The sequence below is a fragment of the Amphiura filiformis genome, chromosome 2, assembly GCF_039555335.1.
Source record: "Amphiura filiformis chromosome 2, Afil_fr2py, whole genome shotgun sequence".
NCBI lineage: Eukaryota > Metazoa > Echinodermata > Ophiuroidea > Amphilepidida > Amphiuridae > Amphiura > Amphiura filiformis.
Genome location: NC_092629.1, coordinates 79,968,927 through 80,041,015, shown reverse-complemented (window position 1 = coordinate 80,041,015; position 72,089 = coordinate 79,968,927). Strand labels below are relative to the sequence as shown.

At 36.3% G+C, this 72,089-nt stretch overlaps 2 protein-coding genes across 2 annotated transcripts; both read left to right on the top strand.

Annotated features, from left to right (window-relative positions):
• Window positions 1-26,277: 26,277 nt before the first annotated feature.
• LOC140143723 (transient receptor potential cation channel subfamily M member 8-like) lies at window positions 26,278-31,851 on the top strand. Its single transcript, XM_072165539.1, has 5 exons — window positions 26,278-26,467; window positions 26,963-27,217; window positions 30,409-30,613; window positions 30,835-31,063; window positions 31,645-31,851. Exons 1-5 carry the CDS (start codon window positions 26,356-26,358, stop codon window positions 31,849-31,851), a joined length of 1,008 nt encoding a protein of 335 aa, XP_072021640.1. The 5' UTR covers window positions 26,278-26,355.
• A 1,539-nt stretch (window positions 31,852-33,390) lies between these two features.
• On the top strand, window positions 33,391-49,907 carry LOC140143712 (transient receptor potential cation channel subfamily M member 5-like). Its single transcript, XM_072165528.1, has 10 exons — window positions 33,391-33,413; window positions 34,239-34,305; window positions 34,852-34,986; window positions 36,954-37,235; window positions 37,514-37,688; window positions 38,831-38,990; window positions 40,391-40,563; window positions 41,533-41,638; window positions 46,515-46,557; window positions 49,673-49,907. Exons 1-10 carry the CDS (start codon window positions 33,391-33,393, stop codon window positions 49,721-49,723), a joined length of 1,215 nt encoding a protein of 404 aa, XP_072021629.1. The 3' UTR covers window positions 49,724-49,907.
• The last annotated feature ends 22,182 nt before the right edge of the window (window positions 49,908-72,089 follow it).

The following is a 72,089-nucleotide window of genomic DNA, read 5'->3' as shown; positions in this document are numbered from 1 at the left end:
ATTATTTAAAAAATAACAGTTTGAAGTTTTGCACAAGATTTGATTTTTTTTGTTTTTAATGAGTTATGTACGTTTTACAAAAGTGTTGTTGTTTCAGCCCTCTTTACAAAATAACTCAAGAACCATAATGACCTACAAAAGTATATCTGTGATATTTAAATTTTTCTACACACTCGCTATGAAATGATCTATGCAATTTTTGCCAAAGCTCACAACCATTCGCAGATAACCAAATAATAGAGCCACCAATTTTAATTTGTAAGTCTGTATTCTGTTATTGAGTTGTTTTTCGAGCCAATTAGAATAAACTCAGTTTTGTCATCACATCAGCTGCGTACTTTGATGCATCACATGAAATATAAATCTGGGTGTCGTCTGCGTAAATACAATACTGGAGATGATACTAATGTATAATGTAAAGTACAGGTGAGGTGTATATTATAGTCTAGAAGAAATTCTCGAATCTGTTGTTGTATAAATGTGTTGAAGCATTTTTGAGTAAAAGTTGATCACCCAGGTATCTTTACTAATTTGGACCGGCTGAATCCAAAAAATCCGGTGAGCAAGCATTATTTTGAGTCTATGACCCTCAAAATGACCACAGGAATGATCAAATAGGGTTATACAGGGGTCAAAAATTCAACATGCTCCGCTTTCATTCATCAGCATATCAAATTATTCGTGTGTTCGTAAGAATCACAAAAATATAGATTATGTGCATGTACGACCTGTGGTTGCGGAATTATGTGCCAAAAAGAGTCGAAGGTCAATTTTAAATTAAAGTTGCTCCGATATAGACCTATGACTTTTTTTTGCCACATAACATTTAGCTGTGCATCACAGAAAGTGAAAATCTCTTTTTTTTAACAGCCTGAAGCTAGACAAACAAATTGGAATATGTTTCATGAAAATCGGACCACTTTTAATTTTTGACCCCTCTACAACTTGAAAATTGAGTTTCGACCCTTTTTGGCACATAACTCCGGAACAACAGGTGGTACATGCACACAATTTTCATATTTGTAATCCTTATGACAAGGCGGATGATTTGATAAATTATGCTAATAAGTGAAATCGGAGCATGTTTAATTTTTGACCCCTGTATAACCGTATGGGGTCATTTCTGTGGTCATTTTGAGGGTCGCAGACTCAAAATAATGCTTACCCATCACTTTTTTTTTGGATTCAGCGGGTCCAATGTAGTAAAGATACCTAGGTGATAAACTTTTACTAACACATGCCTTACGAAAACTGAATTATTGAAATTTTGTCTACAAACCACTGTGGTCAAAGCAAAGAATAGTTAAGTGCCACAGCTTCTGAAGAAGAAAAAAAAGGAGCCGATACGCAAACACTCACAACGGTCATATAGCGAGTTGAACATCATGATATTAATAACATAATGCTATAAAATAAGCTTTTATTTCTTAACAGGGGCTTCCTCTGGCAAGCCAGATGGGGAGTTACAGCTGCACTTTGTGCAGATCTGGGACCGCAGTGATATTATTGACTACGAAGAAATGGTTGAACTCATAACTACTAACCCGGACTGGCAACAACCCAAGGTAGGACTAGTGATTAGCTACATCGCTATTAACCACCGATGGATACATGAAAGTGTTTTTAAGATTTTGACCACTTATTTCAAACTTCCCGACTCCGAGAGGGATTACTTAATAACCAATCAATGAGCCCTTTTTGGGCCAGTGAATTAGCAGGTGTCTGTAAACCAGTATACAATCATCAATACAGCCACTGATTATTTATGTACCACCACGTCCTGTAAAACAATATTGGACTGCAGCCGCCGGTTGGTGTACACATGCTATATTGGTGTACACATGCGTGAACAACGGTTTTAAAAACACCCCCAAAACAGGTTCTACCCTGTTTTTCAAAATCACCGCCTTAACAGGTTTTTAGCACGCTTTCTCCAAAAAAGTACCCCCTAAACAGGTTCTGGTCAAAATTGGACCCCATAGCAGGTTTTTTTTATTAATATCAACAATACACTTTAATGGAGAGGGTCACAATGGCTAAAAAAGGAATTACAATGTACACATTCTTTTAAAATTCATCAGGTAAGAATTTATTTCAAATAGAAAGCAATATATCAAACTATGAACTTCCAAATGGCTTTCATACACAGTAATCATTAATCCTCCTTGCCTAAACACTGGCCCTGTAAGCTTACTACGTATCGATGTTCATGCTCCATTGGAACGCTGTACATCTCGCCCCCGATCTCGCCCCAGGACCAGGTTATCATGATACCATACAATCAATCATGCAATCATGGCAATATTATTATATTATTGGTAAAAACCAACAATAATAATAGCCCTCGCAGGGTCAACCTAATGGCCATTTGTGGCAAATTCTGAGTAGCCATAAGCTTAAGATTAACATTCAAACAAAATATATAAATTCATGTTCTTGATGCTCGTTCTTACTTCGTCGACCGAGTAAAAACGATCGAGAAAGATCGAGCATGTGGTGGAGGCAATGGCAATGGGTGGAAAATTCATCTCGTTTCACAGAAATGAACGCTATAGCTAGTATGGGGGACGGTCATCAATACACTGTATTGGGTATAGCATACATGGAGGGCCGGGATGGGGCGCTGTATTATCATAACGATTGGTACGATGCTAATTCTTAATTGGCAACATTTGCGAGGGGATCGTGTTCAAATCTGGTACTACTTATTTCCTAGAATTTCCGAAAATTTACCCCCTTAACGCGTTTTGCTGGTTACAAAAAAACCCACCCCTTTTTGTTGAAAAACGGCGTTTTTAGACCCCTAAAAAGACCCCTTTTTACGAGTTTTTTGGTTCACGCATGTGTACACCAATGTAGCTGAGTGCCCCCCCCGGGACTGCAGCAGTATTATTTAAAAACATCAACAACGATTATTTGACCTCCACCACTTGCAAGAATAACAATAATATTTCGCTGACATGCTTTTTCCAGGCTTCTTCTGTGAATGCACCGCACGACAGACACAGAGAGATCGTTCACAAAGCTGTGGTAAACAACCAACTGGGAATAGTCAAATTGTTTGTAGATAACAACATCGTTGAGTTTGATACTTACCTGAACAAAACAAACCTTGCTGACCTGTATAGAGATGTAAGTACTCGTGCTTGATTGATTAAATGAAATTCAATAGAAATACAGTACGCAGTATTTTCGGATGCATATTACGAAATTATGAAATTATGCATTTTAAATACACTCGTTCGGGACATTTTTATAACGTTTGCCCTAGTTAGCTCTCCTCTCACTATCTAAAAGTGTATGAGATGCCTTTCAAAATTAGTTTTATTTCCTCTTCATGATGTCACAATGAGAAAAAAAGCCCTTACATATTTTAAGGGATAACGAAGGATTCTATGCTGAAGCGCTTTTAGTTTTTTGTTTCTGCTTTTCGCTATAATTATTTTCATAACAAAAAAAAATGAGTGAAACCAGTTTTAGGGAAAAAAATACACCATATCTTTGATTCCATGAAGGGTGTTCCATAACCATGTCTTAATCTTTGTACAGCTGCATGTATTAAAGACGTCTCCGCTGTATCAACTCCGTGAGCTAAGAAGAAAAAACAACAGGCCATCTCAAACGGTAAATATGTCAATAAAGCAGACTTTTATATGAGGCATGTCTTAGTAAAACTTGGTGTCCTATCTATCTTACCTAATTTGGACCTGCTAAATCCAAATAATAGTCAATACTACGCGATATTTTGAGTCTGTAACCTTCAATTCTGATACAGAGGTACAAACATTAAACATGCTCCAATTTCACTCAAAGGTGCATTAAATTGTCCAACTATCATGGTTGTCAGTTTTGACATTTAACAGTTCTCGAAGTAAACTTTATAAATCTAATGATATGTACTTAAAGTGTATGTAGCTGGGAGGAAAAGCCGACCATCATATAAAAACTTTGACTTTTTTTTGTCCACAAATGACCTAAGAATTTAAGATCTTTGGGGATCTTCAACACAAGGTCAAATACATGGTCAAAGTGTTCAAATGATGGTCGGCTTTTCCTCACGGCTACATACACGTTAAGTACATAATCATTAGATTTATAATATTTATTTCGAGGTCTGTTAAGTATCAGAAATATCAATTTGTATTAATTTGCCATAAAATTTGTATTATGTCGCGAATTTATATATAAAGTCTGCACAAAATGTAACTCAGCTGTTATTTATACGCCTATAGATTCAGAACTGATAATTGTTTTTACAATATTTCAACATAAAAAGAAGGATGATTTATTTACGCGCATTTTGATACCCCATTTGTCCAATTTTGTTTAATATTGACAATACAGCAGTGTTTTGAAAGAAAAATACCCCAATTTAAAAGTTGCAGTTATTTATATTGATTTGAAGTAAGCGCGAAGATAATGGCGGGCTTTACGTGTTTACAGTGCTGGCATTATAACCATTACTCGCTGTAAACCAAAGAGCTTTTAAATAGAAATAGAGTCGCAATAGATTATATAATCTTTTGTTCGTTTGATGCCGATTAGAAGTTGCGACAGGCTATTCATAAAAGTGGTACCATTGTTTCGAATAAAGGGGTTCCGTCATTAAATTGGTCACTGATCCGGCATCATATTAACGCTCTACACAACAGGCGAGTATCAATAAGTGACCACACTACAGTCATGTGTAAGGGCAGTCATGTGTAAAGTGGTACCATTGTACTCACGTATCCCAAATGTGTGCTTGTGTGGGTCTGAAGTTTATAAGGAGGCTTTAGCTGTCGATGCAATCATCTTTACCACCCACCTGAAGTTAGGCGTTTCATTTACATAAATTGAATGCTCTTGCTGGTCGATTACACATTAGAATGTATAAAGGCTGCCATGTCCAGTCCATATATCTATATTACACTATAATGGTATCGCTATACGTATACATGTAAGTATAAGTATAGGCCTATAAAGGTTGTTTTTAAGAAATTTCCATTTAATTTCATTTTAAGAAGGAGATTGGTATAGAAATAGTGGCGTACCCAAAGAGGGGAGGGGGTTGGGGAGGGGCAGATTCACCTCTGTGAGAAGTCTTGGGAGGGGAGGAGGGAGGAAGAGGGAGGGGATATGGAGAATGAGAGAGGGCTGGAGGAAGGAGAAATAAAAAGATATAATAAAGACAAGTAGATAAATAGAAATATAAGGAAAATGATGGGAATGAGAGAGGGAGGGTGAGAGGGACAATGAGAGCAAGGGAGTGATAAAGTGTAGGCCTAGGAAAGAATAAGTACAGAGAAGGGAAAAGAAAGGAATGATGAATACATTTAATAATAATTATTAGGCCTATATAATAACTAAACACATAACAGCACTGGGCAGCCATTCGATGATGTCAATGCCTTTATTCGTTACGTAATTAAACCGCCCAGTCAGATGTATTTCACACCTACCAAACACAACTCACCCAATTTCGCAAACTGGACGTTGAATGTACACTCTCATGAATATTGATTGGCAACATTTTCCAATATGTCAGCGCTCTAATCGGAAACAATAGAACAATAGACCCTGCAGAGCGTTGCTGTAAACTGCAACTTTTAAATTCGGGTATTTTGCTGTTGTTAATATTGAACGACATTTGACGAATGGGGTATCAAAATGCGTGTAAATAAATCATCCTTCTCTGTTGAAATATTGTGAAAACAATTATTTGTTCTGAATCTATAGGCGTATTTATAAGGCTGAGTTCACATAGAAGTATACGGTATACGGTATTCGCTATACGAAATACGCTCATTCGATCAGGCTGAGTTCATATAGGAGTATACTATGTGAACTCAGCCTGATCGAATGAGCGTATTTCGTATAGCGAATAGCGAGTATGTCAGTTTACCCATTTTCTTCGTCTTATCAAATGCTTGTAACTTTACTTCTTGAGGTCACTTGCATTCAATGAGGTGTCATAATGTGCAGAATTAGATAGTGCGTCTATTAACAAAAATAATTTACCCACATATGGTTTAGGTTTTTAAAATTAGGACGGTATACGCAGCACTAAAATCGAACACGCACGATTCCCACTATACTATACTATACGCAGGTATACGGCCTTTTCGAATACCTGCAAAACGTGCATCGTATACCCGAATAGTATACTTCTATGCGATCGTAGCCTTATGTGACCCGGTACTATGAAATTGCCTTGCTCGATTTAAGCTATACGCGTGAACCTGCAAAACGTGCACCGTATACCCGAATAGTATACTTCTATGTGATCGCAGCCTAACAGCTGAGTTACTTGTTGTACAGACTTTGTATAGAAATGATACCTGAAGGACATTCCTCGTATTCAGAATGCAAATTGGTGTGTATGCTGGTACCAGGTCTCACAAAAACACTGTGCAAACGTCGCTATCCGATCAATTAATCGCTCAGATGTTACTCGAAAAGGGTAGCTAAACTCCGCATCAAGATACCGACAAATATTAGTTGAAATTACGGTAGTACAATCATATGGGTGATGTAATTGTATTCAAAAACTCCACCAAACGTGCGCTTTTTCGCTGGTTGTTTCTAATGATGGCCGGCTTTTCCTCCCAGCGACATACAGTTGAAGTACATATCATTAGTTTAAAAAAAAAATAACTTCGAGGACTGTGTAAAATGCGAAAAATGTAAACTTCTAAAAACTCTAAATTATTATATATTTGAAGAACATTCATCGTATTCAGAATGCAATTTGGTATGTCTGATGTGCTCTCAGGTCCCACAAAAAAACTTCGCGCGTAAGATAAGCGATGTCGCCAGGTCTGAACGCTGTACCGGCGGCAGCTGAAAGGCATGGAAAATTCCAATATGTGTATTTATTCATCTATGATTACGACTCATAAAGAAAAAAATACAAAACAACCGCGTATTCCTGCTTTGGGTCCATTTCAATAGTAGAGTGACTATGTGTGACACGGTGTGGGAGTCGGGAGGAGGGGATTATTAAAGTGAAATATAGCGGTATTTAACAGCGTGATAAGACATAATTTTGATCAAAACATAAAGCAAGTTCATTGGTTTAAGTTTGAACTCTTATACTCTATATTAAACACTTGCAACATTGTTTCTTTAACATAAAGGAGGAGTCCAAAGGTAGAGAAGTGTATCCATCAAGTACATCGTGTTTTCATGATCTATCTCTCATGCTTTCATGTGTAAAGGAACACACAACAACGGTGAGTATTATTAACATTATTTAATCTTGATTTCGTATTAAAATACTCACGGCATTCACTGTTTGTAGTATCGTAAACCTGACCATATTGTGTTTTATAGGCATAGGCGTAGATACCGGGGGGTGGGGTGGTGGGGGGGGTGGGGGGAGATTTACCCCCAATATTTTTTACCAGGGGATGCTCCATACAATCATCCCCCAATGTTGACGCCTGAATATGGGTTTCTGATCAAATTAACCTCATATGTGCCGATTTTAGCCCCAAAAATGCAAATTTTCGCGCGCTTCGCGAGCATTTATTCCGCTTTTGCACCATATTTCATCAGTTTAGCTTCAAAATAGCGAAATTTTTCGCGCGCTTCGCGCGCATTTGTACCATGAACTTATTATGTCGCCAAAAAGCACTGCATTCATTATATTTCCAAAAATTTTTCCAACCCCATCCCCCCCAATGTCAAAAAGAAATCTACGCCACTGTTTAGAGGCACTTAAAGGCCAAAATAAAAATAACAGATGTGAAAATAGGAGTATAAACTGACCAGTAGATACCAGTTGTAGTCCAACGAATTCATGGCATATTAGATGGCCTAGGGAACAGTTGGCCCATATTTGCAAAACTATCCTTGCCTTCAAGGTGAAACAAACCTACTCATGTTACCCTCTGGCCATGGGCTGGCCTGGTGTCCGATCTTACCCAGGGAAAGATGACATTCCAATATTGGCCTTTAAGACTGAACTTTTGCTGAATTTAGGGTCATTCTGCAACACAATTATAAGCCGTTACACTGGTATCTAATAGTCCTTCCGGCAAATCACGACGCCACGGATATAGTTCGTCAGCCGGCGTGGACGTTGTCCGTCTAGAAGGACTAGTATAAATAGAACGCTCTTACTCACACATGATAAACATGATAAAATATTAAAAATAATCGACTTTGTCCTAAGTTTGTTTGATCGGATATGAAACTAAGGCTAGGGTATATATCCTATTAAACGAATTTTACATGACTGTTTAATCTGTATTTTGTTTAACATGTTTAACGCAGGATAATGAAAAGCAGAAGAAAGTTCTGTCCGAAGTTGAAAAGATTCTGAAAGTACGCACCGTTGATTCCTTCGAGCTACTGAATGATGATCACAAAACAGGTACAATTAAGAAACAGTTAGCATAGTTAGTGACCTATGAAGCTAAATAATGACTATACGCTCTGTTCATTAAGGGGTCGAGCAGTCTTGATTCAAATATCTCCGAAATGAGAGAAATTTTCCATTTTTGCTGTGAATTTTTGCCTAGCAATATTGATCATAGGTTCAAAATTGATGGTGCATATCAATGACCAAACTCTCTAGTTTTATATTTGAGCCTGATCACTTGTGTAAGGTCTTAGGAAATTATGTAAATAGGCATGTATATTTGATGTTACATTTTTGCTCACGCACTTTCTAGTGGCAACGAAGATTTCATGAATTTGCTTTGCGTCGATTTCGCCAGAAGTTCGTCTTAATATGTTGGACACTCTATATAAATAATTACGGTAGTTACTTTCAACTTGAGGGTAAGGCATGTGCCTTAATTGGTATCGTTTGTGCCCACAATTCATCGTGATTTTGCAAGCTTGGAAACGCTTATTACTTATTGCTATTGCGTCCATCAAAATTTTAAAAAAATTCCCATTTTTTAACGAAAAAGACTTCTACACCCATTCCGTTAGCGAAGAAACCCAAATTTGTGTGTATTTAGTACGTGCATCCTATTCAAAACGTCCTCTTTAGTGCTGAGTTTTGCTGTTATATGTCATATCTACAGAATTTATGTTATGGATTTTTTTAGCATAAATTCATTGATTTTAATATTTCTTACTCACCGCCTTGCCTCGAAATTTCACACATAAGAAGGCCAAACACAAGCGTTGCACAGTGGTTACTATTTTTCTTCTTTCTAAAAACATGTGTCACTCTGAGCAGCTCTGGATTCAGTGCCGATATATTTATCATCATTTCAAGGGGTCTCAATGTAGGTTGTCAATATACGCTTCATGTATAAAACCGAACTTAGTCTATGCCGCGATACTGCCGAGATCCGGCCGAGATACTGCCAAAATATGTTCTAAACATTGATCGCTTCGGCTAACGACTAAAATGTACAGGGACCGGCTTATTCTATACACTGTTCAGTAGCCTTATTGTGATCGGGAGCTAGCGGTTTTTTTTCTCTAAATATCGCTTTCAGCATCTATTGGACTATAAACCATTGATTAAAGTAGGCTGGACATAGATCGAAAAAAAAAAACGACAACCAATATATTCCAACGTGTATAATTATTTTTAGAGTAATTTAGTGATGAGTTATTAGTAGAATTTAGTGTCGAGTTATTAGTAGAATTAGAGTTAGATCAGAATAGGGTATTTGGGGGTAGCCCGGGGGGTAGGGGTGTGTTTGAAGTCGATGGAGTGTGGATTTATGGATACGGGTGCTGTAGGGGGTGTGTGGGATGTGCGTGTGTGAGTATTAAGGGTTGCGAGGTGGAATGTGTGCATAGGTGAGGAGTTGGAAGTCAGAATTAGGATTCAGAGAGTCAGGGGTTAGATAAGGTTTGGGGCTAGATTTAGGATTAAAACTTAGGTTATAGGTTAGGGCGACGTTTAGGGTTATGGTTGGGGTTAGGTTTAGGATATATTTGTGTCCTATCATTAATTGTGAACAAAAAGAAAGAAAGAAAAACAATATAAAGATACATTTCAGCATATACCTTCATATTACATAAATGTTTCATTCAGTCAAACATTAGGAAAATGTACATTTTTCGGCAGGCATAATTGATGACGTTTTAACGTGAACTGTGTACAATATTTCAAAACCAAATTGTTTTTGAAAAAGGACAACGAATTTATAATATGCCACAAATCGCCATATTAAAAGATAAGCGCACCCTAAAACAAGCAACCCGCCCATATACTCCATCACATGCTACGCCACACTATAGGCATACATGCTACCACACAGAGAATGCTGCAGTATTTTAAAACGTAGTTTAAAACTCTGCAGAGTAAATCACAACTCGCCAATACTATATTCCACAAATATGGACATTAATGTATTCGGATCACTGAGGTGTGTCCAATTTAGACATTGGAACTGATTTCTATAAAGCTTAACAATATCAATTCGTCGCCCGCAAGACATAGTGGCGTATCACGAAAATGGCCATTTTGAGAGTTTTTGCAACTTTTAACCGTTTGTCATACATTGCCTCGATTAAAATGTCCCCTTTTCTTGAATGGATATGAAAATATAAATATTTAAGTTACATTTAATGTATAAAATACATTGTTGTCATTCACCAATTAATTGTAATTAGTCATTAAACTTATACGTCAGTATGTCAAATTTTTTGAAAAATTATTCTCCATTCAAAATTGACATACGACACGTGATACGCCAGTATGTCGAATAATAGTTGAATTCATATCCATATTGGCCACACAGCCGCGATATACCAAAATAGTGGTGTATGTGTTACGAGTCGTACTTGACTCAAGGCCAAAATCACCTTTTTCCCGAACTCACACGAATGCACAACACAAATACACTGTTTGTTTAAGCTAACAAAATCTAAGTCTTTAATTGAAAACAGAGTATGATTGGTACATATAATAACAATATCGCATATACAATAAAATCACACAATGACAGTTTTACTATATCAGTACTTAACTAGCTGTCTTCTTGTTGGTGATCCTAGAGTTCTTGCAATGTTCTGGACGACTGATGTAATATATCCTTATTCACTTGTCCTGCGAAAATCAGCAATGTCCATAGTACACTTGCATTTATAAATCCTTGCGTATAAAATCCTCATACGAAAATGATGATGCTTCCTCCAATCTCCTTTGCGCTGCTATCTCCACAAACATATCTCCTTGCGCTGCTTTCTCCAAAAATGGTGTTTCTTTCACCAATCACTCTTTTCCAGGGAACAGGTTTCTTTAACACAGCTCCGCTGTTTTTTGACAGATGCGTGGCCTTCACAAACCCAGCAAACTCCAGCAATTTGACAGAAGAACTTTTAATCCTTTGATGAGGAAGAGCACTTTTGTGTTCTCGCTGTCTTCTTCGTTGCTGTATTAAAATTAGCTCAATTATTGGCTATATAAACTGGTTAAAATGTACTTCTTTTTTGAAGCACGAAGACCATCACACACATGTGGAGTTTCTCAATCTCCCACGGCATTCTGTAAAGTCCCAACAAAAACCTCCAGCTTTTTTATATCAGTACTCATGCAAAAACCCATCATCTATTAATAAACCATTACTTCAATCACATTTTCACAACATTGCTGCAATCTTGGGATTTCCCAAGATTAATTATACACATTCACCTTTCACATTACATCACTTCCTGGGTTTTTTTTCTGACTATGGTGCAATATACTGAACTGGGGATTTCCAAGTTCCAAACATAGATCTGACTTTGTTTACAATAATTTGGGGGAATTCCAATTGCAAGTACAAGGGGTTTCCCATCTCATGACATACTTTCAGCTTGTAAACAAAGTTAAATAATTAAATTAAATCAAATTACTCAGGGCACATCACACCTCCCCTAAAAAGAAGAAAGTTCGAATGTAATGAAAACTTTCTTAAATGCTTTCTTCTTTTACATCAACTTCAACATATTATCAACTTTGAGTATTTAACTCATCATACACAGTGACTACTTGTCACACAAGTTCCCTTTTAAAAGGAATTTTTGTTTATCAGCCCTTTTTATGCAATTCTGGACAGGGCATCAGCCATTACATTGTCTTTTCCTTAATATGTTTGATGTCCAGATTGTACTCTTGCAAGGTCAAACTCCACCTCACCAGCCTTTGGTTATTGTTCTTCATCCTGTTGATGAAGGTGAGGGGATTGTGATCTGTGAAAACAAGCACAGGGTATACTGTGGTACCCAAATACACATCAAAATGTAGTAATGCTAATAGCAATGCTAGACACTCCTTCGCAATTGTGGAGTAATTTCTCTGGTGCTTGTTGAATTTCCTTGAAAAGTAACAAATGGGGTGATCTATTTGATCTTCACCCTCTTGCATCACAACACCTCCACAGCCTATGTCACTGGCATCAACAGTCAACTTGAACTGCTTCTGAAAATCAGGTGCAGTAAGTACTGGTGAACTCATGAGTATCGATTTGACTTTGTGAAAAGCATTTTCACATTGTTCTGACCAAATGAATTTTGCATCTTTCTTCAACAAATCAGTCAAAGGACTTGCTATCTCTGAAAAGTTTGGGCAGAACTTTCTATAATAGCCAACCATTCCTAGAAATCTCATGAGTGCCTTCTTGTTTACAGGTGTGGGGTATTGCTCAATTGCTTCAACTTTGGCTTTGATAGGTTTCACCTGACCTTGACCTACAACATATCCTAAGTATGTGACTGTGGCATGGCAAAACTCACTTTTTACCAGATTGACTGTCAATTGTACTTCAGACAGCTTCTTAAACAACTGATGGAGTTGTTCCATGTGTTGTTCCCAAGTTTGACTGTAAACAATCAAATCATCTACATACGCTTCACATCCCTCTATGTCTGCCACAATTTGATTTACCATTCTCTGAAATGTCGCTGGGGCGTTTTTCAACCCGAATGGCATAACTTTGTATTGGTAAAGACCAAATGGTGTACAAAAAGCAGAAATCTCTTTGGCACGGTCTGTGAGTGGAACCTGCCAGTACCCTTTCAAAAGATCAAATTTGCTAACAAATTTTGCATTCCCAATTTTGTCTATGCAATCATCAATTCTTGGAATAGGGTATGAGTCTGTCTTTGAATGAACATTTGCAGCTCTCATGTCTGCGACCAATCGGTATGAACCATCAGGCTTGGGAACAAGTATACACGGTGAACTCCATTCACTACTACTTGGTTCTATGATATCATTGTCTAGCATATAATTGATCTCATTTTTGAGATGTTCCATTTTCAATGGATTGACTCTGTAAGGATGCTGCTTGATTGGTTTTGTATCACCAACATCTACATCATGAAATGCAGCATTTGTTCTACTTGGCGTATCAGGAAATATATTGTCAAATTTGTGAATCAAATTTGCAATTTGACTTTGTTGATCTTGAGAAAGATGACCTAACTTTGAGTCCAAATTAGTGAGCACATCAGAATTGTTCAATTTTACATTATACTCTTTGTGCTCTAGCTCTTTATCCTGGTCATATGTGACATCAGAATTGTCATCTTTACTCTTGTCTACATTGGCGATTTTGTCTACATCGGCATGTTTGTCTACATTAGCATGTTTTACTGTACACACAGGTTTTGGAATGCCACTGTCACTTCTTTCAACATACTCTTTGAGCATATTTATGTGGCATAACTGCCTGCTCTTGCGTCTACCAGGAGTCTTGATAATATAATCTACTTCACCCACTTTTGACTCTACATCACATGGGCCATGATATCTGGCTTGCAATGGGTGTCCTGGAATTGGAAACAGTACTAGAACTTTGTCACCTGCTTTGAACACTCTTTCTCTGGCATGTTGATCATACCATTGTTTCATTTTGGCCTGACCCTGTTTCAAGTTTTCTTTGGCGATATCAGTTGCTCTGTTAAGCCTATGCTTAAAATTGGAGACATAATCCAATAAATTGATATCTGATTTCTCATTGAGCCACTTTTCTTTCAACAACTTTAAGGGCCCGCGCACTGTGTGTCCAAACACTAACTCAAAAGGACTAAATCCTAAGGTTTCCTGAACAGCTTCCCTAGCAGCAAACAACAACAAGTGTACTCCCTCATCCCAGTCCCTCTGAAATTCCAAACAGTATGTCCTAATCATGTTTTTTAATGTTTGGTGGAACCTTTCTAGTGCACCTTGTGATTCTGGATGGTAAGCACTTGAGGTATACTGTTCTATACCTAATTGATACATGACCTGCTGAAACACTCCAGAGGTAAAGTTTGATCCTTGGTCTGACTGTATGGACTTGGGGAGCCCCACAAATGTGAAGAACTTGGTTAAAGCTTTCACTATTGTCACTGCTTTAATATTTCTCAAGGGTATGGCTTCCGGAAAGCGTGTTGACGCGCACATAATTGTCAGAAGGTACTGATTACCTGACTTAGTCTTTGGTAGGGGGCCTACACAATCAATAATAACCCTACTAAATGGCGGCCCTGATTTGGTAAAACGATCTAACTTGAAATTTGGACATTTTGAGATAAATCCATACCATGGGTAGTGTGAGGACGCTCTTTCCATTGGTGACTTCCTCAAATCACCACCATGCCAACAAATAATGAGTTTTTTATATTTTCTAAGACATTAGATCTGTTTAATAATTAATTTTATTAAATAAGAAAAACGGCAAGTGTTCAAACTTTATGGCTCTTTTTCTCGAAACAGTGATTTTAATTTCAAGTTAGATCATTTTACCAAATCAGGGCCGATGGTTCATCAAAGGCTGGAATTGGCTTTAATGGAGCAGGAGGTATTTTCTGATTTGGCTTCCCTACTACTTGGCATATGTGACATGTTTTGCAATATTCAGAAACATCTTTTCTGAGAGTGGGCCACCAGAAATGTCTCAGAATTCTTTCATGAGTTTTCTTAACACCCAAATGCCCTGCCATGGGACTATCATGTGCTATGTTAATAACTTCAGTGTGGTAGACTTTTGGTACCACAATTTGGTGCACTACCTTCCACTCTTCATCGGCAGGTACATCAGGGGGGCGCCACTTTCTCATTAGCACATCATCTTGTTTGTAAAAACAGACAGAGTTTTGTTCTGCTTCTTCTAGGGTCAATGCCCTTTGATTGATCTCTTTGAGTTCTGGGTCATTTTGTTGCTCCAGAATCAGCTTGTCATGACTTAATGGGTCTTTCATGGTTTCCCCAATTTGTTCATGCTCAGAGGCTGTGTCATTTTTAGGGGTATTTTTATCCCCAGGAGAAGGAAGTTTATCTTCTTTCTCATTCAACTTTGACACAAATGTGTCTTCCAAATTGTAGCCTAAGTCATCAATTTGGTTGTCCTCAATTGTTTCTAATGAGGCTTTCTTACTCATTGCCCGTGTCACTGCACATGCAGGAAATATCTCCTTTTCTTCACTACTATCATCCTGTAAACAGGGCTTATCTGTGACTATTGGGTCAGGAAAAACCTTCCCCCCTGCCAAATCATTTCCTAGCAACATGGACACTACCTTGACTGGTAATTCATGTCTAACTCCTATGGTTACAGGACCAGAAACCAAGTCAGATGTCAAGTTAACTTTGTGGAGAGGTACATTAAGTATTTCCATCCCTATACCCTGGATCAAAGCATCACCAACTGAACTGTCCTCATTAAAGGGCAAAGTTCCTTCCAGAATCATAGACCGGGCACAACACGTATCTCGCACAATCTTAATGGGCTTTGGACTACCATTCTCACCAAGTGATACTACACCCTCTAACACAAATGGTTCAAATTCTTCACACACCTTGTCTGTCTCACCTCCCTTTTGTGGGAATTCTTGTTTCTTGATTTGACTGACTTTTTCTTTGACTCAAGTGACACTGCACATCCCACAGTATTACTAGCAGTTTGCTGCTGTTTTTGTGCGTCTTGTCTGCCTTTCAAGAAATAACACTGGGTCATCGTATGCCCTGGTCTCTTGCAATGAGTACAAGTTACTTTGGATTTAAATTCAGTCCCAAATTTTGCTTTGTTACCTGAACTCCCTGGGGTCCCTCTACCACCAGCACTATGCTGTGAATTAGACTGAGATCTCCCTTCTTGTGTACCACCCTGATTTGTTCTAGGTTGATTATGGCTGAACCTGTTTGAATAACTTCTGTTATGACCAAATCTACTCCCATTCAATTTGTGAGTTAAGCCATAGTCGTCCGCCATTGTCGCCGCCTCATTTAGCGTCTTAATTTTGCTAGCGCTTTCATCCAAATGGGTTTTAATATCAACGTGGACACATTTCTTGAACTCTTCTATAAGAACCAATTGCTTAAGTTGGCCGAAATCATCTTTGACTTCTTTTGAACCAAGCCACCTGTCAAACATTTGTTCTTTTACTCTAGCAAATTCTACATGGGTTTGATCTGCTTGCTTTCTTGAATCTCTGAACTTTTGTCTGTATGCTTCAGGCACCAGTTCATAGGCCTTAAGGACTGCCTGTTTGACTTCTTCATAATTATTACACTTCTCTATTGGTAGAGCTGAGTAAGTTTCCCTGGCCTCCCCACAAAACTACTTTGTAACAGTAGGGTCCAATGCTCTGGAGGCCATTTCAAATTTGTAGCTACCTTTTCAAAATGTTGAAAGTACTCGTCAACTTCTTTTTTCTTTGAATTTAGGCACAAGCTTCACATACTTTGTAACATCAAACCCCGACTTTGAGGAGAAACTTGATGAGTATTTGTCACCTAGCTTTGCCAACTTCTCTTGTTCAAACTTGTACTTTTCCTCAATTTCTTTTTCTTTCAAATGTGCTTCCAAATTGAGCTTTGCTTGCCTGTCCTTTTCTTCCATTTCTAACTTTTGTTTTTCAAGTTCCAATTTTGCTATCTTTTCCTTTTCTTCTGTTTCAAATTTTTGGTGCTCAAGCGCCATCTTTTCTTGGCGTGCTTTGTCTTCCATTGCTAGTTTTTGTTTTTCAATGTCTAGCCGTTCTTGTTTTTTCTTTATTTTCATTCTCTAACTTGATAATTTCCAGTTTTTCTTTTTGGTCCATTTCTATTTCCATTTTCTTTTGGTCCATTTCCATTTCCATTTTCTTCATTTCTAATTGAATTTCCAACTCTTTCAATTTAAATGCTGAGTCCCCACCAATTTCAGTTTCTACTGCAAGTTTCTCTTCCAAATAGGATTCATCAAAAATGTCCTCCCCAACCAAAACATCAATCAAGGCATTTTTGATTATTTGCTTTCTTGTAGCTTGCTTAACTTTCAAGTCATAATGTTTGGCAAATGCTAATAAATCAGGCTTCTTCAACTTATCAAATTTCTCCCAATCTATAGTTTCAAGAAACTCTTCTGCTTTGAATTCTGCCATACTGTACTTTCACTTTTAAGACTCAGTATAATAATGTCAACTTTTTTACAGTGTATTTCCCGGACGAGCCCCCAATTTTGTTACGAGTCGTACTTGACTCAAGGCCAAAATCACCTTTTTCCCGAACTCACACGAATGCACAACACAAATACACTGTTTGTTTAAGCTAACAAAATCTAAGTCTTTAATTGAAAACAGAGTATGATTGGTACATATAATAACAATATCGCATATACAATAAAATCACACAATGACAGTTTTACTATATCAGTACTTAACCAGCTGTCTTCTTGTTGGTGATCCTAGAGTTCTTGCAATGTTCTGGACGACTGATGTAATATATCCTTATTCACTTGTCCTGCGAAAATCAGCAATGTCCATAGTACACTTGCATTTATAAATCCTTGCGTATAAAATCCTCATACGAAAATGATGATGCTTCCTCCAATCTCCTTTGCGCTGCTATCTCCACAAACATATCTCCTTGCGCTGCTTTCTCCAAAAATGGTGTTTCTTTCACCAATCACTCTTTTCCAGGGAACAGGTTTCTTTAACACAGCTCCGCTGTTTTTTGACAGATGCGTGGCCTTCACAAACCCAGCAAACTCCAGCAATTTGACAGAAGAACTTTTAATCCTTTGATGAGGAAGAGCACTTTTGTGTGCTCGCTGTCTTCTTCGTTGCTGTATTAAAATTAGCTCAATTATTGGCTATATAAACTGGTTAAAATGTACTTCTTTTTTGAAGCACGAAGACCATCACACACATGTGGAGTTTCTCAATCTCCCACGGCATTCTGTAAAGTCCCAACAAAACCTCCAGCTTTTTATATCAGTACTCATGCAAAAACCCATCATCTATTAATAAACCATTACTTCAATCACATTTTCACAACATTGCTGCAATCTTGGGATTTCCCAAGATTAATTATACACATTCACCTTTCACATTACATCACTTCCTGGGGTTTTTTTCTGACTATGGTGCAATATACTGAACTGGGGATTTCCAAGTTCCAAACATAGATCTGACTTTGTTTACAATAATTTGGGGGAATTCCAATTGCAAGTACAAGGGGTTTCCCATCTCATGACATACTTTCAGCTTGTAAACAAAGTTAAATAATTAAATTAAATCAAATTACTCAGGGCACATCACATATGTCACATATTTGCGACATAGTGGCGTATGTCACTGATACGCCACTATGTCGCCCAAAACAAGGGGAATGTTGTACACAATAATTCCATTGAGTGAGATACGCCAAACCTAATTAGTGATAATACTTTATTAATTAATGACATGCATGTCTTGAAAGTTTGTCAGAATGTAGAGCTTTATACATAGATTATGAAACTGATCTTAACTCATTTTGTCAAAAATGGCTGATACGCCACTATGTCTTGGGGGCGACGAATTGTTATACCTTTACGGTTAAGCTCGGTTGGGTTATTCAGGGATATGAGACATGGGACCGCTTTAAGGTGATAGAGGCACAGGTGTGTAGTTCGATTCCAAAATCACTAGCTACCATTCATACCTATCACCTGTTTTTATCTGTATTATCATTCGAATTGGCCCGTGGTACCTTATACTATGTCAAAATTGTATATCAATGAATATGATGAGGTTGACTCTGCTATAAGTGACATTGTATTGTATACCCTCTGTTGCTTTAGACTTGACCAAGTCTTTTGACATGGTTAGAACAGTAAAATTAATTTTCAGTGAACATTCATGTAAGCTGTATAGGCCTATGCCTAAATTACTAAGTTATAAGGGGTGTGCGACATATTATCATTATCATTATCAAGATATCATAGGCCTATTATTTTGTATTTAACATAGGCCCTACATTACAGTTAACATGGTACTTTATGAAGTAGTGTCAATGAATCAACATAAATTCGAAATTAAATTCATGTAGGCCTATATACCAAACTTATTAACTTCAAAATCTTTCAAACAAGATATTAAAGGTATAACTTACGAGGACACTATTATTTGTGCCACACTCTACATGCATGTAATCTAAGACCAATAGTAGGATATTGAGTTTGGATCTATGATTTGGTCAGTTTCCGAAAACTTGTGAGTACATAATTTTTGGTCCTACATGTATGTAATCTAACAGTATGGAAAGTGGTGCCAGGTGCAATGCTAGCCATTTACATGTAAACATTAAAGAAACCACCATGAGTTAATATCAGCACATTTATATTTATTGCAAGCTGGATTTGAGCAGGGATATGAAAACAACCTATACAAAATACACAGTGCTCTTTCCCATTGACGCGTGACCTCTACAAATAGCCTACGTTAAAAGTATGGGGATATGCCTAGTTAACGTCGCTGTGTGAAAAATAACCGGCCAATATTAAAAGTACTCTAAAGTTCTAGAAAATATAGTTTTGTAACATATCCTAAATTTTTAGCTAATTTAGATGTTTGTAAATACTCGTACTTTGGTGTTTTAGTTAATGTTATAGGTAATAGTACATTGCCTAGTTAACGTCGCTGTGTGAAAAATAACCGGACAATATTAAAAGTACTCTTCTAAAATTCTAGACAATATAGTTTTGTAACATGTCCTAAATTTTTAGCAAATTTAGATGTTTGGAAATACTCGTACTTTTGTGTTTTAGGAAGGATATGTAAACGACAGATAACACCAAAAAATATGAAGAAATTATTTCCAACCCGTGTTAAGTCTGCAAACCACCATGTGTCTCATTTTCAAGAACGCTGGTTAAGCACGCATTGTCTCATTTCGTAAACAAAGACCACACACAATTGTTCTCTAGCGCTCGCTTTATAATCGTTCACCCAACTGAAAGTATAATCCCAGCCCATTGCTCCATTGTACGTTTAAAGCAGACACATATGTTGTGTGTATTTAACCAGAGAAGATATGATTTAATCAGTTGAGCTGTTTTCAATGAGTGTTATCTTGGTTTAATAGCTTTTAATGGAGTTTAAGTCCTGCAAAGGTCGAATTGAATTCTACTGTAGACATGACTGCATCATGTGTAGCTTGTAAAAGATACTGTTTATCGCAAAAAAAACATTAAAATGATACTTTAAGGTATTGTTTTGTTAATTTTTGTATGGCACCTCATACATACACATGTGCTGAGGTCAAAAAGGTATCAATTTTGTTTTTGACCCCTGACTCACCTGTCATTCAAAACAACCCCTTAAAACCAATCTAAACTCTGCAAATAGCATGAATAGCACATCTTATAAGTATTGTAAAATGTTACCCACATGGCTTGCTGCTCGGAGTCGGAGACAAAAGTACAATAAATGATTTTTATTTCTTTATTTATCTTTTTTTATCGTCTTTTGTGTAACACAATTACCCCAAAATTGTTTTCCATATCAGCTCAAATTTAACCAAATATGTGCCTAAATTAGCATTAAAATGAATTGCAAAGCATATAAAGAAACGGCCCAAGTCACTTTGACCTGTTTTGAGGAAAACAAAATCATATAATTCTTTTTGTTTCCTTTGATAAGTGTTTGGTTTTCATGCTTTTGGGACGGACACGTTTAATATGCAAATACCCATGTCAAACAGTATTATTTTTCATGATCACCTGGGCGTTTTTAAAGATGATACGCCTGGGTCATTTCTGGAATCAAATGTATTTTAGGGTGTGGCGAAAAACACATTTTTTCTCTGATCGACTTGGAACTTGGAATTTTGCCGGGGTACATACAGGGTGTCCCCCAAAAAAAGAGGCCCCTCATTGCGCCCTCTTTTTCTCCTATTTCTTAAAAGTTGATAAAAGATATTTTGGTATGTAAAGAAACCTTTAATCGTTAGCTTTAATAAACCAAAACAATTATTTCAATCGGCTCACAACTTTTGAAGATATGCCCTTTTGAATAAATGTACCCGTTTTTCACTCTGTCCACGGATATCAAACATAGTGGTTGGGATGGCTCATGCTGTGGAGTGGCCTGCACGATCACCAGACCTCACACCACTTGATTTTTTCCTTTGTGGCAAAATCCAAGATCTTCGCAAACGTATTACTGAATGCATTCGCAAGTATCCGGCGCACAAGGATGGTACGCAACGCAATTGATGCAATGAGGACCAGGGCTGAAACCTGTATTCGCCAAGGAGGCAACCAGGTAGAGGTCAGAGTAGCATAGTAAACTCACTTCAGAAAAACCAACTACAAACCAAACAGCCTTTTAGGGCTACCTTTTATCCTAAAATGAGAAATGTTGTAAATAAAGAAAGCAAAAAACAACAAAGTATGAAAGTAAGAAACATAATAAAACAAAAAGGCATAAATAACCAAGAAAAAATAAGTAATTGCAAGTAAAGCAAAATAAGTCCCATTCGGTATCCATTTTACCCACAAGTTAATGACACTATTAACAAAATCCATTCCCAACCCACCGGTAAATCCCATTCCATTATAAAGTTATTTTATAAAGTTATCATTGAGGAATGTTTGATATTCATGCATGGTATGTGTACTCCTTTTCAACCTTTGAAGTAGCGAAACCTTTTCCGTGGACAGAGTGAAAAACGGGTACATTTCTTTAAAAGAGCATATCTTCAAAAGTTGTGAGCCGATTGATATATTTGTTTTGGTTTATTATAGCTAACGACTTAAGGTTTCTTTACATAGCAAAATATATTTGATCTACTTTTCAGAAATAGGAGAAAAAGAGGGCGCAATGAGGGGCCTCTTTTTTTTTTGGGACACCCTGTACTAGTATCAGTAAGATCGAAGCATGTTTCTCCAGACAGTAAGAGTTTCACAAAATCCCTATATTTTTGCTATTTCATACTGCATATCTCTCTATATAAATTAGAAATCAGTAGAAACAACCTGGGACAAAGTAAGCATTCAGATGACATCATAGCCAATATTAAACACATTGGGTAGTTTGTTTGGACCCTCTAGAACATCACCCAATAGCAAGGAGTCTGCAAATGGTTACCATTATTTTAGCTAAAAACATGTATTTTGGTATTTTTGCATAGATACGAACCGCATCATTACCAAAAATAAATGATATGTGGTTTTTGGTTAGCCATGTTTTGACCAGAGGTCAAAAGGCCACACGACCTCTAAAATTATTGCAAATCAGATGTCACATGACCTTTTAACCTCTGGTCAAATCATATATCATGTATTGTTTGTACTTTTGCAGTTCATATCTATGCAACAAGACAAACATTGTGAAATTTGACTGGGTAGAACTGGGGAAATTATCCAGAATGCTACCCCTTTCCTCTTAATTTAGCAACTAAAATATCATCAATATTTAGCCATTATACATGTCTTTAGCAAAAAAGAATGGCAACCAATTGCAGACTCCTTGCTATTGGGTGATGTTCTAGAGGTTCTAAAGAAACTACCCAAAGTGTTTAACATTGGCTATGATGTAATCTGAATGTATACTTTTCCCAGTGTGTTTCTACTGATTTCTTCATAGATATACAGTTAGAAATTTTGAATTTTGAATGTTTTTAAAACGTTCTATATAACCCGACATTTAAACCTTTCTGTAAAAAGTATGATGTGTTTGCTGGGAGTCTTACCATCTTGGATGTTTCGTTACCTAGCAAAATAAGTCATGGTTAATCGGCCTAATGCTTCAATTGTTATGTTGGGTATATATATTTGGTCGATGAGCACGTTTACATTACTTTAATTTTAGGTTTAATTACCCGTACAAACAGACAGGAATCAAATAAATCATGTATGTTTTTTGGTTCCGACACTTATGTTTTGCTTATTTTTACCACTCGCGCGCACAGGTTACGATTGGTACCGGACACTGCTGGATACCAATAAGTATGAATTCGTCCTACCGCAGATCCCCGAAGGAACAAAGACCATCATATTCCGGGTAAAAGCGGAACGTGACGTTAACATCGCACTGTCATCGGAAAAACAGGAGAATGACAAAACATTTGAAATACGTAGGTATTCAGATGGCGAAGAATACAACTATAAAGTCGTGCTCTTAATGTATGCTCGCATTAAGTTATACACATTTATAAATAGTTAATGCTAACACTTACGATAATTATTCTCTCAAATTACGAAATGTGCTTCACATTTTTGTTCGTATTTGAGAGACCCCACTTGTAATGCATGTGTGTATGCGTTGCTGCGTTCAAATAGTTCGCAACGCATATATACACATCATTTATCAGTATGACATTTTCGTTATTGGTGCTGCCCTATCTAAGTTTGCACTGATGTGCCATCTCAGTTTTGGTGCGCCGATTTGGATCATGTGCTAATGAATTTTTATTTATTCTGGATAAATAATGGAGTATTAATTACAATTTCAAGCATAGGAGTTGAGTAAGAAGTACAAAAAGCTGTGTAATTATTATTATGACAAACATGCAACTATTTAAGCTACACACGGTTGTTTGATGTGATCATTTATTAGTTATTCAAACAAAATATCATGTACTATGCCTAATTTTAGGCTTAAACAGCTAAAAGCGGTATCATGCTAATGAATACGGGTGCTTTTGAGTCAATTTCAACTGTAATGTCCTGTTATTTACAACACTATTCACTTTTTTAAGCATTTTTAAAGCTTTTTCGGATATAAAATCTATTTATTTATGACAAGATTGGTGGCGCCATTTAGTAACTGGAAATTGCTCTTTAAAGCTTTTAATACAAATAATTCCTATCATTTTTTGATGAAATATGTTTATAAAATTTTTTTGTTACTTGTTTCATCTATTTCATCTGTTTTAATGGCAGTATTGATTACCTACCCCTTGCAAATTACGAAATATGATTTAGGATAAATAGCGCCACCTATATTTTCCATTTGCTTAATAATGAAGCCAATTCTATATACATCAAACAACCGTGTACAGGAGCCTTGTATTTTTCTTGGGTTCCTTGTACTAGCGTTCAAATACAAGTACTGCTAATAATTTGTTTGACAATCTTATAGATTTGGCCCGCGGTCAAAGCAAGATCGTGTATGGCGAAAAGAAGTGGAACTGCGGTCAAATTTGGAAAGAGCGAACGATCATATGCCAACAGGATCCCGAACATGAAAAGGACATCCTTAGTAAAGACGAATTTCGAGAATTTTACATTACCGGAAACTTTGGGAAAGACCCGACGAAAAAGAAAGGCTATTTACGTGTGGGACGTGTGGGATACGCACCATTTCTCGACTCGCTTCCCCAGGATGACGACGTGCCATACAAGTATGATGGTTGGTGTGACCAGACTCATTCTTGTTGTGGTGACAAGAGGTTACAAGATATGTGTTGCGTCCCCAAAGTTCTGCGCAGATCCCCCCTGGATCCAAAGGAGATTGACTACGAAGGAATAAAACATGTAGGATTCTCTACTGGTGTCGGAATCGTAGGAGCCTGGGAATTCAGTAGTTTTGGTGAGATATACAAATACTAACTGTCTGTTATTGTAATAGTTGAGATACAATCCCGAGGCAAAATGTGGACTGTTGCACCGATTGTTGCCGATGGGAGAATACATATTTCACAATAGTGATCATAATTCTACCAATAAAATAGTATTTTATACTCTCTTAGATAGAGTGGATATACCCATAGATGAATGATGCTGTATGTCAAATTGGTCCTTTTGGTGTAAGAGTTTTGAATTTTATAGACCTGAACTTTGGCCGTGAGCTTTTTGTTTTTGGTTTACCTTTTTAGCTTTTCAAACTAGTTACAACCAGAAGAAATAATCGATATTTCTATTGCGCTGCCTAATTTTAACACCAGTATATGTTTTAAAGATATATCAAAACTTTATGGTTTTATCTGAGAGCTTGCGATTTCCAAACGTACGTTTCAAACGCCCATGCATCTATTCAAAATCCCGTCACATGAGAGTTATTGTGAATAGATGCGAACACGCGAGATTAAGTTTATTTATACCATTTTGCATGCAGGATATGATGATGCAAAGATTGAACAAGCTGCTACAAATGTCACCAGTGGAAATGGCAAAAACAAAGAAGGTAAATTGTTTACAAATACTCTTATGCTGGTATATTATTGGGCCATTTATTATTGGCAATTAATGTGATCTTGGCGCATTCCTCTTTGAGGATAGTCACTTTGGGTTGGCAAAGTAAAATGGCAAGTTAAATGAATTATGGAAAGGATATCTAAATCCTGTCAGGGTTGCTTTTCCTGATATACCATCATAGTCTCCTCAACCACCAGTTTGAGTCTGCTCTCAACACATACCGGCTGCCAATTGCAACGTATAACGCCATAAAAATGTGACTGAAACAGCACGGTCTGGGAATTTTTAATTCGATACTAAAAATAGCTCGACAGAGGGCCCTATGGTATATTACTCAATGTGACTATGGTCTCGGCTGATTAATATTAAGTAACCGATTAAGGGGGTACTACACCCATTGCATTTTTTTTTTGCGTTTTTTTTTCTTTTTCTTCTTTTTGTTTTTTGGCATTTTGTGAAGAAATGAGACAAAAATTGGACAATGTGCTATGCAAAATGAAGGGGCAAATCTTCTCGTTCTATTGGTGACATCGGTATCAATGTAGCTTGCATCCTTTTAAAGGTAGAAGCCAAAAAGTAGTACATCGGTGATACCACTAATAGAACAAGAAGATTTGCCTCTTCATTTTGCATACCACATTGTCCATTTTTTTTTCTCATTTCTTCATAAAATACAAAATGCCAAAAAAAAACCGCAAACAAAAAAATGCAATGGGTGTAGTACCCACTTAACGCATTGAAAGTCTTCACGTGAAATATGAAGGCTAGGATGTGATTATTGGTTTGCGTTTACGTAACGAATTTTCGTCATCACTATTGAATCTTTACTATAACAGTGTTAAAACAATGCGACTGTATAGTGAACTGCTTAACTGACAGAAAACCATTCCTGATGTATCTGAATGGTTTGATGCTCATTAATTTTAGTTAAGCAATTTTCATTATTTTAATCTTTTTAATAGATCGGGATAGGGCATCAAGCGGAAAGTACCAATTCCTTCCAAAGATACCAAAGGATAGGAACGTTATCACTTTCCGGGTTGACTCTATGAGTAGTCCTGATGTAAGAATTGCATTAGTGAAAGAGATCAACAGTAGAGAAGAGAAAGCAAAATTGGAAAAGATCATTAGTGGACAACAGAAACCAGAATATGAAATAGGTAGATAAAAACATGCGTTAAAGTAACTGTAATTAAACTTGAAAATAGCAAATTGTAATATCATCTTTATTCTATCAAAACAGTAATCAGATTATTTCGAGGATCATTCAATTATTTCTACCTCCGCTCTTATAACTTTGGTTCTGAAAATGGAAGCGCATTTTTTTTTTGACGCCTCATTTTGTTTTAATGGTCCCAATATATTGATGTCGCAGCGTACATTTAAATGAAAGTAACTCAAGTTTTGAAAGTTGCAGCAAAATTCTATATCGATATCCGCAGAAGAAACTAATGTTTTTATAAGTGAAGTGCTTTCTTTCGCCTGCAAAATTAACACATCATAAAATATGACATTCTGTTACTATTCCACATTACAAAAAAGGCCCGGGAAAAGGGTAACAGTGAGAACTTAGAATGGATACCATACATTCATTCATCTCTTCTTCATTCTGTTGGATAATATTAACAGACTGATACTAAAATTATATTATACAGTACTAGAAGACGAATGGTACATTTTCGATGTACAGCATCCAACTAAGAAAGATCAGAAGGACCCATTGACCCACGACCGACGGACCCAGGAGCATTTTCGGCATTTTTACATACGTCTCGATAATGGTATCGAATTCGGTGAGGTCGGTAAAACGCCTTACTTGAACATGTTGAATGAAGAAAAGACAGCCTTGGGCATCAGCCATATTGGGTTTACCACTCACAACACGTCTGGCATTCAGTTCAGTTCATACGGTAATATGCAGTAATTACAATAATGCAGCTAAAGCCTTAATGTACGATTTCATTCAAATTTTAAATTTGTTATTCTATACTCAAAATGCTGAAATAATTCTGGCAATAATAATTGTAGGGAAGGGTTTCTGCCCATTTTGAGCGTCGAGCTGAAATAACAAGGTAAAGTGGAAGAAACCCTACTGTTTATTTTGGCCGTTTAACATGCAGTTCTATAGGAGGACATAAAGTCATAATTTTATGAATTATGACTTTATGTCGAACTTTACTATGTTTACTTACAAACATAAACAATTTGGCTGATTCCATGTAGGTGGAAGTTGGGACATGTGTAAGCAGTAATAAGCACTACAGATATGTCAAAAAATCAGCTTTGAAAAAACAAACCAATTTCATATTATAGGATCGTACATTATGGCTTTAAGACAATATCTATTACAACGTACTTTCGAATGGGATATAATGTAGTAGTCTATTACACCGTTACACGCACACCTCTACTTGCAATACAATGTTACCGTGGTAACCGTGGACAAGAAAGTACCCAAGCAACCATGTACCCGGACGCTTAATTTCTTTCTGCAACCATAATGGGCCGCAATATATAACTAACCGCATAGTCCGAGGGAAGTTCCATTATTGTTAGGGTTAGGATCTTAGGGTTAGGGTCTTGGGGTTAGGATCTTAGGGTTAGGGTTAGGATTAGGGGTTATGGTTTAGGGTTAGGGTTAGGGTTAGGATTAGGGTTAGGATTAGGGTAAGGGTAAGGGTAAGGGTAAGGGTTAAGGGTAGGAGATGATAATACGTTTTTATAGCACTAATATACTGGTAATAGTATATTGTGTGTATGCACTTTATTGCGTAATCAATAAGTATGATAAACAAACACCTTTCGGGCACAACGACCCATGATAGCACAGTTGTGTAGGCATTAGACTTTGAATACATAGAGTGTGGGTTCGAACCCCAGGTAAACCGTTGTAGAATTTTAATTCTAGTAAATTTCTTTAAGTAAGAGGAAATAATAATGGCAATACACTCGTGTTATATATGATCTCATACTTACATGTATGTTGGCCTACTATGTGTTATCGTATTGCGGCCCATTATGGTTGCAGAAAGAAATAACGCTACCCGGACGTGGTGAACCCCTAAGGACAGACTATATATAATCCAACATAGGACGCCTGTTGGACACACAAGACGATTTACATACCAATGGTAGACCTCCCCTTGGTTTTAAGAAATTTTCAGAAGTGGAATGGAACATTTAGTAGAGATGAAAACACAAACTGAGAGGGACGAAAGACGATCATGAAATATAGTAACTAGGCGGTTACCTGTATTTGGAGGTTCTCGGCTCGGTGCGATTACCTGGCTGATGGTGACTGTACCCACAAAGTTTCATGCCCATCCAACAGTTTTTAGTACCGTAATTTGACCCATGGTGACCCCAAAAATGACCAAAATTGGTTCTAAATGTTGACTGTACCCACCAAGTTTTATGCCCATACGACAGTTTTTAGAAATTTGAACTCAGATGAGGCCTTGTCATCAGTGCACCTAAGACAGAATATATGACTGCAAACTGTAACGCCCAACCAGCAATTGAAGTCTATGGTAGTACCATCAACCATGTCACAGACTTTAAGTACTTGGGTTCCAAGATGGGCTCTAGTGCTGGAGACCTAAAAAGAAGAAAAGCACTAGCCTGGGCAGCTATCTCTGCCAATCGAAACAAAAATCAAGCTGTTTGAGACAACTTGTATTACTGTCTTTCTGTACGGGTGTGAGTCATGGGTAATCACCAAGGACATGGAAAACAAAATCAATGCCTTTGCAACATCTTGCTACAGAGTCATGTTAAACATCAAGCGTGTGGATCGGATTCCAAATGAAACCATCTACAATCTGACCAACACCACTCCACTGGTTGCCAGAGTCAAGATTCATCAACTCAAATTTCTCGGCCATATACTGCGTCTTGAAGACGACGAGCCTGTGAAAGAATATGCCCTTTATATTCCACCACATGGGAAGAGGAAACCGGGACGGCCGCGCACACTGTACTTCCAGTATGTCCAGCACCTCCTGTGAGATACTGAAGGGATGTTGTAGTCAAACAAAATTGTTTCGCTTGCCCAAGATCGCAATAGTTGGAGAAAGCTTGTAGTCGCCTGCTCCGCAGCCGACTGATGATGATGATGATGATGATGACCCCTGGGTGACCCTGGATGACCCCAAAATGACCTTCCAAAAATTTGAATCTAAATGTTGACTGTACCCACCAAGTTTCATGCCCATATACGACAGTTTTTTAGTAATTTGACCTCAGATGACCCCTGGGTGACTCCGGATGCCCCCAAAATGCCCTACCAAAATTTGCTCTAAATGTTGACTGTACCTACCAAGTTTTGTGCCCATACGACAGTTTTTAGTAATTTGACCGCAGATGACCCCTGGGTGACCCTGGATGACCCCAAAATGACCTTTTAAAAATTGACTCTAAATGTTGAGTTTTGTTGACTGTACCCACCAAGTTTCATGCCCATATACGACAGTTTTTTTAGTAATTTGACCCCAGATGACCCCTGGGTGACTCCGGATGCCCCCAAAATGCCCTACCAAAATTGGCTCTAAATGTTGACTGTACCTACCAAGTTTTGTGCCCATACGACAGTTTTTAGTAATTTGACCGCAGCTGACCCCTGGGTGACCCTGGATGCCCCCAAAATGACCTTTTAAAATTTGACTCTAAATGTTGAGTTTTTGTTGACTGTACCCACCAAGTTTCATGCCCATATGACAGTTTTGAGTAATTTTTCCTCAGATGACCCCGGATGACCCCGAAATGCCCTTCCAAAAATTTGGCTCTAAATGTTGACTGTACCCACCAAGTTTCATGCCCATACGATCACGGTTTTTTTTTTTTTTTTTTTTGTAATATCACCTCAGGTGACCCCTGATGACATCTGATGACATTGACCCACTAACCAATCCAAACTTGTTCTGCCTGGGTTCAAGCTGCACCTACCCACCAAGTTTGAGTCTCTGAGAAATGAGGCGGACAGATGGACAAACAAACAAACAGACAAACAGACAGACAGATTCTTTTGAATTATAGTATGATTAAAATAAACAGAACGATTTTGTAATTAAAGTGCTGTACTCCGTTCTTAACACATACACAGAGTTCCTCGATGGTGAAGTCCTACCAGACCCAATCAGACAACTGTTCCTCTTTGCACTGTTGAACAAATACTATGACATGGCCCGCTACTTCTGGGAAGAGGGAGACGAGCATGTTGCAGCCGCTCTCATGGCGAGCAAACTGTACGAAAGTATTGCAAAGACTCAGAACAGTGAGGTGCAAGAAACTCTACACCAGCAAGCAAGGTACGCCACAAATAAAAACATAAAAAAACAAACATTATGATGACCTTTTCTCTGCTACTCTTTTTCCTTTTCTTTCTTCTCCTTCTTATTGCTCTTCTTCAGAATCGTAGAAAAAGGAGAGGTATTATGTATTCTGAGCTCAATTTAAAGCATCAATATCGTATTTTGTACTAAAGCTCATTATTATAATGTGCGTGTCCATGTTTTTTTGTTTTAATCAGGAAATTTGAAGACATGGCTTACGACATTTTGACGGAATGTGAAGATCAAAGCGAAGGAGAGGATACCTACCAGATGCTTCTCAACAAATCACCCAGATGGGGTTACCTTAATCACCTGCAGCTTGCAGAATTAGCAGGAAGTCTCAAGTTTCTCTCACACCCAGCAGTTCTTAGGCTCTTAGACAGAATATGGGAGGAAGGTATACCTGAAGACGAACAAGATGATGAGGTGATAACCTTATTAGAGTGGACGATTATAGGGTTAAGGGGGGCCTTTGGTGGCACTGAATGATTGTAAAATGTGTTTAAAACTAGTTTAAAGCAATAGTGTCGAATATGCTGAGGTGGACGGCATCATTTTATTCACAATTCGGATTTTTATGTGACTGTAATGAAGGGCCTACTCAAAGATCATGCAAAGATCAAGGCATTATGTGCTACATTACCAATCTCAGTGTCATTCATACGACCGAAATATTAGTTGAACTTGCTGTAATGTGTTGTCGAGTGAATTTGCGATCACACTGAGACCATCGACCTCATTAACGATTGAATGACTGATACACGAACTGACAATATAGGTGTTGGAATTAATGAACTGAAATACTCTGGGAAAATAAAGGCATTATCTCTAGTAAAATCTCGGGATCCCAATATTCCATTCATTCTATTGCAATAATTAGCATGACTCTACACGAATGGTCATAGTGCATTGAGCCGATCGATATTACTAACGACTGACTGGTACACGCATTCACGATAAATATCGTCGAAATCTCAAAGTCGTCTTGTTTTCAATTTCTCTTCCAGGAAGGGTATGCTGTAGTAAAATTCCTGAAGGAGGAAAATGTTGACGTGGTTTCAACCTCATGGCTAACAGAGGATTGCAAAGCATGTTGGTGGCCACCATTCAGTGACCCAAAGGCAGCCACAAGAGCGGTCAAACACCATCTTCCTCATGACATTAAAACCTGGTCAACCCACAGCGTCCAAGTACTTCGGAGGGAAGGTGAGTAATATTGTGATCATATTGTGCATTATCAGTGCGTTAACTTCAGCCAAAAAAATAGATCCGAAGGACAGGCTGCTCCTAAAAGTAACGTGCCCGGTCTGAAAGTAACTTGTCCATATATTTTATGTGTAACTTTGGTTTTGATCTCACGGTGCTAGGGCACTATCCTAGTTTATATTTGCTGTTGAATGTTTTGAGTCAGAAAGATAGGACTACTCTGATTGGTTATCCATGAACAGGAATACCCATAGTTGGAGACAAACAAGAATTCAAAACCAAGAGATTTGGGGATAGCCCCATCCGATTCCTGAGCAGGCTTATAAATAATAAGCATTTATGTGTTGCCCGTTTCCAGTTTATTTGATTTTTCTTATACCTACCCAGCAAACACAAAAACGTTTTAAAAACGTTTTTAATCAGTTATATTTTGGCTTTTGGTGTACATAAAAACGTTTTAATAACATTAAAATGTCGGGTTATATAAAGGTCATGAAAACGTTTTAAAACGTTTTGTATGAAAACACACTACAACAATATTTTTAAAATGTTTTCAAGAATGTTTTGTAAACTATTTTTGGAAACATTTTTTGCCAAATATTTTGTCAACACTTAAATAACATTATGTTTAAATATTTGCACTCAGCAAACACAGAAATATTCTTAAAATGTTTTTTTTTCAAAACGTTTTAATAACATTTAAATGTCGGGTTATATAAAGGTCATGAAAACGTTTTTAAAACGTTAAGGCAAATATTTTGGGCAAACATGTTTCGCAAAATATTTTTTCAACCCCAAAATAACATTCTGTTTAGAATGTTTTGTATCAAGTTTTCAAAAAATTTTTTGGAATATTATTAAAACGTTTTATACCCTTTATATAACCGTCATTTATACTTTTATACATATATATTTATTTTTCACACAGTGACGTTAAATAGGCAATGTCCTATTACCTATAACATACACTAAAACACCAAAGTGCGACTATTTCCAAACACCTATTATTAGCTAAAAATTTAGGACATGTTACAAAACTATATTTTCTAGAATTTCAGAGAATACTTAATACTTCTTTTTTACACAGTGACGTTAACTAGGCAATTGCCTATTACTTCTAACATACACTGTTTGTAAGGTCACGCGTCAATTGTGAGAGCACTGTGTATTGTGTATAGGAAAACGGACAGTAACTGCAGTATGAACTAGCACCTCCGTAGACAAAATAGCCTGTCTCGGACCAGCGCCCCCCACCCACTTGCGCACGTCCGAGACTCAGACGTTCGCGCGTGCGGGTCTAACAAATATATGGTGTTCCAATAAAAAGAATAATGTTTTTCAGATCAGATCCTTTTTACAACAATCATGGGTAATTTGGATCACATGAATTTAATTAAACATATATTTTTATAATTAGATAACTACAAAACAGCTGTCCAAAAACTCCCAAACGGAAGTAACGCTGAAGATGCGCCGCCTAAGGAGGGCTCAATGCCTAGTCATTCGCTCACTGTGAAAGACGGACTTAAAAACAATCCAATAAAGTGATGGCTATGTTACATAGCTATAGGTAAGTCACTTAAGATTATGTGAAACTATTGCATAAAACCTTTGGCAAAGGGGGGTACGCAATTTTCCACAGCAGGATACGAAGCACTTTTTGGCACACATAATGTTGAATTTATAAAATAATTTGAAAAGTGGATTGAAAACATTTCTATAATTATGCCAAATTATCATCTCGCTACGCTCGCATCTAGACCGTTTTAAGCTTTGAAGCATGACAAAAGGTGTGACATGGGTCGCAAGAGGGGATCGCAACTTGTGGTACCGGGATTTTGAAACAGCATTGAAATTTTAATTATTATCTCCACAGTCACACACAGCAAACCTCCTTAGTGCAATCAACAATTGAAAACTAGCGGAAGATGATCAGAAGTGTTTAGAAATAGGTCGATGAAAAACAACATGGCTCAATATTTTGGCTTTAATTTCTTTTGGCGATAGAATCTTAAAAACAATACTTTTGCTCTGTAATTCAAATTAAGAATAGTTTCCCATCGCTAGTATGTTTCAATACCGTGGTAATAAAGTGAAAAGGGTCAATGTAAAGTAATCATAATTATAGACCTTAACATATTTAAAGATGTTTCCCATGAGGGTAAATATTCTACGCAGTACAAACTATTGTTTTTCTGAATAAGTTTTTTTTATAATGAACAATTTGGGATTATTTTGGTGAAGATCAGAGCATTTCATTTATTTTTTTTTAATTTATGTATTTATTTATTTATTTATTTATTTATTTATTTATTTATTTATTTATTTATTTATTTATTTTTGTATTTATTTATTTTTGTATTTATTTATTTTTGTATTTATTTATTTCCCTAAGCATTCCGAAGGGCATCAAAGAGTGGATGTTTCTGACGACTCCTCGATCAAGGTTCTGGACAAACGCGGTAACTAAAGATTATATATTCAGAAACCGTATAAATATTCTTCAAACAATGAACAAATGGCAGCGGATCTTTAGAAATTTAAAGTGTGTATTAATTTTTGTTAATTCCAAGAACACGAATTCGCGTTCGCGTATTACTGGGTGACGCGCGCTTATCTACGAAGCGCAGACTTGATGATTTTAATGATGTGAGTGCAATTCTGAGCCGCTAATGATGTGCTTTTATTTTACTTTTAATTTTGGATACAGTATATACAAAATTATAACAACGACGGTTTTATGTTTATGAACGAGATAAATGACCGACAAGTTTGCCCTTTACTTTATTTGTGAAGAAACTAAAGTATGCGTCGATTGATCTTCGTTAGTGTGTGCAAAAATGGTGCAAAACTCGACCATTGTGCGCAATCTCGACCAGCGTGCGCAGAACTCGAAAATATTGTTCGGTGTGGCGTGACATACATTAAAATATTTGCCTTACACATCTCAATCCAGCTTTCGGGCTTGTAAGCATCTTCTCAATAACTAACATTACCATTTGTTCCAGGCGATGTACGTATTGTTTTTAGGATATTTCTCCTATGTCATGGTATCGGACAAGTTGCCAGAAACCAGCTACTCTGGATACGACGCTTTCTTGATGGTCTGGGTCGGTACGTTTATCTTGGAGGAAATACGTGAGGTAGGATTTAACTTGTTCATATACTAAACTTTATTAATACACGGTAAAAACATGTTCAATACAATATTGATCTTCCACGTGTCCGTGTGGATATTAAAATTATTACTAACACGCACATGTTAATTTAAAATACAATACATAGTGTACATAGACTAAAAACTAAAATTAATACGATCTTTTACTAAAAGATATATAAAATTGTAACCCTGCATTGTTCCTCATACAGTCACACTCTCACTCCACATGCCCCAGGGGGGGCACTGGTCATTGACCAGGGAGTATCATGCGTGGCATGGCCAAAGATTCAAGTAAAAGGGGTCTTTTTTCATGATCAGGCACTGTACTTACGTATCGTAAATAGGGTATCTAAAACAAGGAAATTTGAGAAAAAGGGTATACCTTGTACGAGAAATCAGTGTTTAGGGTCCTTTGAGACAAATGTAGTATATAATAAAGGTTAAAAGTTATGAACTTTTGAATTTGTGTTTTCCCAGTTAATATGAAGGAATTTAGAGTCAAAATATGACTGATTTACTTGCTTCTAATGGGGGCAAAAATAATGTCAATACTTATTTAGGGTATATGAAATTGCACTTGTCATACTTGTTTAGGGGTGCATTTTCAGACCTCGTAAACTTCATGGCCACGCCTGATACCCCTTGTCAATCATTAACTTGTGGAATACATCTCTCTTGATGTAATCCATGAAGAATGCGGCTGGAAATTTGATGAATTATGGATTTGTTACTCAGAAAATTAAAATTGCAAATGAGAAACATGTAAACATGACTTAGGCATTTAGCGTAGCAGGCTGACGATATATGATTTATATACACATTTTATTTAAATGAGGATGACATGCTACGTGCTTTTATAGATTGGCTCCAAACAAAGGATTTGAACCGGTGTCCTTCACCGTAATCACGGCGCAGCGCAGCGTCGTCCATTCAATCAAATGTTGTCATCAAGGGCATCAACCTATTTGTTCGTAGTGCATTTGTTATGTGTATGAGACGCAGTGGCGTAGCTGGGATTTTTTCCGGGGGGGGGGGGCAAATCCACCCAACAAAAATTTTACCGCCCCTTCCTGAAAAAGGTTGACCTAATTTTTTTTCGGTGGTTTGAAAAAGTGAAGAGCAAAAAAAAAAAAGGAATACAAGGGATAGCGACTTCATTTGATATAATAATAGTTCTATTTTTTAACAAAATTTTAAAATTGTTCAAATTCTATCCGCACCTTATATCGTTGGCCGATGGATTTTCTCTTTCTTTTTCTTTTCCCCTTTTTTCCATCTCCCTCACTTCTTTATTATTTAGCCCTGCGCTAGGGGTGGGGCGGGCCCCAAATAGGCATTGCCCCCCCGGCAGCTACGCCACTGATGAGACGAACTCTCGCGGTAGATTGCAATCATGCTTTTGTTGAATGCATTTGAAAGTCTGCCATATTTATGGTATGATACGTCATATTCAAAACCTCTATTTGTGTTACTTTCATTGAAAAAAAAACAGCGCAAAGGCTTCATAAGACATTGCTGCTTTATCACGATCGCCCAGCCATACTATGCAATATACTGTATAAGACATACATTTATCATAGAAAATACACCCAATTTGGCTCAGATGGTGACATTTTTTAAATATTAGTCCCGATATTTTTGCTGAAAAACGTACTTTTTTACCAAAGTTTTTACCCTAAAATGTAATTCTTATAGACGATATAATTTGCTCAAGGAAATCTTGCTGCAAATGTAATCTTCACCTTTACGTAGCTGCGGGTTTGCAAATAAGGACATAGATACATGATGTGGCTCTGAGGACGGATCGTCTCTATATTTTTGTATAACAAATCAAAATCTGCCGGCATTTGTGCCCAGGTGGATACAGATGTCATTTCTTTTTTGCAAGTTTTGCAAGTTGAACAGAACATATATTATTAGCCTGTGTTTTGTTTATGTTGTTTTTTTCAGTTGGTGAAACCATGCTGCGCCGTAAATGACGTGTTTGCGAGCGTTAGCAGGGGGCGGCGCGCGCAGGTCAAGCAATACTTTACAAGCGCATGGAACTATATGAATTTTGTACAGCTGTTACTCTTCGTGTTGGGAGAAATAATGCGTTGGTTCCCGGAAGGGCGCAGTGCAGGAAGGATCCTCCTTGCATTCAGCTTGTTTGTATTCTACATTCGGTTCCTACAGAATCTGACAATCGTCGGTAGCAATATTGGCGCCAAAGTGATTATGATTTTCAAGACGGTATGAAATGTTTGTCTATTATATTTTGTTATCACATAATAAATAAATAAATAAATAAATAAATAAATAAATAAATAAATAAATAAATAAATAAATAAATAAATAAATAAATAAATAAATAAATAAATAAATAAATAAATAAATAAATAAATAAATAAATAAATAAATAAATAAATCTATTTTACCTATCTGTGACATACCCTTCTGAAGTTTGACCGGAAGTTAATTTTCTCCTTAAAATTATATCATTTTCTGAGTCTGCTGCTTCTTAATTTCAGCTTTTCGACTTCTTCGCCATGGTTGCCATTCTGCTGGTTGTCCTTATCGGTTACGGCGTCGCAGCACAAGCACTCCTCTTTCCACACGTTACAGATCCAAAGTCAGTCGCCGCAGGTATCTTTTTTCGACCAGTCTTTCAGATTTACGGCGAACTCTTCTTGGACGAAATTAATGGTAGGCGCCCCACAACATAAACAATTTGATTTAGTTGTAGTAGCCTAGCTAGAAATAAATAATAAGTTGCATTTGATATTGTTATTGGAAGCATTGTCATGCGGAAATATATTCTGTAAAAACGCCTATACCACCACAACCCACTCCTATTTAGGTATTGTAGACCCTCCCTCGGGTCCATGGAGAACGACTGGCAATGTAGATTATATAACATTAAATAAACCCGATTCGGAGAGCTATTTAAAAAAAATAAACAAGTTGGTCAGTTAGATTAATTGAGTTTTCGTCGACACACAGTGCTCCAGGAGCACTATCATTTTTTTGCTGGCAGTTTAGGGCTTAGTGGTGTGTTGGTATTATTCTGTGGAGTAAAGGAGAAGGTGGTTTTAGCTCTAATTACTTACCCAGAGATGAAACCGAGACTGTAGGACATTCTAATAAAACACTGCCATCAGAGGGACATCGTTGTGAAAGCGCCTACTCGAACGATCAGCCGGTTGTTATTAATTCCCTTTTTATAGCTCATAATCAGTTTTTATAAACACAACGTCGTTTTATAGAAATGGTTTATGTCGGTTTATAAAAAGCATATAAAACGTTTTAATAACATGCATGAAACGTGATGCAAAACATTCTAACAGAATGTTATTTAACAGCTGACAAAATATTTTGCAAACATGTTTGCCCAAAATATTTAAGAAAAACGTTTTAAAAACGTATTCATGATCTTTATATACCCCGGCATTTAAATGTTATTAAAAAGTTTTGAATAAACGTTTTGAGAACAATATTGTGTTTGATGGGAAGACCCTGCGATTTTTAATTTAATATATTCCAAGCGATATGGACTCTGAACTTCATAGTCAGAATGGTGATTTGTATTCAGTTTTTTACACTATGTTTTGTACAAAGCCAGTATTTCCCAATTTTTAGTGAGTGCGCACTCACATGACGTCATAACGCCATAATGTGGAAAATGTTGGTACTGATTTTGGTATCACTGGATAAAGGAGGCCCGTTTGGCACATAGATCCATAGCGGTTATTACCACCCCATCACCTTTTGTGAAACGTGTGTCCAAAAGTTTTGATAATTTTCTTAATACATATACTTTGCTTCGTTTTTATTTTACCTTCTTTTAGCGACTCCATCTGATGGTACATGCAGTACAAATGAAACCGTAATCCTGCTCGGAGATCTTCCGCCTTGTCCACAACATCGTGAATGGGGCATAGTATTTCTGGTCATCTACATGGTACTGAGCAACATTTTGCTTCTGAATATCTTCATCGCCATGTTCAGGTAAAAGAAAATAATAAAGCCGAATGTGAATTTAATACATTTTCATTTGACATTTTAAGAATTCCTGTAATGGGGTGCGGGTCTTACTAATCTTGAGGGAATCGGAGGTATAATGATTTTGTTCATTAGAGGGTTCGAACACCATCCCATACATTGCGTTACTACCAATGAGGTGATGTCAAAATAAATGTCTACAGTGTAAAGCGAATCTGATAGGGCCCCGTGCTACATATAATCCTGAAGAGTTTTCATTTCGAACAAAGCTTGAAGTCTAATTAGCCATCATTACCCATCAATAGACCCAAAACATTTTGAATGAAAATGATGCACATTCTAAAGTTGCACAGCAAGTTCTTGCTTCTTGCCAATTCATGCTTGATATAATTGGTTATGTGTATCACAAGGCGCGTTTATGGCAGCAAGGGCAACAATGCCAATGAAGTAAAGCGCAACTTTGGAATAATCTGCGGGTTTCAATGGCAACAATTTTGATACTATTGGCATCAACAAGGTCATCAATGGGGTATCAAGATATGATAAAATACTTTGGGACTCGTTTAGCTATTTCACTGAAAAATACTAGGGATATAGTCCCTTTCTATGACGTTTTTTAAAAGGGTCTCAAAGCAGGGCTGTCAACTCTCACGCAAAAGCTGGAAAATGAGTAAATTCTCACGTATCATCATGAATAATTTGTTGTTCCTACCCCCTCCCCCACCCGCTTTTCACATCTCGGTACGCCTCGTGTCTCACGCCAAGCAATCCCAAAAAGTTGACAGCCCTGTCAAAGTGCTCACAAAATCATTCAACAGACCTGACACAATAAACATGTCACAATGCAAATGTCCAAAGTTAGACAATTGCATGATCAAATTGATGCAACTTTGACCAAGTTAGCACACTTCGCCAACTTCATTCTATAGTGGCGTATCGTGGGGCACCGCGATTAATAACTATTCGGGAAAGTATAACTTTCAAAAGGAATATAAGACACATTATTACTGGAAAATTGAAAAAATAAGTACTTAAAGATACGTCAGTATGGAGAACACGTGCACGCAGAACGCAATACCGTATAAAAACAATGTGTATAAAGAATGACGTATATACTCTACTTTGGAATACCCAAAATTACAATACGCCAAGTTCAACTATATAATTGTTAATAATATTAAATGGCTAATTTTGACTACTGAGACTAGGTGAAAGAGAACATCATTAAAAAATATTTGGCTTTTTTTTAAATGACCAAACATCACGTTACGTCACTCTGGAATGAAGCCGATGAATTTGGTACTACTGTTTCATTTTTCAAATAATAATAAATTTGATCAACTTTCACCTTTTTGGCATTTTCCCCTGTGACATATGTGGCCTCAGAATATTTGTTTTGCTTTCAGTACTGCATGTGAGCTGATACAAAACAAAGCAGATCTTCATTGGAGTTTGCAATACTACACTATGACAAAGCAGTGTTTCAACGGCCCAAGGCTGCCACCTCCGTTCATTATCATCTCTCACCTGCGGCTTGTGATTCGGTCATTTTGGCAACGCTGGAAAGGAGCAAAAATAGGTAAAAATGTAGTTGTAATTTCAAACGTGAATACTATACTGTGCCAAAAAAGGATCCTTACACTTGGAAAAAAATCGCAAAAATAAACCATATTTGGGTAAATTTATTTTTAATAGATCTAATCATGCACATTATGATACCCCATTGAATCCAATGTGATCTCAAGAAGTTAAGTTACAAGAATTTGATTGGGCGAAGGTGACAAACTGGCCTATACTAGGCCAAAAAAGATTCCAACAAGCGCAACAAAGAGACAACACTTCAGTCAAGTTTTATTTGAAGATTTTTTCCGTTTTTTTCTCTGTACATGTACTTTTGTTTTATGTTTCAGTTATTTTGTTTCAGTTTTCTTAGCTTTAGTTCCTTTTGTTTAAGTTCTTTTGATCCCAGAATGGCCACCGTTATTGTCGCATACTCCCGATCAGTCATGTATAGGCCAGATTGTCACTTTTAAAACGGGATCTTCGTCTAATTATATGCTTGTAACTTTGCTTCTAGAGGTCACATTGGATTTAATGAGGTGTCATAATGTGCAGGATTATATAGTGCATCTATTAAAAAATATGTACCCAAATGTGGTTTTATTTTGAAATTAGGATTTTTCCAAGTGTAAGGATACTTGGCGCAGTATATAAACCACCACCATAGTATATATTGTCCGTCAGGTACGATTCGCCCAGTGCCAGTAACGACCATGGCAAGCAAACAGATAACATCACCCTCAATTAGTATCTATTGTGTCATCTATTATTTTACTTTGCAAGGCAAGCAAATGACCTAAAAAAGTCTCAAAAGTTAAACCGGCTATATGCGTCTTAATTTGTTGTTCATTTACGGATGCTGCACATATTCCTTTTGATATAATGACCCTCATCTGCTCAGGGAAATTACTTTGGGCATGTTTTAGAATTATGACAATTTTGCCATTAAAATCACTGTTATATTATTTATCGTACCAAATATTTTCAGGAGGACAGTTACATGAAAAGGAGAAGCGTCTTGAGTCGATGAAGATGGAGGAACGGTGTTCTTACAATTACGTTTTACGTAAACGTAACGAGAAAACGGATAACAGGTATATAATGATGCGACCTAAACACCTTCAATGTTATTGATCAATATTAAAATACCTTAAATACAAGAGAGGATACAAAATCTACCATCGTGCAGTGTTACTGTTTGTGTGTACAGTGCACAGTAGCAGATTTTGTATCTACTCTTATATCTAGGGTTTTTAATACTGATTAATAAAATCGATCGTGTATTGGCCGCATAAGTCATAAACCAAGGAATTAATACAGGGTGTCACAGAAAAATTACCGTGTGAATAAAATTGAACGTAAGTCGAGATATACACATAAGAATCAAACAATTTTTAATGTAGTGAATATCATATTTCATTGTGCATCACATACAAAAAATGTATTTGTTTCGGTTGACTGCTGGTTGCGAAAAAATTAACGATTACATAACAATCTGAACGCAGGACTACCGATTCTTTTGTTCTGCAAGGCTCACTCAGTCATTTAATGAGGCAGTACAAACGATTGAATTTGGTATTCAAATGAACAAAATTTTGCGTTAAACCTCAGTGTAATTTTTTTTCTCGACCAAATGAAAAGCAATCATTTTCATTTTTACAGTAAATGTCAGGAAAACCGTAATGCTTGATACTGTATTTTCTTCAAATCCTAGTGTTAAACTTAGGCGTGAAATTCAGTCATTTAGTGTAAGATTTTCGATTTTGGTAGGCTTCAACTCTGCCCGCGAGCCTTTTTTTTTGGATCAACCTTTTAACTTTTCAAAGTAATATAGTTCGATAATGAAGGATGTTTCCCAACTTTCTAACGCACATCACTGTGAGCGATATATCATAGTTTTGTCAGAATTCATTTTGATTTCACCATTTTTACTGCCGGCTGAAAGTTTTTCAAAATCGACGCGTGAAATCTGAGGCTAATACTAGCATTGTGGATCGATATCTCTGGGTGCCGTAAGAAGACCGGCCTGGCTACAGTGTTGCCAGAACTTCAATAGCAAAGAAATTCCCAGGCCTATATAGCGCTCCTATGACACTAATCATGTTTTGGATCTTTCATCACGTGAATTATTAATTATTTGATTTCATCATCGCCGTGATCATCGGACCAATGTGTTGAAATTTGCTTCTCCTCAAAACAACTTTGTCCAACATTTGGTAAAAAAAATTAACAATCTTACATGCAATTGGGCAATATTTTAAACAAAACTTTCATTTACAGAACATAAATATTACGCTGTATGTTTTATCAAGCAAACTGTTTGGAACACACTTCCAAATAACTTCGTAACATCCCCAGACTTTCGTTATTTAAACGCCAGCTTAAGACCAATCTTTATAAATTGATTGTTTTTATGTTTGTTTGTCAATTTGGTGCTTTACGCGCTTTGAGTTCCTCATCGGAAGAGATTGTGCCTTATAAGAACCATTCATTATCTTTGTTAACTTAAACAGGTTTTTGTTTTTAAACACAAACCTGTTCAAGCAATTAATTAAAAATTGCTTGACTAAAAACAGAATAACTTGGATGTTAATATGTTTCAATTGTCATGAAGGTGACTGGGTATGGTGCCTTTTGTTTGTGTTTGTTTGAAATTGCTTTTGGAAACCCACCAAAAGTCATAATGAAGCAGCCAAAACAATACAAGGTTAAACATGGAAGTTTATAAAAACCTATTAAATGACCTAAAGGAAAAAACATTTGTGGCAACAATGAGCCTTGCATTGAAAGTCATGGTTAAAATGTGTTGAATACCACCCCAAAGTTTCCCTACATGCACCCCCCCCCCACACACACACACCCCCACACTACCCACTTCACACACCTCTGCATCCACCCCACCCCATAGGCCTACACATTACATACCGGTACATAATAATATTTATATAGCACGACTATAGCTATACATTTAGAAAGTAGGTCCTATAGCGCTAAATTATGACAAATAGGCCTACATGTCAAATTAAAAACAAACCCGAACACAAGTCTGAAGGTTGTAATGAAAATGCCAACCCGCGATTGGGAAGGGGGGGGGGGTCATACAAAATTCACCTGGAGATAGGAGGGACAAAAAATTAAAATTGGCATTTTTCTAGGTTTGGACAGTGGATTTTCCCATGGACCTCAAGCGTGCGTCTCTTAATACGGACTAACCTAGGTAAACAAACAAATAAACAGGCAAATGGTCGACATAATCATAGAAACCATATAATTTGCCATTGCAGGCTATCACCATGATCACGGAAGCAAATATCCAAAATTCACGTTAATTTACCAAAGCACCCAAATCACCCAAGCACCCAAGCTACAAAATCGCTGGTCGAGTAATCCTTGCTTTCAATGCAGAAGGGACCTGGATTAGAACAATCGAATTATCGACTATTTTTGCTGCTTGCTTTCGAGATAAAGTACTGAGTTTGACATTTTAGGAGCATGACGTGAAAAAAGGTGAAATCAAAACGGAAATTCTGACCCTCACGATGTGATTTACAGAGGTGGGAAATATCTTTCTTTAGCGAAATATATTAGTTTGAAACGCTAAAAAATGAATTCCGAAAAAAGCTCGCGGACGGATGTAAGGCCTATAAAAATCAAAAATCTTACACTAAACGACACAATTTCATACCTAATTATAACACCAGGATTTTTAAAAAAATGTATATCTAAGCACTATGTTTTTAACTTATATTACTGAAGAAAAAAAATTGCTTTATATTTGACCGAGAAAATTAATTTCATAGCAAAAAGGTGTATCTCTGAATTGTGCTTATTTTAACATGTATCGATCGACTTTTAGCGCGACTAAGCCGAACAAAAGAATCCTTTGTCCTGCGTTCAGACTGATAATGCGCGCATCAATGCAGTTCGTTCCAAGTTTGATCAACTGGCGCTTTTTTCATACTCGCTCACCGGCACCGCTTCCTAAGTTTGTGTATCTCATTTAATTTAGTCCAAATTATCTATTTTAAAATCCGGCGGTGTTATGTTATTCATGCTTTCACTGAAGATGAACAGTTTGTCCGAGAAAACTTTGATTTGTGCAATTGGAAGCTTTCCAACTTTAATTATTTAGGTTGTGCAAACATGTTATATTTCAACTTTAAAAAAGAACATTTGAGCCAAGAATGACAATGATTAAGTGCTTACTTTACAGCTGTATGTGTGATTTTTGATACCGTGCAACATTAAGGTTGAAGTTTTAAAGATTTTTAAACTTTTCATTACAATTTCTTGGAAATATTCCAAAAACATTAATGTGTGAGAAAAAGTCGTCTGGAATTCTTTATGCAATAATTCTTTATGCAACATTTATATCAACATTAAGGAAAAATATATTTACAAGTAGGCCTACCGAGCATCATCTTACATGCAAGTTTCATTTTCAATATCGTGCAGGTTTTCAAATTTGAACAAAACCTAATTCAAGGTTAGATGGTTTAAAAGGAACGAAAAGGATTTCACAGAACAAAACCACTAGTGCGCATTGTGTTGAATGATCTTTCTTTCAAACTTGGAATGAAGTGAATCGACGCATACGTAATCGCTCATTTCTTCGTAATCAGTCAACCGATTCCAGTAAAATTGACGTATAAGTTGCAGAATAAGTTGGGCTACACACTGATGTTTAGATTTGTGGAATCTGATGTCTATTTCTCGACTTACATCCAAATTTATTCGCCCGGAAAGTGGGTCAGCCTTACAAATATCTATTGTGTGCCATTTTGGACAGATTGGTTTTTTTGTTGTTTTTTTAAGTATTTTTTTTTTAAGTGCGTCGAATTGATGAAAATATCCCAACATGTCTTTTTAACTGTCAAGTGCGTCTGTTTTATGTAAATCCTGATTAATTTAAAAACGTTTTCAAGGGGCAATGCTACATACGATATGCTTTCAAATGTATTAACTTAACAGCATTTAAAGTCTAGGACGTGTGTTAAATAATAACATTTTGCCGTACAAATCAGAAAAACAATCTTTCAGAATGAAATGATGATTTTACAACATTTGGCGATGTTGAAAATTTAAGTTATCTATAGGGTAAATCTGAACTTATACTCAACCGCTTTTGCAGAAAACCGATTCCCACGCATGATCAGATTATTTCCGTTCACAGCGTCGAGCCGATCAATCAATACAAATCACGAGTTTCCGAGTTGAAGAAATCTCAACTCTTTAGTGATGTCGCTTGTCCTGTAAATGCATCCACACGTATATTACTAATCAACTAAATCTATTATTTTGCTAATTAAATTTCGGAGATGAATTAATTACTGAGAGTAATGGATGTTCTAAAAATGTATTTTGTGGCTTTTCGAATATTTAAATTGTCTTCTGCAATCTCGATCGCGGTGATTTATTCCAAAGTGACGAGCGATGCATCACAAACTTCGGCGGTTGCACGACGCTTTCCAAAAGCGGTGCTTCGCATTTGCTATCAGCCTATCACTGGGCGTTGAACTCTTAAAACCTCTTGAACGACAAATTCAACAATGGCCTGCAACATCTACGGTACCCTCCACACGACATGATAAATGAAGTGTACGTTACTTAACAAAAACAATATAAGAATAACAAACACAAATTTTACATTCTTAATACCGATGCATAAAAATAAACCACTGGTAGTTACTATTCAGTGAATGTGGGTGAAAATGAAATTATTCACAATTGCATTACAGTGAACACGCGGCTTTAACCACTAGTAGGAAATAATTGTGCAATGATTACCAAAATTAGAAATATCTATCCAGAATCTTCCATTTCATGTTACCATCCATCAGTCATGTCTATCAATACAAGATGTTCATCACAATTGCTCTTGAATCAGTTAAGTGCCGTATGTATTTTTAACGCTGCTTCCCGGGCGCTTCTTCTTCTTTAATTGATGTCAATATTAACATTTTTTTGCAGTAACGCTAGAATCCTTGCACTGTTGAAAGACATCGAAAATTCGGTAAGTTGATCTGAAAAGTTATAATTTATAGTATACGACTATAATTTATTTTTTGAATAAAGTGCTCAATCCCATGGTGATCTGTATAATATACAAACATCACCTGAAGTGGGGTATAAAGTAAGTTTAACAAGCCTAAAGTGGTAAATAAATATATACGCAGCGTTCGAAATAAGGCGTCAAATACCCGTGAAAGTAGGCGCGTGACCCGTAAAAATTGAATCATAGTTTTTGTTGTTCCACTGGAAAATCTGGTTCACATACATGACACAATACGTCCAGCTCCCTGAGTACACTATCATTTTATAGTTTCCCATCAAGTCTTCAACCCAGGTTTTCAAATTTCAAATGCAAGGGTCCGGGGTCGGACCATTGGAAATTGGTGAGGAACCTTGAAATTTTAAAGGCAAGGGTCCGGACCCTTTTTTTTCTTACTTCGAGGCCTGTATACGTCAATATCCACAACATCTACAGGTAAGATCACTTGATCATGTTACCAATGTTACTGCCGACCAAACAAAGATTGGAACACACACGTTACACCATTAGGGGGCTGGCATTTTCTTCGGAAGAGGGGTCCCAAATATGTCGGTGATCGGAGTCAATTTTTTTATGACCCCCCTATCACGGGCAAAATTTTTTACGACCCCCCCCTATCGCGGGTCGAAAAATTTATGACCCCCCTTCCAACTACAGTACACAGACTCAAGAAAAATTATTCATTGCCGGAACTAAGGCGCGGAGCGCGTCAAAACTTAAAAGTGAAAAAAGTGTGTGGAGCGCGATAAAACTTTTATTGTAAGTGTAAAGAAGGCGCGCGGAGCGTGTAAAAATTGTGCATAGATTGAATGCACATTTCGATTGCAAAGTTAAAGAATGCGCGCGCAGCGCGCGAAAATTTTGAGTCACCAGCCCTTAATAATTCTATAACCCCCCCTATTTTGGGTGTTAAAAAATTATAACCCCCTATTTTTGGTCTGAAAATTCTATGACCCCCCAGTATTTTTGGGACCCCCCCCTCCCGAAGAAAATGCCAGCCCCCTTACACAGTAACTACTCCCTATTCCAGAAAAAAAATACAGCACTATTGTTTGGGGATTAAAAAATATTAGACCTATCCTGTTTTGCCCAATGAAACATAGGTAACCCTAATTATTAATTTAGTACTAACTGGCAAAGAAATTTTAATATTTGATCAATATTTGGAAATAGGGCCAAAACCATGCATTTGTAAGTTTTTTAGTATGCTGTGATAATCAAGCCCAAAGACGTTTAACTAAGGTACCCCCCATAAGCCCAATCGCTATTGTAACTTCTGGTTTTAAGAGCAATTTTGGGACACTTTGACCTGTTGAAATATCGGGGAAATTGCTGTAATTATTATTACTTCATTTATTATTGTCATCATGTTATCATTATACAATAATGTTGTTTTTTGGATTTGTTTTCATTCTTGTATATTTTAGATTATATTCTGTACGCACAAAAACCAATTTTTCTGAATTTTCCCAATAGGGCAGAGGGTAGTGTCCTGTATGAAACTGCAAAACCTGTCCCACAACGCATTGTTAACTTCATAATTGAATGAGGTTATGTTCATGTGCATGCATGATATTTCAAATTAAAGAAACATCTTTCAGGTCGTTATGGTTACCTTGATTTCTGACATTAACCTTCATTTTGGTTTAGTCGTAATTCATGAACGGCTACTGTATGTTGTATGATCATCAACAATTTGACAGAAATACATGTTGTGTCATAGTGTCAGTTTTAATTTGATGATAATTAAGAATATATCGATGGAACAAGATCGACCATATCCTGAGACGAATGAACGAAAGGTGGGGATTTTTGTTATAATTATTTTTAGGTGGCCCTAATAATAATAGATGTGTTCTTATCCCCCCCATTTTTCATTTCATTCATTTCATATTTATTCAAAATAACATCGTGGCAAATAGCCAAATTGCGTTACTTTTTACAATCATAAAAAATTATTTACTATTATTACACATAAAAGTTATTAAAATACAATATTACAATAAATACGCATAAGGAAAACATATAATATTCAGAATTATATTGCACATAATTATAAAAGCTTATCTCCACCCTCACCCCATCACACCACCCTCACACACACCCCCTTGACACCTAAGCACACCTCTTACTCTCAAACACAGTGACCACAAATAATACGCTCCACACACCAAATCAAATAAGCGTCAAAAAAGCATAAAAGAAACACAACATTATATTGCACATAATTATGAAAGCATACCCCTTAACTAATCTTATCTCCACACTTATCCACACAAACACACATCCCCCACTCACTCTTGAGCGCACCTCTTACATGTACTTTCAAACACAGTCACCCTAAATAATATACATACACACCAAGTCACTCAATACACTCATATTCACTGTCATACCCATACCATAAAAATTGTCACATCAAAATAATTAAATTAAATTGCATGAAATTGTTAAACTGCATCATGGTGTAACAAAACATCAATTTTTAAGCATATAATTATATGTAAAGACTGCACAAAAAAAGTAACGCAGCTGTTATAAGTACACCTATAGCGTCAGAACTAATAATAATTGTGTTCACATTTTTTCAACATAGAAAGAAGGATAATTAATTTACGCGCATTTTGATAGTCTATTGTACAATTGTGTTCAATATTAACAACACAGCAGTGTTTTTAAAGGAAAATAACCGAAATTAAAAGTTGCAGCTATTTGTATTGATTCGAATCAGTGCGAAGATAAATGGAGGGTCTTACGTGCCACAATGTCTGCGTAATAACCATTGATCACTGTAAACTGCAACTTTTAAATTCGGGTATTTTTCTTTAAGAGCACTGCTGTGTTGATAAAATTGAACGCCATTTGACAAATGGGGTATCAAAATGCGCGTAAATAAATCATCCTTCTTTCTATGCAGAAATGTTGTGGAAACATTTATTAGTTCTGAAGCTATAGGCGTATTTATAACAGCTGCGTTACTTTTGGGCAGGCTTTATATTTATATCATTATTATTACATTACATTGTTTAAAATATAAAAAAATCATAATTTACGTATTTGTTTATTTGTTTACTAGATCAAAGAAGGCGATGATATCGAGAAGGATGATCTGATCTTCGCCTCTTGAGCGTGTTTGTCGCAGTTGTTTCACTGCTTTTTCATTAAATTTGCAGTCATACTTGGAAAAGTGACGGGGAAAAGAAAGTTATGTTGTTAAGTTTGAAATAATGTATTACTATTATTAGGAAATTCAGATAAACACTGGGACCAAGGAAAAATAAAAATATAGTCAGTAAAATACAGTCAGCAAAGCCTACGATCTAGCCTATGGTAATCAAATTAGATATATTGATCTCTTTCGATAAGGTTCTTCAACACATTTTCTGATGACTGATATATATACTTACGTACTAAATATACTATTAGCGTAAATTAAAATTCATTAGGATGTCACATACGTTACCTAACGCTCAATTGGGCAATATTTTTTAAATAAATATGTTCAAGAACTATTAAGGTGTTTGATAAAACATGTAGTGACTAACCAACTCAATACCACTGTAAAAAACTCTAAGATTACATCATATTCAAATAAAATAGCTAATGTTTATTGTTTATGTTAGAAGCATCCAAATATGGGGTATGAATTGAAATGTATATAATCTATTATTGAATTTGTAGCATGCCCTGGGTAGTTTGTAATTGACCTATATGATTCATTATATTCAGAAAAGGTAAAAGATATATGTATTAATATTAAACTACAATCTAGTCAACTGGACTTACTATTTTTGAGTGGGAAATTTTCACGTCCAATCCTGAACGCATCATCAGCCCTACTGATCATCTGGCGGCAAAAGTTCATTGACCTATGAAACGGATGTTGTAGTATCACAGGTCACCACCTTTGAGTTCAACCTGAGAGGTATGTTCCTGACCGCTGAACTGTAGGCCCAGGCCAAGTTGTGACGTAGGCCGCCTCCCCTGTTAATCAGTAGGGCTGATGATGCGTTCAGGATTGGACGTGAACATTTCCCACTCAAAAATAGTAAGTCCAGTTGACTAGATTATAGTTTAATATTAATACTGTTTACTACCTGGATGAATGATAATCTGCACAAACGTAAAAGACATATGTATTAAACTAAAGTCTTAAATTAATAAAACATACAAAGTTACATTAACACCTAACAATGTAAAACATATCCCTGATATGTTATATAGGTGGTTAAAAAAAGTACATCCACAGTGATGTACAAGTTTACCGGGGAGAGCGTGGCGCAATGGTTAGGGTACTTGCCTTGGTTATGGTACTTGCCTTTAGTGCATGAGGTCCCGGGTTCGATTCCCGGCGGTGGCGATTTGCTGGGATATTGAAAAAAAAAAAAAAAATAATTGGCAACTTCTGTAGATTAAATTCAGACTTCCGCTCTCCCCATGGTTCATTTAGAATCGGGTAAATGAATCATGAAAGTACTCCGTCCTTCGGAGGGGACGTTAAGCCGTCGGTCCCGTGTACAGAGAGCCATACCTGTACATGTATCTCGCAGCCAGTTTCGAAAAAGAGTAGGGTGTTAACCCCTGACTGTTCCCAACCCGTCCCGGTGTTCAAATGGACCCCAATGGAAATAAGCTTCAATAGAGGCTTTCTTGGGTTATCCAGGGTTGTCAAACCCGAACAAATCAAATCAAATCAAATCAAATACCTAACTCCCAAAAAATTGTTTTTCAAACTTACTTTTTCATAATTAATAAAGTATAGTTCTTTGACCTTGAGTGGAAAATAACTTTTAGAAAATGCCTAAAAGCAAGTTAACTATGCAAAATTGAATACAATTACACCCTGTAGTTTACAACAGAGTAAAATATAATAATAATAACGTTTCTGACAGAAGCGCCCTATTTCAGTAATAATGATTTGGTGTTGGAGAAATTGCCTTGTCTCATAATACAGAAAATGTATGTCAATCGTGTATACACTGTTATTGACTTTGTAGCATGTGATGGGTAATTTGTAGTGATCCATAACGCGTATTATGTATGTATTAGAGTAATAAGTTGATAAAATATGCAAAAACAAATAAACACATACACTGTTAAATATATTCCTAATATCATGCTTAATAACAAATGTCAAACAAATTTTCAAAATTATTTGCTTTGGTGTTGGGGAAATTGCTTTGTCTCACTATAGAGAAGATATTTGTCAATTGTATACTGATATATTATAGTAATTTGTAGCATGCTATGGGTACTATGTAGTCATTGGTAGTGATTAAGTGTAGTGACTTTGTAGCATGTCATGGGTGTAGTTTGTAGTGAGCTATATGATTAAATGATACAAGGTGTATGTATAAAATTTAAGTAGCAAATTGATCAAATATGCAAAGAGAAATCAACAAAATAATACCGATGTTAAAACTATTCTTAATATCATAGTTTAAAACATAATTCATGTAAAATTTAGTAACGTTTCTGACAGAAGCGCATTTTTTTAATAATATTTGCTTTGATTTCGAAGAGATGTTTTTCTCATTATAAAGAAGATATTCGTCAATTGTAAACAATCTATTATTATTGCATTTGTAGCATATCATTGGTAGTTTCTAGTGAGCTAAATGGTAATAATTTTATGCATAAAAATACAAGATATATGTATTAACTCTAACTCTGTAAAATCTTACAAAACTTACACAGCAATACAACTGTACATGCACGCATCCTACGTGATGCCATGGCGCAATCAGCCTAAGCCATGTGTACGCACGCTTTCGTTGGCCGGGCCGGCGAAAGACCCTGGCTACCGGTCGGTAATCTAGTGTCTGACAACCGAGAGGTCTAAGGTTCGAATCCCGGTATGCCTAATAACTTCTTTGTACATCCCCTCACCTGTTTCGATCCTTCTTTCCTTTTCGATAGTAAATAATAAAATCAAATTTAATAAAATCTGCATAGTCAAATATAAACAAACCGATATTAAATATATTCCTAAATGCATAGTTAGTTTATAACAGCATTTAAGTAAAATTAGGTGTTGGAGAAATTATTATAGAGGAAGTAATGCTCATTAAAGAGGAAATATTAATGTGTATATTATCTGAAATTGAATTTGTAGCATGTCATAGTTAGTTTGTAGTTAGCTATATGATTTATTATATTCAGAAAATATATAAGATCTATCATTATGTATTACACTACATAACACATTGATCAAACATGCAAATACAAATTAACACATGTAAATGTTCATTACTATAGAATTCCATTTGCAAACATAAGCATCTAAATGAGTGCGGGTTTTTTTTCAACGAAAGGGACGGAAGGCAGACACCCGCTACAAAAACAGTATTTGGAGTGAGAGCAACTATAATACTGATAAAGACAGCTGTAAAAACATGTATTATTGTAAGACCAACCTATTGTAATGTGTTTAAGAACGGAATTTGTCTCGTCTCGTTCGTTAAAAACAAAAATAAAAACATACACAAATCTCACTTAGATCCACATAAAAATGCTTGTAGATGGCATTCTACGGTATGTCACAGCTTATAACTGTCATAACTATTTCCAAAAAGATTCGGTAACGTTTGTGACATTGGTTTTGGTGTTGGAGAAATACGTTTTTTAAATTGATAGAAATGGTGCCTTTTTGAATCATGTTAAGAGATTTCCGGGCTTTGCCCCTTAACGCCCACATCATCCATTATATTTAATTGTTCACTTTTGGCACCATTTTATACTCAAATTATGTAAATTCTTGTTTACATTTGTTTACACCTGCTTCTGTGATACGTTATCTGACTTGACTTATACAGATAACGTATGAAAGGAGCATTTGAATTTGAGCTTCATAAGATAAGGCATAGAATCAAAATGAAAAGGAACATTATGTTCAACACAAATGTAGTAAAAATAATATTTGTATTTCAAATGGGATAGTAGGTGATATTAAAACTACCGTAACGGTTTTGGGAATAAAATGCTTTAGAATATTAACGTTTTCTATCTCATTTATCTATAGTGTCGTATTCTTGAATTAAAAAGACCAGTTTGCGCATGACGTCCTGATAACCAGACCTAAAATGCTATACTGACGTCAGACGCAAACTAGTCTTTTTTAATTCGGTCTTCAATTATATCAACAAAACATTGCTGATATGTTGCAGAAGGTCAATGCTAATTGAATCTATAGAACTTGACCTAATTCTCGATATTCCCATTTATTTAGATTTAACGAACAATTCTGTTTTTCCGCGAAGCACAATCGTAAACTACTTGGTTGAAAAAGTTGAGTCTTTTACATTTTTTTTTACCCCTGAGTACAAAATGTGACGTTCTAGTTTACGTCCAGGGACCATAACATTTCTTTTATTATTGTAAATAGTACGCCACAGGCATATAAAACTATACTTTTTCGGAATCATTATGACCAAAAGATAATTTGTAGCTTTCACCTACAATGACACCTCTATCATTTCCGTAGACCTTTGAATGTATTTTAATAGGTATTAGCATTCAATATAACAGAATTGTTAATGATCTCACACCACCAAATCAAGGTCCCATAGATGTATGCCTACAAAATTTGCCTTATAATAAAGCGTAATGTTTTCTTCACAGGAGCGACTCAGTTCTTAGCGGCACCTATGATGGTTGAAATTAGTGTCTCTGACACCGCTGGCTGGGAAAAATTATAGGTTGATCGTCATTATTTTTACGAATGGCCCTCGAGGTCTATGATGTCTGGGAATAACCTAATTTACATGCAAAATCCTGCCAGTCTTTCTGCATAGAAAACAGAAGAAAACGGCTGCTTAAAATTACTCGATCTCTCCTATCTGTAGTAAACTTGCAGGATTTAACATTACATGACCAATCAAAATTTAGCCATGTTAATGTTTAATTTACCCGATAATGTATTTTTTTCTGAGAATTGAAATTAAGGGCACACAACCATATAATACTATTTGGTGATGTGAAATCTTTTAGTGCTAGAAGTCCTATAAACCAAGACAATAATTTTATGTATGAGGTGTCACTGGAATTTTAACAATAACGTTGACTGTCCGTGTCGCTCAATAACTGTCCCATGCTGACAGAGAACCAGAAACTGTTATCGGGTGAGACACAATCCCTAAGTTATAGTGACTCCAAAACTAACAAACATAATACCAGAAAAACAGACCGATATAAGGCTAGTATATAAAATCTAACGATCTCACCAAAAGTATATCAGCCATTATAAATATACCCATATAGTTTCAGAATAACACACACTACACACAAGTATAATGCAATATTGCTAGAAAAAAGAATTCCGCAAACTGTAGTTGAACATTGCTACAATAATCCTGAAAATTTCATATGATATACTAGATGGGAAATGTTCTTTAATGCATGAGATAGGCGAGGTTAGGCTAATAATAATGAGATGGAATGTGTCACTTGTGGTGTAATATAATATAAAATATAATAATAATACAGAACGAAAGATTGTTTTATGTACGACAATGTCGCCCAATGTTTTTTTAAGAAAAAAAATTAAACGTTTGCATTTAAACCGATCAATAAACATGAAAACCCGCTAATTGTCTTCGCATTGAATGCAAATCAATACAAGTTACTACAAAATTGGGCACTTGTTACGTTACGCTGAGACACAATACTCGGTTAAATCATGGAAGTAAGAGACATGGAAGCTGGTCAAATACTACATCAAAGTGAGTATCATACTTGCCGCGATACTGAACAAAAGAAGTACATGTGGAAGGGGAACAATTGAGTCAACGCATGGTCAACGTGTACCATGTCTAAAATCAAAGTTCCCGCTTAAAAATCAATAGCAGTACGAAGTCTTGTACTAATTCCTGACAATGGGCTGTGTTATATTACCGCAGTGCATGACTAGTTTTATGAACACAAACAGATTTTATAAAATCCCTACCTAATGATCAGAATGTTATCAGTTTAATTTATACAATTTTATTAAAGGTATGTAATTATGTAAAAAACTACCGATTAAATGTATATGGTCAATTCCAGCCAAAGCGGGACAAAATTCTCTCGGGGCCATTTTAAAAATGTTTTCCTTTTCAATTCTAGACTTATCAAATGAGACGATCATATCCAGTGAATCATCAGGTGGAAGTGCCATCGGATTGAAAAATAACTTTTCTTGCTAGACCAAATAAAGTGTTAAATGCGCATATGCATGTTACCCACGAATTCAAGCCTTTTTCACCTGTTGTACGCCATATAATTTCACTTTCTTTAATATCTTTCAATATTTTATGTGTGACTCATATACACTAGAAATCGGTGAAGACTTTGAACGTAAAATCGAATTTTATTACATATCTACAAAGAAATATTTTGGTTATTACAAATTTAAGAAAGAACCATGTGTACAGTTAAGATTGTATCAATTCTTCGAACTCTTTCCAAAGTGGCTGTCATTTAACATTACTGTATTATTTCGAAAGATTAGAATAAATGCTTCATAGAAATATAAAGTTAGATTTTGTATCTCGTCGCAGGATGAGGATCTCGGATGGATTCGTGGGTAACAGCGTCTGAAAAATAGCAATTCCTATTAATTTTTTTAATAAAAATAAAAATTACTTTTCCGTATGTCAATAATTCAGGCTGCAATGGCACTAAAATGAATTTTAATCAAAATACAAACTACATAGAATATTTAGAATTGATCATTATGGCATTTTGGGTATAAAAATTTTGAGAATAATAAAGTTGCCAAATTTAAATAGACAGAGCAAACAGTTTTATATTTTTATTTTAGTAAAATCATTCCATATTTTCATGCAGCAATATTCTATTAACTCGTGTTTGACAGTTCCTATGAACTAAAACACTATCAATACATTGTTAACTATAATTTAAGTAGGGATTCGTGGGTAACCAAAATGTTTGTGGGTAACACATATTTGAAGGTATGTATTGGTAAGCGGCAAAATAGAAAATATTACAGAAGTTTGGAAACCATCATGCGGTTATTCCTCCATTGTGTTTCAATTATTCCCCTTTTCTCTAACCAATTGCATTTACCCAAAAAATGGTAATTTAGGATGGGTGTTTATAAACCGAGGATTGAAAACCGAGGATCGAAAAACGAGGATCGGAAAACGAGGCTGTGGTAAAATACATAGACAAGAATCCTCGTTTTCTAATCCTCGGTTTATAAACACCTATATATAAGGTTATAAACCGAGGATCGGAAAACGAGGCTGTGGTAAAATAAATAGTAACGAATCCTCGTTTTCCAATCCTCGGTTTATAAACACCTATATATAAGGTTATAAAACGAGGATCGAAAACCGAGGATCGGCTTAATATTCCATTTCCAGACGTCGTATGCCATTAAAACTCACTGAGTAGCTTCCTAACACCGAAACGATTACTATTCCAAGTTTAAGGGTCACTATGATACCTACTTCATCATGTTTAAGAAATTAATTTCGTGTGTGCATCTTTGACTCTCAATCACATATATATATGTTATTCGGATATTGGTGGAGGGGTCCCCGGGGGTGCTCCCATGGACCTAGTTGAGGCATGGGGATGTTATTAGAGTGAGAAGCACACTATTTACTCTCTAGCAACCGTCAAAGGACACAATTATTTGTTGTATAAAAGCATAGCAACGAATCCTCGTTTTCCAATCCTCGGTTTATAAACACCTATATATAGGGTTATAAAACGAGGATCGAAAACCGAGGATCGGCTTAATATTCCATTTCCAGACGTCGTATGCCATTAAAACTCACTGAGTAGCGTCCTAATACCGAAACGATTACTATTCCAAGTTTAAGGGTCACTATGATACCTACTTCATCATATTTAAGAAATTAATTTCGTGTGTGCATCTTTGACTCTCATTGACATATAGGTTATTCAGATATTGGTGGAGATGTCCCCGGGGTGCTCCCATGGACGTAGTAGGGGCATGGGGTGTTATTAGAGTGAGAAGCGCACTATTTACTCTCTATCAACCGTCAAAGGACGCAATTATTTGTTGTATAAAAGCATAGCAACGACTCCTCGTTTTCCAATCCTCGGTTTATAAACACCTATATATAAGGTTATAAAACGAGGATCGAAAACCGAGGATCGGCTTAATATTCCATTTCCAGACGTCGTATGCCATTAAAACTCAATGAGTTGCGGCCTAATACCAAAACGATAGTTCAAGGGGTCACTATGATACCTACTTCATCATTTTTAAGAAATTAATTTCGTGTGTGCATCTTTGACTCTCAATGACATATAGGTTATTCAGATATTGGTGGAGGGGTCCCCGGGGTGCTCCCATGGACGTAGTAGGGGCATGGGGATGTTATTAGAGTGAGAAGCGCACTATTTACTCTCTAGCAACCGTTTTCCAATCGTTTTCCAATCCTCGGTTTATAAACACCTATATATAAGGTTATAAAACGAGGATCGAAAACCGAGGATCGGCTTAATATTCCATTTCCGGACGTCGCATGCCATTAAAACTCACTGAGTAGCGTCCTAATACCGAAACGATAACTATTCCAAGTTTAAGGGGTCACTATGATACCTACTTCATCATTTTTAAGAAATTAAATTCGTGTGTGTATCTTTGACTCTCTATGACATATCGGTTATTCAGATATTGGTGGTGATGTCCCCGGGGTGCTCCCATGGACGTAGTAGGGGCATGGGGGTGTTATTAGAGTGAGAAGCGCACTATTTACTCTCTATCAACCGTCAAAGGACGCAATTATTTGTTGTATAAAAGCATAGCAACGAATCCTCGTTTTCCAATCCTCGGTTTATAAACACCTAAGGTTATAAAACGAGGATCGAAAACCGAGGATCGGCTTAATATTCCATTTCCAGACGTCGTATGCCATTAAAACTCACTGAGTAGCTTCCTAACACCGAAACGATTACTATTCCAAGTTTAAGGGTCACTATGATACCTACTTCATCATGTTTAAGAAATTAATTTCGTGTGTGCATCTTTTTGACTCTCAATCACATATATATATGTTATTCGGATATTGGTGGAGGGGTCCCCGGGGGTGCTCCCATGGACCTAGTTGGGGCATGGGGATGTTATTAGAGTGAGAAGCGCACTATTTACTCTCTATCAACCGTCAAAGGACGCAATTATTTGTTGTATAAAAGCATAGTAACGAATCCTCGTTTTCCAATCCTCGGTTTATAAACACCTATATATAAGGTTATAAAACGAGGATCGAAAACCGAGGATCGGCTTAATATTCCATTTCCGGACGTCGTATGCCATTAAAACTCAGTGAGTTGCGGCCTAATACCAAAACGATTACTATTCCAAGTTTAAGGGGTCACTATGATACCTACTTCATCATTTTTAAGAAATTAATTTCGTGTGTGCATCTTTGACTCTCAATGACATATAGGTTATTCAGATATTGGTGGAGGGGTCCCCGGGGTGCTCCCATGGACGTAGTAGGGGCATAGGGATGTTATTAGAGTGAGAAGCGGACTATTTACTCTCTATCAACCGTCAAAGGACGCAATTATTTGTTGTATAAAAGCATAGCAACGACTCCTCGTTTTCCAATCCTCGGTTTATAAACACCTATATATAAGGTTATAAACCGAAGATCGGAAAACGAGGCTGTGGTAAAATAAATAGCAACGAATCCTCGTTTTCCAATCCTCGGTTTATAAACACCTATATATAAGATTATAAAACGAGGATCGGCTTAATATTCCATTTCCAGACGTCGTATGCCATTAAAACTCAATGAGTTGCGGCCTAATACCAAAACGATAGTTTAAGGGGTCACTATGATACCTACTTCATCACGCAATTATTTGTTGTATAAAAGCATAGCAACGAATCCTCGTTTTCCAATCCTCGGTTTATAAACACCTATATATAGGGTTATAAAACGAGGATCGAAAACCGAGGATCGGCTTAATATTCCATTTCCAGACGTCGTATGCCATTAAAACGCAGTGAGTTGCGGCCTAATACCAAAACTATTACTATTCCAAGTTTAAGGGGTCACTATGATACCTACTTCATCATTTTTAAGAAATTAATTTCGTGTGTGCATCTTTGACTCTCAATGACATATAGGCCAGGGAGGTAAATAAGGATAATTTACAGGGTGGGCAATTTAATTTATTTTGCCCTCATATTAGGAAAAATAATTTACTGGGTGGGCAGTGATAATTAATGGCATCCAGGCGTTTGGATTTTTGGAAATGTACTTGGTTTTGCGTGGAAGTTGGGTTTCATGTGAAAAGCGGACTTTACCCTCCATGCACCTAAATGCATCTTATATAGATATTAGCATATTCATGTTGCATCTTTCAAGAAAAATTGAATATCGTATTATATTTCACTTAAAAATCTTACACTAATTATCACTCAGCATTACTCCTAGGTAGGGAAAAAGCAGTAACGTTAGATAGGAATGGTAATGTTTTACTTGGTATTACAATGAAATAATGTTTGACTTTTGCTCTGTAAATTCTTGTCACAGACACACATCAAGGATTAAAGAAATATAAATTTAATTTGTCTGTTTTGGACCAGTGGTATATTCAAAAATTTATTGAAATTATTTGATAAGAAATTATACAAATGTGGAAAACCCATGAACAAAACTATATTTCTAAAATTTATAAAAGGAATATTGTCAAACCAGTATTCGACCAGGTAATTACTACTAATTTCTATGTTTACAAGTATTTCCCAGTAATTTTCGGTATCAGAGATGCCAGTTTTCCTTCTCATTTTAATCTGCACTTTAAACTATCTTCAGCCCAATTTTGGGTCTTTTTATCCAAATTTACACATTATTACAGGAAATTATATGGAAAACCCTGAATTATATTGACATATTTTCCAACTATAATTAAAAAAAACTTGTTGTTTTTGCAGGTTTAGCACTTTTGTGAGCCTTGGAACTGGTAATTTTTGGCTATCGAACTTTGCTTACTTCCTATGCCTACATTTGCTGGTTTTGCCCCCCCCCCCCTGCATATTGTCTAGTCCGTATTTTACTTGTTTCCCCACATCAAGTTGGTGTACCTTGCTCGTTTTCCTTTCTATAATTAAAATGTTTATTTTGCCAATTCTTATAACATAGGCCCGAATGTTGCACAAAATAATAAAGACCGATGTAGAATCACAGTCGAAAGGTGTAAAAAGTAATGAACAAACAAATCATATAACAAAGAATATGGCAATTATATTTCACCTATTTCCCAACTATAATTAAAATATTATTTTGTCAATTCTTATATTGAATTAAATAACATAGGCCCCAATGTTGCACAAAATAATAAAGACCCATGTAGAATCAAAGTCGAAAAGTGTAAAAAGTAATGATAGTGTAAAATAACATGTAGGCCTATTCTTTCAACATTATTACAAGTTTAGATTGATTGCAGGAAATCATTTTCATAATACTATTACCTATTTGTGCGTGCTCAAAGACTTGAAATGAGCAATGTATATCGGGATTAAGATTCAAATAATGTTTCAAGTCTATCAATCAAAAACATATCTTATTCAAGAATATCCAAATGTATGGGCTCAAAAGAATTCTTTCAGGTTTTGTGTGGACATTGCTCATAATAATATTAGTTTTTGGCTTCCTATACCATTTGTACTGTGTAATAATTATGAAAAGATACATCACTTTCACTATTCAACATCATTTTCAAAATAAAAGTTGATTTCAAGAGATGCACGTTGGTACTAGTTTTATGATAATTATTATATGGTGCCCAGTTTTTGTGGGCAAAATAATTTACTGGGTGGGCACTTTTGGGCAATGGGCAAGTTGAATTTACTGGGTGGGCATTTGCCCACCCAGTTAACATGTTATTTACCCTCCCTGCTAGGGTTACTTACAAGGAGTTACTATCCCATGTTAATGCTTTAAGGGGTTACTATTGTACCCAATATATATAACTTTTTAAAGAAATGAAATTCGTGTATGCGTCTTTTTAAAGACGCTTACACGAATAGCTCACCAAGAGTGAGCTAGAAGTTATTCAGATATTGATGGAGAGGTCGAATATAATGGGTCCTCCTCCTGAAGTATTAGGGTTATGTGGAAGTTATTAGAGAGAGTAGGGTAATATTCCTCTTTTATCAACCTCTAAAAAACGTTAATATTTGTTATATAAGAGCAAAGATAAAATTTCATTATTTATTTGCTTTCCCATTTAATGTCGTGTCACTTTTTTGCTGTTTTTAAATTTGTTAGTGTGACGCACCTGTATCCTTTTTGACCCATCCTTTGATCGCCTGCTGCTCAATTGAAATAGAATATAAGATTTTACATTATTTTTATGTGCGTATTTCCAGAAAAAGTATAGTTTGACCTATCTACGATTACATTTATGGGGTTATGCGCAAAAAAGGTAACATTGCGACGTCATAGGTCTAATTTTGGCTCCACATGTAGCAAAATTGAAAATGAAAAATTTTGTTGAAATATGGTCTCAAAGTGTTGAGACTTGTGGATCAACGTCTAGGCGTTGTGCCTGTGCGTATAGCGCACTATAAATCACTGGGCCTTTTTTTCTCTTTTTTTTTTAAGTTGAATAAGATCATAGGGCAATCTGCCGTTTTATGTCAAAATTATAGGGTAGGAGGGCGCTTTGCTCTCAGCACGCACACGCTCTTTCAACTGTTAAATTTAGTGTTATGAAGATAAACATAGGTGGCACCTATCATGAAATGTTCAAATGAGTGTTCAAACCGAACCGTATAATACGGTTCGGTTTGAACATTTTTTTGTACAGGGGTAAATACACTGTCATACCGGATACATTTCAATAAAGGGATCCTGAAATTACAAAAAGGGCCACGGTCAAACGAAAAAAGTTATAAGCACAAATTTCTTCTGGAGGTTCTTATCTTCATAGTTACGCCAACAAAATTTTCAATTGGAAGAGCGAATTCGTGTTTAATGGAAAGCGCCCTCATACCCTAATTTTGACATAAAATGGCCGTGTCCAAGAACATGGATGCTCCAAATCTTATGCAACATTAAAATGGATTCTTTGGCACCAATAATATATAAAACAACACCACCAATAGAATAAGGCATCATATAATATTTTTGATGCAAAATGACAATTTACAGACCACCCTCCTCCCTGACCGAATAAAGTTTTTGGCCGGCACCACCTCATTTTTTGGCCGATTTCAATAAAAACAGGTGTCAAAATACTCAAGAGATCATACTGCATCACATAAGCTGGAGCCCTATAAGGAATCTGAAATATCACACCCTTTTTACCCCTCTATAATCGACCCCTAACAACACGTTTGGGAAATACAAAACTTGCATGAAAATGCACAATACATATTAAAGAAATTATAATACATGAATTGTTGCATTATAATACCTTTTAACATTCCCTGTTATTATGGAGATTTGTATTATACTTAATTTGCTTTTGAAGTGTTTGGATAATCGGTATTTTATTCCATTCAAATCGCATATTTGGTTTAAAGGTTATCGTCGACTTTATTTTGATATTTCAAATGCTAACCTCAAAACAATAAGTCAGAGTCCGAAGTTTACCGTTTTCTAAAATCCATTTTCTGTGTTAAAATCCGTGTTGTAAAATTTATAAATCCGTGTTAAATGAATAAAGCTTTATAAACATGCTTGGGTACGAATAGTAATATATCAGTATTATTAAACAGTATTTTTATCATAAAAGTTGACACACACAACTCATGATTGTTTTTAACATTTATTTCTCCTATCTTTTAACAATTTTTGTCACATCATATAAAAATGTCATTTCCCGTGTTGTACGTCCAATTCCGTGATTTTTTTAACGGAAAACGGAAAACTTCGGACGCTACAATCATGACAATAGAGAGCTTGCGAAATGAAGTTACTTTAACTTTAACTTTAACGTCTAGAGGATTATAGAGGATTATGTATTCAAAACCAAGGTGGTTTTGAATACATAATCCTCTATAATCCTCTAGACGTTAAAGTTAAAGTTAAAGTAACGTCATTTCGCAAGCTCTCTATTAAGCCAAACGAAATGTACAATGAAATTCATATATAGTCACGAATAGTATAGGGCGCCATGGGTTTGGGATTTTCTTTTGCTACATCAGTGGAACCAACGTTTTTTTGCATCTTTAAATCTGAAAAGATAACAATTTGATTGGTTCCATTTTTTTTCTATGCCCCCTGTGCTGTGGTTCCTATGAGGGGTTAAAGGTTAGGACCAAAACTTAAAAAAGGTCAAATGTCAAAACTTTCATATGCCCCTACACGGAGGTCAAAATTTAAAAATGGTCAGATTTTATCGAAACTGGTGTCAAATTACTCCCTTAACATAAGAAATCTCAAACATATACTTAATTCACAATTTTGGGTGCAATTTGTATTGTCCTGTCCACCTCCATAGCTAAGGATGATGTCATTTTCTTCGGTGGGGGGGGGGGCATGAATATGTCGGTGACCGGAGTCAATTTTTTTTACGCCCCCCCTATCGCGGGCTAAATTTTTTACGACCCCCCTATCGCGGGTCAATTTTTTTATGACCCCCCCCCTCTTCCGCCTATACAGACTCAAGACAAATTGTTCATCGCCGGAAGTAAGGCGCGGAGCGCACCAAAATTTTAGAGCGGAGTGCGCGAAACGCATTAAAAAATTTGATCGTAAGTGTATGTAAAGAAGGCGCAAAAATGTTGCATTGTATAACTAAAGATTGTGCGCACATTTTATTTAAAAAGTTTTTAAAAAGTTTAAAATTTGCACTTTGAAAGTGACATATTGCTCCCAGATTAAGTTTCTCTGAACAACTTCCACCAATTTGAAGCTAAAATGATCAAGTATGAACCGTTGAATTGGACAAATGCGCGAGAGGCGCGCGAAAATTTGCAATTCGAAAATAACGGCTTTTGCTCGCAGATTGAAGTTATTGGAACAAATGCCAAATAATAATGAATATTGGAGGGCAAAATGCAATTTGTTGCGATTAAGCTGCATTCCCCTGAATTCTCGAAGTCTCCATTATATCGAGGAAGATCATTGTGGCAAAAGCAGACAGTAACATAATTCAAGTGAAATATTTTTAGAAAGTGTGTGTCAAAGGCTATCTTATATTGTTAATGCACGTCTCTTTTACTTGTTTTTACGGGTCCGCTACGTTTGTTTGCATTTTATGAGCCGTAAAAGAGCAAAGAAAATAGATCCTGTAATGAAAGCTAATGAACCAGTAAAGGCAAAGAAAAGAGACCGTAGTGGGCCCGTAAAAAGGCAAAGAAAATATGCCATGGACCCGTATTAAAAGGAAGAAAAGAGACCTCAGTGAGCATGTTTAAAAAAAGCTTAATAAGTAAGGAGGGCGCGGCCCGTAAAAAGCAAAGAATAGATACCTTAGGGCTAATGGATAAGAAAAGATACCTTATTTGGCCCGTATAATAAAGCAAAGAAAATGTGTCAAAGTATCTTTTCTTTACTTATCTACGGGCCCCGGACGTCCATTTTTTTGCTTTACAGACCCGTAGTAAAGTATCTTTTCTTTACTTTTTACGGGGCCCCTAGGACCCGGGCCCGGGGCAGTGGCGTTACTTTGGGTCAGGGTGCCCGGGGCGAAAGTAGATCGGATACGGGTGCCCCTGACCAAGGATGTGCATAGTCCGACATGTAGGACAGTGGCGTAGCTAGGGGTTGTGACGCCCAGGGCTAAGGATACATAATGGCACCCCTCCCCAATTCTTGGAGCGGAGCGCGAGAAAATTTGCACAAATAGGACCAATCACGCATTAATTTTGGTCATAATGAAGTTGAATATCGGTCTTAATTTGATCTTTCAAATGATTGTGTGCTGAATTGCGCGCAAAGCGCGAAAATTTTGACTTTCATCGCTGGAGGGGGCGCAGAATCGACGCTGAATTGATTAATTCGCCCCCCTTAAGGGTGGCGCCCAGGGCACGTGCCCCATCTGCCCCCCCCCCCTGCCGTCGCTACACCGTTGGTGTAGGACCTATTTTCTAAATTAACAGACTATATGTATGCTCAGCTCAGAATATGATCACCATGATGATTACTATCTCACATGGAGCAAGAAAGACGAATCGCGATTTTTTCGGGTGGGGCAGTTAGCGGATTTTTGCAGTTAATCTTTCTTGAGCGATCTTTTGCTGAAGGGGGCACCTAAATGAAGAGTATAATTCTATGCATGGTGGGTAATGGTTTCCACTTCCTATAACAAAGTATTATCTTGTCGATGGGTGCCCCTTAGCCCGGGTGCCTGAGGGCGCCCCCCCGAGCCCATAGGAGTTACGCCACTGGCCCGGGGTAACGCACCCCTATAACCACCCTTGTCGGCGGCACTGTCAATATCTGAATAACATAATACAAATCGAGAGTCAAAGATGTATACACCAATTTAAATTCTTAAACAGGATAAATTAGGTACCATAGTGACCCCTTAAAGCACTAACGTTGGATAGTAATCCCTTAACACGGAATATCTCATAGAAGCAGACAGACCGAGGAAAACGAGGGTAGGCAGATTTCTTTCATGCTTTGATGGTTGAGCAAGTGTCCCAAGTTATGCACACTGGTAACAATTAAAAAAATCTCACGACCCCTCTGGTACGAGATACAAGACCCCCCTAAAATGACCCCCTGCCTCCCCTTTCCAACAAACAAAAAAGCTAGAAAATGGGTAGTTTCAAGATGATCAAATATATAGAAAACCATTCACAATGAAAAATATACTCTGCAGGTATTAAGTTGACATATTAATCTTAACGGATATGAAAGAAAAAGTAAAAAATCTTATTGGGTTGTTCCATTTTTAGGAGGGGTGTTTTCCTATTTTTCACTTTTTGAGACAAAGTGAAAAATGCGTTTTTTACCCACTTTTTGACGCAAAAAATAAAAACCTTCATACCTTTTAATTTTTTTTATTTTCACATGTAAACTAGTTTCATGCAAGACTAATTAAATAAAGAAATAAAAATCATGGAGAGTATTTTAGTTTATGAGATATAAACCCCGGAAGTGGACTACTTTTTTCCATATTCTAGAATGCAGATGTTGTAGAGATATTGAGTTTAATTGGTTTTTGAAGTCTTGATTGTGTATGTTTAATAAAAAGAAATTGTTTCTCCTTTATAATGTCTCAGATGACAATCAGAGGTATTTTGAAGCCTGGGCTATTCCATTATAATACAGAGGTATCACTCTAGAACATCTTCAAGTTTGCTTTAATGGGCCAATTACATCTAAAAAGCTAGAAAATGAGTATTTTAACGATGATCAAAGATATAGAAAACGATTCACAATAAAAAAAAAATACTCTGTAGGTATTAAGTTGATATATTACCCTTAACAGATATGAAAGAAAACGTAAAAAAATCTAATTGGTTTGTTCCATTTTTAGGAGGGGTGTTTTCCTATTTTTCACTTTTTGAAAAAAAAATGAAAAATGCGTTTTTACCCACTTTTTGACGCAAAAAATAAAAACCTTTATATCTTTTAATTACTTTTATTTTCACAGGTAAACTAGTTTTATTCCAGACTAATTAAAACAAAAAGTAAAAATCATGGAGAGTATTTCAGTTTATCGGATACAGGCCCCGAAAATGGACTACTTTTTCCTAATGCTAGAATGCAGATGTTGTAAATATATTGAATTTAATTATGACAATCAAAGGTATTTTGATGTGTGGGTTAAACCATTATAATACAGAGGTGTCACTCAAGAAAGGTAGCTTATAATGGTCCAATAACATCAACAAAGGTAGAAAATTGGTATTTTCACGATGAACAAAGATATAGAAACCCCTTCTCAATCAAAAATATATCTGCATGTGTTAAGTTAAATTGCTCCTTAGGAATATAAGAAAATGGGTAGTTTCAAGATGATCAAATATATAGAAAACCATTCACAATGAAAAATATACTCTGCAGGTATTAAGTTGACATATTAATCTTAACGGATATGAAAGAAAAAGTAACAAATCTGATTGGTTTGTTCCATTTTGGGGAGGGTGTTTTCCTACTTTTCACTTTTTGAGAAAAAGCGAATAATGTGATTTGTTACCAATATTTTGATGCAAAAATAAAAACCTCCATTATATTTTTATTTTTTGATTTTCACAGGTAAACTAGTTTAAGGGCTCGGATAGTGACGTTTTCACATATTTCTTTGTGGGACTTGCGAGCACATGAGCCTTCTGATATCAAATAAGTGTGATTGTGATATAATAGATTTTTTTTTCAAATACACCAAAAACATTTAGGTCTTTTTGGGAAAATATATCTTTAATATCTATATGAAAGGTCAAAATTTTCAATTGATCGTCGGCTTTTCATCCCAGCTACATAGGCCTACACTTTAAGTATATATCGTTAGATTTATAAAGTTTACTTCGAGGAATGTTAAATATCAAATTTTAATAATTTGCCATCAAATTTGTATTATATCGTAAATTTCCAAAATCAAAATTATTTGATATCGGAAGGACATTCCTCGTAATCAGAATGCAATTGGAAATGTCTGATGTGCTCCCAGGTCACATACGTGAAACGCCGCTATCCGAGCCCTTAATTCCAGACTAATTAAATAAAGAAATACAAGTCATGGATGATATTTTAATTTACGAGATACACATGCTAGAAGTGGACTACTTTTTTGAAATGCTAGAATGCAAATGTTTTTAAGATATGGGCTTTTAATCTTTAATGTGTATTTGTAATTAAAATATGATTTGTTTTCAGTGGGGTGCCACGGGGGGTGCTATCCTCAACAAATGCCCCTAGTCAGAACTCTTTCCCCAGTTGCCTCCCCCTAAAACTGGCGCTGCCATTGTTTGTGTCTCCTTTATAATGCTTAATATGACAATTAAATGTATTTTGACATCTGAGTTATTCCATTTTTATAGATGGGTGTCATTCTAGAAACTAAAATGGAGAACATTTTCATGACAGAAATATTTTGAAAAAAAAAGCTGAACACAGTGCATCTGAATTCCAAATCAGTCATAATACTTAGTCATACTCACAAGGTGCAAATGGTAAATTTTGTTTGAGGCGAGTGATCATTCTCTCTCGCACGCCACAGCTTGCCCAAACTCAAATGCTAGTGAGCAATTTTCCACTCACCATAGATTTATGTGAATGTAGATACCTTTACATACTTTCATGAAGTATTACAGCTTCAAATCTATGTAGCATTTCTTATATAATTTATAGTTGAGATTTGGACATAGAATAAAGGACATGCTTATTGTTAAAATCATCATTAACCTTTGTCACGGATGGAATACCGTATGAGAACTTCATGGCTTGGGGCAATTGGTAATGCAAAGAAGTTGGCATTTCTCAGTGTGGAACGTAACTCCAGATCGTGTTTTGATTGAACTTTGGTCAGCATTTTGGTAGACCGTTTATGTATTATCCCTTCAATGTTAGACATACGAAACAGTGAAATATGGCAAAAACCATGATAATTAAGTTTTCTACAAACACCCCAGTGACATAATGTTAATTGTATTTTTTTGTTGAAATCATTACCATCTGTTGTGATAAGGAAGTAGTTTGTGTAAGAAGCACATGAAGAAAAACAAATGCTTCATTTGACCAATTGTTAAAAATGCACTGCATTTGGTGGACATTGTTAGATGCTATGGTATTCTCTGCAATGATATGACTGTATATTTGTGCAAACAGCAATAATGGGACAATGCTAAAATGCACTGAATTGGTGGACATGTAATAAGATGCAATGGTTGTCTCAATGATATGACTGCATATTTGTGCAAACAGCAATAGTGGAATAATGTTTAACAAAAAATAAAATATTTTCCTATAAAAACACACAAATTAAAATTAGGACTAACTGAGGCATTTTGAACATGGAGACCTGGATATTTAAAAAAAAATCATTTTTTTAAAACCCTGTCGTTATTTATTGTTATAACCATATTTGTTAAGTTTGACCAAGCTAATGCAACTCTCCTAATTAGCATCATACGGTAGAGATATGAGCATTTAGCAGACCGTACAGCTATTATCTGCTAAATATCAGCCATTTTACACAGTGGAATATAGCAAAAACCTTGATACCCCAGTTTTCTACAAACACCCCTTTGAAATAATGGACTAACCCTGGCTAATATTCCATGTTTGTGTCACCGTAGTCATGTGGTATAGAGTGATAAACAAAATATTGCAGTTTTGAATTGAAGTCATCATCATATGCAGTGATATGGAAGTAGAAGTGTAAGTAACACAAATGCCTCATTTGACTAATTGTTAAAAGTGCCCTGAATTGGTGGACATGTAAGTAAAATACTAAAGAAGTCTCCATGATTTTGAATGTATTTTTGTAAAGATCAATAGTGGGGTAATTTATGACAAAAAAATAAAAAATAAAAAAAGATATGAAGGTTTTATTTTTTCCACCAAAGATTGGGGAAAATTAGGCATTTTCAACATTTTAAAATACAAGAATATAGTCTCACCCCTCATGCTGAAAATGGAACATTCCAAACAATTTTAAAGCTTGCTGTGCATTTTCATATTGTGAAAATATGTAATATTACATGACAGAAAAAAAAACTGATAAACCATGTGTTATATTCAAACATGTCATCTGAAATGTGTGCAAAATTCAATATTTTCAAATTTGTTAGGGGTTAACAGAAGCATATTTTAGGGCGGTTTTAGGGGGGTCTGGTATCTTGCTCAGGGGGGATATGAGAATTTTTCATCACCATTTTCATGAATACTTTAGGGAACCTAATGAAACTTCAAAATATGAGTAAAAAATGCTGACCCCTCTTTTCCTCGATTTTGCTATATTGTACTGTTTTCTGAGATATGTAGTGTTAAGTGTTAGGAACTGAGCTGCTCAGTGATATGCGATGTCGGGAAATGGTATATTAAGCCGATCCTCGGTTTTCGATCCTCGTTTTATAACCATATATATAGGTGTTTATAAACGGAGGACAAGAAAACGAGGATTCTGATCTCTATGCATTTCACCACAGCCTCGTTTTACGATCCTCGTTTTTATAACAAAAAACCCACGGCCTCCACCAACCGACCCCTGCCACTTATTGTATTTGAATAAATGATACTTAAACAATATTTATTCCATGGTGTCATTTCAGACTAAGAACAAATTAAGGTATCTGTACCAAGGGTAGGGTGTGTTTACTTGTGAGTATTATAATACATTATAGACTGTATTCCTCAGATCAAGATAGAGATGACCTAGCGAGTTTCAAAGCCGTGAGAATGCATCAGTATCATTGTTTAATACATTAACGAATTACATGATTCACAAAACGCGATAGTGTGCATACAGCTGTTCATATCAGTATAAGGAAATCCCGCCTTACCAAAGAAGAACAGGGCCAGGGTAAAGTTAATTAAAAACAATAAAAAGTAATTTAAAACAAACAAAGTTCAACAGTGGCTCCGGAACTGGTGTGGGGGGCACTCGACTTTGGAAGTGACGGGGATGTGCGGACAGCAGTTCGAAACTAGGGGTCTTTCGGTGAGAGCCTAGACATCGAAAAGAGGGGGTCTTTCAGTGAGAAGGGGGGCTTTCCGTGAGACTGGGAAAATCTTAGCAAAAAAGGGGGTGATTCAGTGAGACTGGGAAAAATTTTGGGTCAAAATATACAAGTTGATACAAAATTATCAAAAATTCATCAAAATTTAAAAAAAAATTTTTCCAAAAATAATGGAAAAAACAGGATCATTCAGTCAGAAATTTTCCCAAAAGTTTTTGGGGTCTTTTGGTGACAGGAAAACAAAAAAAGGGGATCATTGGGTGAGAGGGAGTTCAGTAAAAGAAAAAAAAGGGGGGTCACTGCGTTTGAGGTAGTTGAAAAATGGGGGTCAATGTGGCCGCACATCCCCGTCACCCATTTTAGTGAGTGCCCCCAGGTAGGGTCAATGTAACAAGCAGGCTATCAATTAAAAATTTTGACCTTTCATATTGAAGATATGCATTTTTTCCCCAAAAGACCTAATTTTTTTGGTGTTTTGAGGAAAAAATCTATATCTTCAATACAAAAGATAGACGGCTTTTCATCCCAGCTACATACACTTTATGTACATAACATTAGATTTATCAAATTTACTTCGCCGACTGTTTTCAGAATTATCATTTGCCATAAAATGTTTCTTGTATCGCGAATTTCAAAATATCAAAATTATTTAATATCAGAAGGACATTCCTCGTATTCAAAATGCAATTCGATGATATGTCTGATGTGCTCTCAGGTCCCACAAAAAGACGTGAAAATGTCGCTATCCGTCAGTGGCGTAACTAGACATTTAATTGGGGGGTAAGCGGGGACAAACATAATAAATGAGGGGCAGGCATCGTTCATGCTGTTTGGGTTTGTAAGCGCGTTATCACCCTCGTCTGGGCGACACAGGGGGGGGGGGGGGGGGGGGGGTCTAAGGTGCATGCCCCGAATCCCG

Excerpts from the sequence above, each read along its gene's own strand:
- LOC140143723 (XM_072165539.1), top strand. The coding sequence starts at position 26,356 with ATGAGTAGTCCTGATGTAAGAATTGCATTAGTGAAAGAGATCAACAGT. Across the intron at positions 27,218-30,408 it reads CATTCAGTTCAGTTCATACG|AGTTCCTCGATGGTGAAGTC; the intron begins GTAATATGCAGT and ends ACACATACACAG. Across the intron at positions 31,064-31,644 it reads AAGACGAACAAGATGATGAG|GAAGGGTATGCTGTAGTAAA; the intron begins GTGATAACCTTA and ends TTTCTCTTCCAG.
- LOC140143712 (XM_072165528.1), top strand. The coding sequence starts at position 33,391 with ATGGCTATGTTACATAGCTATAG. Across the intron at positions 34,306-34,851 it reads CAAGGTTCTGGACAAACGCG|GCGATGTACGTATTGTTTTT; the intron begins GTAACTAAAGAT and ends CATTTGTTCCAG. Across the intron at positions 41,639-46,514 it reads AACGAGAAAACGGATAACAG|TAACGCTAGAATCCTTGCAC; the intron begins GTATATAATGAT and ends ATTTTTTTGCAG.